The 71,885-nt window shown below is 50.6% G+C and overlaps 2 protein-coding genes across 2 annotated transcripts; one reads left to right on the top strand and one right to left on the bottom strand.

The window, feature by feature from the left end:
- The first annotated feature begins 12,963 nt into the window (after nt 1–12,963).
- On the top strand, nt 12,964–19,483 carry LOC109763442 (putative chloride channel-like protein CLC-g). The gene is made up of 5 exons (XM_020322290.4): nt 12,964–13,718; nt 14,166–14,366; nt 14,515–14,692; nt 17,214–18,884; nt 18,963–19,483. The coding sequence occupies exons 1-5, from the start codon at nt 13,558–13,560 to the stop codon at nt 19,128–19,130; spliced, it is 2,379 nt and encodes a 792-aa protein (XP_020177879.1). The 5' UTR covers nt 12,964–13,557; the 3' UTR covers nt 19,131–19,483.
- An 18,225-nt stretch (nt 19,484–37,708) lies between these two features.
- On the bottom strand, nt 37,709–40,426 carry LOC109763449 (AAA-ATPase At3g28510). The gene has a single exon (XM_020322297.4). It carries the CDS (start codon nt 39,383–39,385, stop codon nt 37,853–37,855), a length of 1,533 nt encoding a protein of 510 aa, XP_020177886.1. The 5' UTR covers nt 39,386–40,426; the 3' UTR covers nt 37,709–37,852.
- Nucleotides 40,427–71,885: the final 31,459 nt, after the last annotated feature.

Genomic DNA, 71,885 nt, shown 5'->3' with positions numbered 1-71,885 from the left:
GTTGCAGGATGATGTATTACGGAACGAGTAAAGAGACCTGCCGGTAACGAGATTGAAATAGGTATTGAGATACCGACGATCGAATCTCGGGCAAGTAACATACCGATGACAAAGGGAACAACGTATGTTGTTATGCGGTTTGACCGATAAAGGTCTTCGTAGAATATGTGGGAGCCAATATGAGCATCCAGGTTCCGCTATTGGTTATTGACCGGAGACGTATCTCGGTCATGTCTACATAGTTTTCGAACCCGTAGGGTCCGCACGCTTAAAGTTAGATGACGGTTATATTATGAGTTTATGTGTTTTGATGTACCGAAGGAGTTCGGAGTCCCGGATGAGATCGGGGACATGACGAGGAGTCTCGAAATTGCCGAGACGTAAAGATCGATATATTGGACGACTATATTCGGACTTCGGAAAGGTTCCGAGTGATTCGGGTATTTATCGGAGTACCGGAGAGTTACGGGAATTCGCCGGGGAGAAGTATTGGGCCTTATTGGGCCATACGGGAATAGAGGAGAGAGGCCAAAAGGAAGGAGGCGCGCACCCCCCCCCCCCTCTGGTCCGAATTGGACAAGGGATACAGCCCCCTTTTCCTTCTCCCTCTCCCCCTCTTTCCTTCTCTCCTACTCCAACAAGGAAAGGAGGAGTCCTACTCCCGGTGGGAGTAGGACTCCCCCCTTGGCGCGCCCTCCTCCTTGGCCGGCCACCTCCCCCCTTGCTCCTTTATATACGGGGGCAGGGGGGCACCCCATAGACACAACAATTGATCTATTGATCTCTTAGCCGTGTGCGATGCCCCCCTCCACCATATTACACCTCGATAATATCGTAGCGGTGCTTAGGCGAAGCCCTGCATCGGTAGAACATCATCATCATCACCACGCCATCGTGCTGACGAAACTCTCCCTCAACACTCGGCTGGATCGGAGTTCGAGGGACGTCATCGAGCTGAACGTGTGCTGAACTCGGAGGTGCCATACGTTCGGTACTTGATCGGTCGGATCGTGAAGACGTACGACTACATCAACCGCGTTGTGTTAACGCTTCCGCTTTCGGTCTACGAGGGTACGTGGACAACACTCTCCCCTCTCGTTGCTATGCATCACCATGATATTGCGTGTGCGTAGAAATTTTTTTGAAATTACTACGTTCCCCAACAGTGGCATCCGAGCCTGGTTTTATGCGTAGATGTCATATGCACGAGTAGAACACAAGTGAGTTGTGGGCGATATAAGTCATACTGCTTACCAGCATGTCATACTTTGTTTGGCGGTATTGTTGGATGAAGCGGCCCGGACCGACATTACGCGTACGCTTACGCGAGACTGGTTCTTCCGACGTGCTTTGCACAGAGGTGGCTGGCGGGTGTCGGTTTCTCCAACTTTAGTTGAACCGAGTGTGGCTACGCCCGGTCCTTGCGAAGGTTAAAACAGCACCAACTTGACAAACTATCGTTGAGGTTTTGATGCATAGGTAAGAATGGTTCTTGCTAAGCCCAGTAGCAGCCACGTAAAACTTGCAACAACAAAGTAGAGGACGTCTAACTTGTTTTTGCAGGGCATGTTGTGATGTGATATGGTCAAGACATGATGCTAAATTTTATTGTATGAGATGATCATGTTTTGTAACCGAGTTATCGGCAACTGGCAGGAGCCATATGGTTGTCGCTTTATTGTATGCAATGCAATCGCCCTGTAATGCTTTACTTTATCACTAAGCGGTAGCGATAGTCGTAGAAGCATAAAATTGGCGAGACGATAACGATGCTACGATGGAGATCAAGGTGTCGCGCCGGTGACGATGGTGATCATGACGGTGCTTCAGAGATGGAGATCACAAGCACAAGATGATGATGGCCATATCATATCACTTATATTGATTGCATGTGATGTTTATCTTTTATGCATCTTATCTTGCTTTGATTGACGGTAGCATTATAAGATGATCCCTCACTAAATTATCAAAGTATAAGTGTTCTCCCTGAGTATGCACCGTTGCGAAAGTTCTTCGTGCTGAGACACCACGTGATGATCGGGTGTGATAGGCTCTACGTTCAAATACAACGGGTGCAAAACAGTTGCACACGCGGAATACACAGGTTAAGCTTGACGAGCCTAGCATATAACAGATATGGCCTCGGAACACGGAGACCGAAAGGTCGAGCGTGAATCATATAGTAGATATGATCAACATAGTAATGTTCACCGTTGAAACTACTCCATCTCACGTGATGATCGGACATGGTTTAGTTGATATGGATCACGTGATCACTTAGAGGATTAGAGGGATGTCTATCTAAGTGGGAGTTCTTAAGTAATATGATTAATTGAACTTAAATTTATCATGAACTTAGTCCTGATAGTATTTTGCAAATTATGTTGTAGATCAATAGCTCGCGTTGTTGCTTCCCTGTGTTTATTTTTTGATATGTTCCTAGAGAGAAATTATGTTGAAAGATGTTAGTAGCAAAGATGCGGATTGGATCCGTGATCTGAGGATTATCCTCATTGCTGCACAGAAGAATTATGTCCTTGATGCACCGCTAGGTGACACACCTATTGCAAGAGCAGATGCAGACGTTATGAACGTTTGGCTAGCTCAATATGATGACTACTTGATAGTTTAGTGCACCATACTTAACGGCTTAGAATCGGGACTTCAAAGACATTTTGAACGTCATGGACCATATGAGATGTTCCAGGAGTTGAAATTAATATTTCAAGCAAATACCCGAGTTGAGAGATATGAAGTCTCCAACAAGTTCTATAGCTAAAAGATGGAGGAGAATAGCTCAAGTAGTGAGCATGTGTTCAGATTGTCTGGGTACTACAATGACTTGAATCAAGTGGGAGTTAATCTTCCAGATAAAATAGTGATTGACAGAATTCTCTAGTCACCATCACCAAGTTAGTAGAACTTCGTGATGAACTATAGTATGCAAGGGATGACGAAAGTAATTCCCGAGCTCTTCGTGATGCTAAAATCGACGAAGGTAGAAATCAAGAAAAACATCAAGTATTAATGGTTGACGAGACCACTAGTTTCAAGAAAAGGGCAAAGGGAAGAAGGGGAACTTCAAGAAAAACGGCAAGCAAGTTGCTGCTCAAGTGAAGAAGCCTAAGTCTGGTCCTAAGCTTGAGACTAAGTGCTTCTACTGCAAAGGGACTGGTCACTGGAAGCGGAACTACCCCAAGTATTTGGTGGATAAGAAGGATGGCAAAGTGAACAAAGGTATATTGGATATACATGTTATTGATGTGTACTTTACTAGTGTTTATAGCAACCCCTCGGCATTTGATACTGGTTCAGTTGCTAAGAGTAGTAACTCGAAACAGGAGTTGCGGAATGAACAGAGACTAGTTAAGGGTGAAGTGACGATGTGTGTTGGAAGTGGTTCCAAGATTGATATGATCATCATCGCACGCTCCCTACACTTTCGAGATTAGTGTTGAACCTAAACAAGTGTTATTTGGTGTTTGCGTTGAGCATGAATATGATTTGATCATGTTTATTGCAATACGATTATTCATTTAAGTTAGATAATAAGTGTTGTTCTATTTACATGAATAAAACCTTCAATGGTCATACACCCAATGAAAATGGTTTGTTAGATCTCGATCGTAGTGATACACATATTCATAATATTGAAGCCAAAAGATGCAAAGTTAATAATGATAGTGCAACTTATTTGTGGCACTACCGTTGAGGTCATATTGGTGTAAAGCGCATGAAGAAACTCCATGCTGATGGGATTTTGGAATCACTTGATTATGAATCACTTGATGCTTACGAACCATGCCTCTTGGGCAAGATGACTAAAACGCCGTTCTCCGGAACAATGGAGCAAGCAACAGATTTGTTGGAAATCATACATACTGATGTATGTGGTCCGATGAATATTGAGGCTCGTAGCGGGTATCATTATTTTCTTACCTTCACAGATGATTTGAGCAGATATGGGTATATCTACTTAATGAAACAGAAGTCTGAAACATTTGAAAAGTTCATATAATTTCAGAGTGAAGTGGAAAATCATCGTAACAAGAAAATAAAGTTTCTACGATCTGATCGTGGAGAAGAGTATTTGAGTTACGAGTTTGGCCTTCAGTTAAAACAATGTGAAATAGTTTCACTACTCACGCCACCTGGAACACCACAGTGTAATGGTGTGTCCGAACATCGTAACTGTACTTTATTAGATATGGTGCGATATATGATGTCTCTTACCGATCTACCACTATCGTTTTGGGGTTATGCATTAGAGACAGCTGCATTCACGTTAAATAGGGTACCATCTAAATCCGTTGACACGACATCTTATGAATTGTGGTTTGGCAAGAAACCAAAGTTGTCGTTTCTTAAAATTTGGGGTTGCGATGCTTATGTGAAAAAGTTTCATCCTGATAAGCTCAAACCCAAATCGGAGAAATGTGTCTTCATAGGATACCCAAAGGAGACAGTTGGGTACACCTTCTATCACAGATCCGAAGGCAAGACATTCGTTGCTAAGAATGGATCCTTTCTAGAGAAGGAGTTTCTCTCGAAAGAAGTGAGTGGGAGAAAAGTAGAACTTGATGAGGTAACTGTACCTGCTCCCTTATTGGAAAATAGTTCATCACAGAAACCGGTTCCTGTGACGCCTACACCAATTAGTGAGGAAGTTAATGATGATGATCATGGAACTTCAGATCAAGTTGTTACTGAACCTCGTAGGTCAACTAAAGTAAGATCCGCACCAGAGTGGTACGGTAATCCTGTTCTGGAGGTTATGTTACTAGACCATGACGAACCTATGAACTATGAGGAAGCGATGATGAGCCCAGATTCCGCGAAATGGTTTGAGGCCATGAAATCTGATATGGGATCCATGTATGAGAACAAAGTGTGGACTTTGGTTGACTTGCCCGGTGATCGGCAAGCCATAGAAAATAAATGGATCTTCAAGAGGAAGACGGACGCTGATAGTAGTGTTACTATCTATAAAGCTAGAATTGTTGCAAAAAGGTTTTCGACAAGTTCAAGGTGTTGACTACGATGAGAGTTTCTCACTCGTATCTATGCTTAAGTCTATCCGAATAATGTTAGCAATTGCCGCATTTTATGAAATCTGGCAAATGGATAAACAAAACTACATTCCTTAATGGATTTATTAAATAAGAGTTGTATATGATGCAACCAGAAGGTTTTGTCAATCCTAAAGGTGCTAACAAAATATGCAAGCTCCAGCGATCCATCTATGGACTGGTGCAAGCATCTCGGAGTTGGAATATACGCTTTGATAAGTTGATCAAAGGATATAGTTTTATACAGACTTGCGGTGAAGCTTGTATTTACAAGAAAGTGAGTGGGAGCACTACAACATTTCTGATAAGTATATGTGAATGACATATTGTTGATCGGAAATAATGTAGAATTATTCTGCAAAGCATAAAGGAGTGTTTGAAAGGAGTTTTTTAAAGAAAGACCTCGGTGAAGCTGCTTACATATTGAGCATCAAGATCTATAGAGATAGATCAAAGACGCTTGATAAGTTTTTTCAATGAGTACATACCTTAACAAGATTTTGAAGTGGTTCAAAATGGAACAGTCAAAGAAAGAGTTTCTTGCCTATGTTACAAGGTGTGAAATTGAGTAAGACTCAAAGCCCGACCACGGCAGAAGATAGAAAGGGAATGAAAGTCATTCCCTATGCCTCAGCCATAGGTTCTATAAAGTATGCCATGTTGTGTACCAGATCTATTGTATACCCTACATTGTGTTTTGCAAGGGAGTACAATAGTGATCTAGGAGTAGATCACTGGACAGTGGTCAAAATTATCCTTACTGGAATAAGGATATGTTTCTCGATTATGGAAGTGACAAAAGGTTCGTCGTAAAGGGTTACGTCGATGCAAGTTTTGACACTAATCTAGATGACTCTAAGTCTCGGTCTAGATACATATTGAAAGTGGGAGCAATTAGCTAGAGTAGCTCCGTGCAGAGCATTGTAGACATAGCAATTTGCAAAATACTTACGGATCTGAATGTGACAGACCCGTTGACTAAAATTATCTCACAAGCAAAACATGATCACACCTTAGTACTCTTTGGGTGTTAATCACATAGCGATGTGAACTAGATTACTGACTCTAGTAAACCCTTTGGGTGTTGGTCACATGACGATGTGAACTATGGGTGTTAATCTCATGGTGATGTGAACTATTGATGTTAAATCACATGGCGATGTGAACTAGATTATTGACTCTAGTGCAAGTGGGAGACTGAAGGAAATATGCCCTAGAGGCAATAATAAAGTTATTATTTATTTCCTTATTTCATGATAAATGTTTATTATTCGTGCTAGAATTGTATTAACCGGGAACTTGATACATGTGTGAATACATAGACAAACATAGTGTCACTAGTATGCCTCTACTTGACTAGCTCGTTAATCAAAGATGGTAGAGTTTCCTAGCCATAGACATGAGTTGTCATTTGATTAACGGGATCACATCATTAGGAGAATGATGTGATTGACTTGACCCATTCCGTTAGCTTAGCACTTGATCGTTTAGTATGTTGCTATTGCTTTCTTCATGACTTATACATGTTCCTGTGACTATGAGATTATGCAACTCCCGTTTACCGGAGGAACACTTTGTGTGCTACCAAACGTCACAACGTAACTGGGTGATTATAAAGGTGCTCTACATGTGTCTCCGAAGGTACTTGTTGGGTTGGCGTATTTCGAGATTAGGATTTGTCACTCCGATTGTCGGAGAGGTATCTCTGGGCCCACTCAGTAATGCACATCACTATAAGCCTTGCAAGCATTGTAACTAATGAGTTAGTTGCGGGATGATGTATTACGGAACGAGTAAAGAGACCTGCCGGTAACGAGATTGAAATAGGTATTGAGATACCGACGATCGAATCTCGGGCAAGTAACATACCGATGACAAAGGGAACAACGTATGTTGTTATGCGGTTTGACCGATAAAGGTCTTCGTAGAATATGTGGGAGCCAATATGAGAATCCAGGTTCCGCTATTGGTTATTGACCGGAGACGTATCTCGGTCATGTCTACATAGTTTTCGAACTCGTAGGGTCCGCACGCTTAAAGTTAGATGACGGTTATATTATGAGTTTATGTGTTTTGATGTACCGAAGGAGTTCGGAGTCCCGGATGAGATCGGGGACATGACGAGGAGTCTCGAAATTGCCGAGACGTAAAGATCGATATATTGGACGACTATATTCAGACTTCGGAAAGGTTCCGAGTGATTCGGGTATTTATCGGAGTACCGGAGAGTTACGGGAATTCGCCGGGGAGAAGTATTGGGCCTTATTGGGCCATACGGGAATAGAGGAGAGAGGCCAAAAGGAAGGAGGCGCGCACCCCCCCCCCCTCTGGTCCGAATTGGACAAGGGATACAGCCCCCTTTTCATTCTCCCTCTCCCCCTCTTTCCTTCTCTCCTACTCCAACAAGGAAAGGAGGAGTCCTACTCCCGGTGGGAGTAGGACTCCCCCCTTGGCGCGCCCTCCTCCTTGGCCGGCCACCTCCCCCCTTGCTCCTTTATATACGGGGGCAGGGGGGCACCCCATAGACACAACAATTGATCTATTGATCTCTTAGCCGTGTGCGGTGCCCCCCTCCACCATATTACACCTCGATAATATCGTAGTGGTGCTTAGGCGAAGCCCTGCATCGGTAGAACATCATCATCGTCACCACGCCGTCGTGCTGACGAAACTCTCCCTCAACACTCGGCTGGATCGGAGTTCGAGGGACGTCATCGAGCTGAACGTGTGCTGAACTCGGAGGTGCCGTACGTTCGGTACTTGATCGGTCGGATCGTGAAGACGTACGACTACATCAACCGCGTTGTGTTAACGCTTCCGCTTACGGTCTACGAGGGTACATGGACAACACTCTCCCCTCTCGTTGCTATGCATCACCATGATATTGCGTGTGCGTAGGAAATTTTTTGAAATTACTACGTTCCCCAACACTAATGTTCCTTTGGACCTATCTCAATGAATCTCAATGCCAAGGACATACGAGGCTTCACCGAGATCCTAGAAATCTCTTGCTCTCATGTAGCGTATCTTTATCGTTGCAAGCCAATAGAATATCATCTACATATAGGACTAAAATTGCGAACCTACTGCCTTTAAATTTAACTTATATGCAATTGTCCACTTCATTTTCTTTAAAACCAAAAGTTCTAATAATCTTGTTGAACTTGAGGTACCACTGCCTTGAAGCTTGCCTCAAGCCATATATGAATTTCTTTAAATGACATGACATATGTATTTTCTTTCCACGACAAAATCTTCAGGTTGAGTCATGTAAACTTCTTCGTTTAAGTCACCATTCAAAAATGATGTCTTGACATCCATTTGATGAAGCTCTAAATCACAATGAGCTACAAGTGCCATGACAATTCTTAAAGAATCTTTGGCTGACACAGATGAGAAGGTGTCCTTATAATCGATCCCTTCTTTCTGTGTAAAACCTTTTGCCAAAAGTCTCGCTTTGAACCTTTTGACGTTCCCTTTGGAGTCATATTTGGTTTTGTAGACCCACTTGCAGCCTACCTTTTTGGCTCCACCGGGAACTTCTACTAAGTCCGAAGGGGTTCATCGGGAGGGCTCCAGGGGTTTACAGTTCATGGGAACTTGCAATGAACAAGTTCGGGGTACAAGCACAACAACCACAGAGGGTTTAAGACTAGGAAGGCAGGTAGAAGATGCTTACTTCAAGTTTCTGCGAAAGCAGACATGCAAGTTTGAAGTTGGCATGGCGGCGGCACACTTTGGGGGTGAAGAACTTCATCATCATTGTGCAGTTCGTCGTCATTGTAGTGATGTGGCGTTGATGTGGTCGTTATGATTGTGTGTAAGGTGCAGCGGGTAAGGTCACCATGTAGGGTACAAGGTTAGCACACCTTAATGCCTGTGTGCAACCAAACAAGATGTACATGTGTGAGTTCAGACAATGCAGGACGTCAAACACCATGCGCAAATCTATCCCATAGTGCAGGCAGAGGGTATGCAGACAAGCAAACCAGATGCATATGTTGGTTTTCTGTCTGTTTTTTTCAGTCGGGCTCAACTGAGAGAAGTGTATGCTATGCAGGCAAAAACTAAGATGACGATCAAATATGTCCATAGGAGCGGCATTGTTGATGTCGCTTGAGGTGAGGAGGCGCGGCCTACACTGCTTTGCTGTCATGTAGTGCATGCGGCAATTCTTCTTTGAACTGCCGGCGCCGTTTGGAAGCTGGAAACTTGTTCGTAACTGAAAATTGCTTCGTTCCGTCCCGTCCGTCCTGCGTGAAATGTTGGCTTTGAGCTGGTGATGCCCATGCATCCATGGCCCGTTGTACTTTGTTCCAAAAAATGGTGTGGTTTTCTTTTCAATTAGTAGTTGACTGTTAAATATGGTTACACTAACGTACCTAGAGCCAGGGCTCCGCCTTCTCCTCCTCCTCCAAAAAAGGAAGTTAGGGTTCGTGCCTCTTGCCGGCGCCAGCGCAGGTCCGCCTCGTCTCCGGTGGCCCTAAGGCAATGGAGGCGCGGTGGATCCTAACAAGGGCCGGCGGGAGGGCTCCGTTTTTAGTCGTTTTTCTTTAATCTTGTTAGGGTTTGTGTCCTACTCAGGAAGGCGAGACGGCGGCGGCTCCCTGAAGATGGAATAAAGGTCTTCCCGCTTAGCCCCCGTTCTGGCGGTGCGTCTAGTATCGTTGGTGGGCGTGTGGAGGTGTGTCTCCGGCAGATCTATCTTTGGTGGATTTGCTCAGATCTCGTCGTTGTTCGTCTACGTTCGTGTGTCTTCGGTTTGGATCCATCCGGTCTACGTTATTTTTCATCGGCCGTGGTTGCTGTTCTGGGGTGCTGGTCCTATGGGGATTTAGCACGACGACTTCCCGACTGTCTACTACAACAAGTTGTGCCCGGCTCCGGTGATGGAGGGGCGAGGACGGCGGCGCGCCTTCGGCTCGTTTCGGTGCTTGTAGTCGTCGCTAGGTGGTCTACGGATCTGGATGTAATTTTTATTTCTGGTGTTCGTTGTACTGCCATGATTGACGATGAATAGATTGGAAGTTTTTCCGGAAAAAAAATGGTTACACTGCCAAGCCCGGTGTCGCTGGCACATGTGAGAAATTTAATGTGGTGGAGCAGACTAGACGCAGCGAAAAGTACAGCACAATCGCGCCAGCATTATTGTCGCGTGGCACATGAACTACAAGTATTCTTTTCTGACTTTGAGATCGATCATATTTCCAAACACGCATTTCAACTTGATTGTGTGCGGCTTGCGCAGATTTTTCCATGATTCGCAAAAAAAGCTGAACAGTTCTCATAAAAATATGGATCGGAGGCCGGTGGCGGCGAGGGGATCCCAGTGCTTCGGTTTCGGCTAGTAGTGTAGGTTAGCATTTTTTTTTCTCGCCGGGGCGACATTCAGATAAATTGGTCTTCCGGGCTCCGTTTCACTTCGAGTTCGTCCATTATGACGGAGCACTTGTGTAGATTCCTGAAGTCTCCTTAGAGCGGCGATGTTAGGGTTTCACATTCTTCATCCCGGAGGGCCGGGGAGAGGAGAGATAGCATCACTCTGACTTTGCCGGAAGGAGGAAAATCCGGAGTTGGCTTTGGGAGAAGAGAAGGAAGCTCGCATAATTTGGATTTCGAGTCCAATGCGTTAACGCTTTCTTTAGTTTTCTTGCTCTTTCTCCGGGCTTTCACCATGTCTCCCGAACAATTTCAGTACATATGGCGCAAGACGATTCCACCGGCCCAGAATACGATTAATCCGGCATGGGCTACATGAGCTCCAAGCAGTTTACCGGACAAATTGATAAGTCTGGCATTCCCAGCCCACCAAGCAAAGCTGGTGGTTTCTTGGTCACGATCGTGCACTCGACGAAAGAGCTTTACAAGCAGCATTGCCCTTCTTCACTCACGCGATATTGTTGGACAGTCGAATTACCCAACTGAAATGAAGAAAGCAATCCGCATAGCCGGAGTCCAGTTGGATAGCAAGCAGGCTTATCGGCGGGCTAGGGGCCTTTAACTAACACAAGCCTGAGAAGGAAGCGTTCATGAATATCAATCATTAAGAAAGTTGTCCTTGTTTGTGCGTTGGGTATTACAAAGGACGGAAAGAGAGCAGGAATACTTACTAGCGAGGCTTATAGGTGGCTAGTTCTTAAAAAAATCTGTCAGCTATAACCTAGGCTATTGAATCTGGTACAAAAATGAGTAGGCGAGCCTAGGCAAACTCAGCCGCTGACTTTGACTGTACTGTCTTTTTTTCTATAAGCAAATAAAGCATACCTCTTTTGCGGATCAAGCAGACTTCTACCTTGGTGGGTAGCGGAGAATCATATCAATATCGGAGTATTTCTCTAGTTGACCTTGGCCAGCAAGCAGAAAAAGGACTGACATCTTGGGGCGCGCTAGCACGCGTACTCTTCTTCTGCGAGACTCCATCCAAATCCACCACAGCTCTGCTCCCGAAAAGAGAAAGGGAGACTTAGTTTTAGGTCGGCGTTGGTTTTTCCAACGAATAGCTTTGTACTCAGTACATGATTGCTTTATAGCACCTGTAGCTTATGCAAACAAATTCCCTTAGAGTGGCAGCTTTTCAATGTCTCGCGTGCGTAACGCGTGGGAATCTGCCGAACAGTTCGGGCCAAATCCTAAAGAAAGCTCAAAAGCGCTGTTTGATGAGCCCGCGTAGTATTAGGTAGTTGGTCAGGTAAACTCGATTACAAAGGCAGCAGTTGCGGGCTCAGGTGCTGGTGTGGCTAAATCTACATCGATAGCAGGGCTTCTCTTTGCACCACACATCATGAGAATGATATTGAAAAAGAGTCAGCTCAGCCTGCCTCTTCCTTCAATGTCTCGGGTGCGTAACGCGTGGGAATCTGCCGAACAGTTCAGGCCAAATCCTGAAGAAAGCTCAAAAGCGCTATTTGATGAGCCTGCGTAGTATGTCAGGTAAACTTGATTACAGAGGCAGCAGTTGCGGGCTCAGGTGCTGGTGTGGCTAAATCTACATCAATAGCAGGGCTTCTCTTTGCACCACACATCATGAGAATGATATTGAACAAGAGTCAGCTCAGCCTGCCTCTTCCTTTGCTCCCCATTTTTAGAAGCGTGCACGATGATGAGATTTGGTGTCAGCCACTTCAATCGATTAAAGGGTTCGATGACGAAGATTGCTACTCTGGGGCGTCGGACATTGGGGGATGTGCACGAAGACATCCGTAGCTACTCGAGGAGAAGAAACACCCGTATATAATGAGTTGTTCTACTCCATCTTGAAGCATGAAAAAAACAAGCAACAATGTGCGCGTTCATTATTTCACTCGACCCCATCCGGATGACTAGCACCCTTCGAAATGGCACCCCTTGAGGACTCGCGCTAGGTGAGGGTGATAATGTTTTTGTCGAGCATCTCGGCATGTCTGCTCGCTTCTAATTGTCTACATCTTTGAACACCGGGCATCTACTTCCACTGCTTCCTCTTGGGCGGATGCCGGATAGCCACCTCATCTTCATCATCATGGCCGCCGACGCTATTGCACGTGGATTTCCGGGAAACTCGTATGCTCTCAACTTCTCTTTGATGACAAATGCTTTTGGTCCATGCACATGAATAAGAATATGTTAAATGTTTGTAGTCTGCTGTTTGTGCTATGCTCCATCAGCATACTTGTTATGTTGTTAAACTTGATTATGAGTTTTTTTTGCGGGGTAAACTTGATTATGAGTTTAAATAAATGTAAACTGCGTAATATCCTAACGGGTTTGATGATCCGTCTACGAGGAGTGAAATGAAAGCAAGAGAGAAGCTCAAGACCTGACGCATTGGCTCTTCGGCCCGCCAGAGGGCGTTTGGCAAGCCTCGCAGCCGTCTTGGCCGTGAATTTTCAGTCCTCAGAAAAATAAACGAAAAAGAAAGAAGGACGATAAGACAGACACAGCACATGCATCAGACCGCAGACGGGCGCACGCTATCGATCTGTGTCGCCTTCTCCCGATTTTCCCCGTCACGCTCGCCGCCGTCCCGGCAGCTCCCGTGAATGATTGCCTTCGCCGGACCCGTCTATTCCCGGCCGCCGTGACGTCCCTCCGGCCTTTGCTCACGGGCGTACAAGGATTTCCCAAGAGCCAATTCAGCCTGACTCAGCTTGCCGAGAAGGAGAAGGCCCTCCAAAACCTACCTGCGGTTCAGACAAATCGCTGCTCATCTAGTAGTAATCTACGTACGTAGTAGATGATGACCATGCATGATGACTGGGCAGCTATCTTCTCCGAGGCCTTTTGCCTTTTGTTTTCTGTATCTGGGGGCTTACACAAGCTCTTTCTGATGCTCATCATAAACTAATTCTTTTTTCCTCTGAGTACTACTACTACCGTCTTCCCCCCTAAAAAGAACTCCTGGTGTGCCAATCACCCTCGGTGCTCCCTCCTAGTTAAACCACCTCTCTTCTGTTCCCTTCTCTTCCGGTCCACCTCCTCTGCAACTGCAACTGCAAGCTCCGTCATTGCCATGGCGTCCACGGCTCCTCCGCGGGAGGATCTCATCACGGAGGACGAGGAGCAGCGGCCGCCCCTCACGCGGCCCCTCCTCCACCGCAGCGCCACCAACAACATCTCCCAGGTGGCCATGGTCGGCTCCAAGGCATGCCCCATCGAGAGCCTCGACTACGAGTAAGCAACGCAACCTCCTCATGCTTCCTCCATTCCTATGCTCCCAATCCCTTCAAATCCTCTCTACCCGAGCACCCCTTCATGCTTCCATGTCGGAATTCTCGATCCATTTGGAAGCTCTTGTTGGAGCTCTCCTTCGGACTCATTCTTGATTCAATTGTTCGTGTTCTCGTCAAGAACTGGCCCAGCATCTACCTTGGATCTCCTCATCGTATGAGTCCAATCGTCCTCTCAACAACCTTTATTGTTTTGTTCCCCCAGTTGCCATGCTCAGTAGATTGTCATGTGATGCTTTAATTTGTGTCCTCTCCTTCCTCTTGTCTTATCATCAAGAATCTAGCGTGCCTCCCTCCTTTTGTTTTCTTCCCTTGGGGTAGCTGTACCCACTTGGGCATTTTGGTCTAGAGTACCTGCCAAGCTTCTTGCTGAATTTAACCTGCGTTGCAGGATCATCGAGAACGACCTGTTCGACCAGAACTGGCGGACGAGGGCCAAGGCGGACCAGGTCCGGTACGTGGTCCTCAAATGGACCTTCTGCTTCGCCATCGGGATCATCACCGGCGTCGTCGGCTTCCTCATCAACCTCGCCGTCGAGAACGTCGCCGGCTTCAAGCACGCCGCCGTCTCCTCCCTCATGGACTCCAGCAGGTTGGTCTGTTTTGTTTTTGCGGAGCATGTTCTTCTGTATGTTTGTTTGTTTGTTTGTCTGTCTGTCTCTACTGTGGGAATAACAATATTCCATTCAGGCTCATCGTGCCTGTCTGTCTGACTGTCCGAGATCTGCTCTGCCGTGCAGCTACTGGACGGCGTTCTGGGTGTTCGCCGGCGCGAACCTGGCGCTGCTCCTATTCGCGTCGGCGATCACGGCGTCGGTGTCGCCGGCGGCCGGCGGGTCGGGGATCCCGGAGGTGAAGGCGTACCTCAACGGCGTGGACGCGCCCAACATCTTCTCGCTCAGGACCTTCGCTGTCAAGGTGAGACCACATCCTCATCCACCTCAGCATATCACACGCCTCTTCAGTTCGTCCACGGGACGAGCACATGATCCGTCCACCCACCCACGTCTGCTGCTACTTCAATTATCCATCCATCCGTCTGTGTCCACCTCTGCACTGGACCGGGTTTATCCAAAAATAAATAAAAGGAGGCACCATCAATTCCAAACCCTGCACGATCGGAGGAATGATTGCGCAGGTTCCCGCCATTGTTTATGATCCATGTGACCGAAAATAATAATTACTGCTCCTTCCTTGTCGTCAAAGGACACCATGAATTAGTAGTATTATACGTATTCTTTAATTTTTGTCTGTTTAGATCTGGTCATCCGTTTACTCTACACCGACGTGGCTTGTCTTATTGGGTGGGGAGGGTATAGAAAATATAGAATGGATCAATCATTTGAGCTGGAATCGTGAGATATCTATCTCACTGAAAGTGACAGGGAAGAGGACATGGTTTGGGGTCAGTCATCCGTCCGCCCGACCACATAATGGGACGTTGGGATATAATTCCTCAAATATTTGAGGAGTTATCCCTCAAAACTTACCCATCAAATAAAAACTGAGCAGAAAAAGAGACATTCTCAGTAAAACTAAGCTCGCTTCTCCCTTGTAAACACACACACACACACACCCCCCCCTTCCAAAATATAGTGCTTCCTCTATTTCCGTGCTTTAACTTTGACCATAAATTTTAACCAACAAGACAGACTGCGGCGGGAGCAAAAGTTATATAGTGAATTCGTATACAAAAGAAGTTTTCAATTATATAATTTTTTCTCCCGCCGCAGTCGGTCTCGTTGGTTAAATTTATGGTCAAAGTTGAACCTCGAGAAGCGCAGGCGCACTATATGTTGGAATGGAGGGAGTAATGCCGAAAAATGCTTTCGCCCCGCTTTATATATAAAACAAACCACCGAGCCACAAACACCAAAAAGAGTTCACAACACAAACGCACACACGTACGCACAGGACAGGAAGTAGCATAGACATTCAGGTCCACAGTAAGATTCTACTAAGGGCACAACTCAACAATCCCTAAAAGAGAAGAAACACAAAATGCGAAGCAACGACCCCCATGTGGCTAATCCGGCTCTGGAGGTGGCGGAGGAAGCGGCGGCGCCAAGAGGAGAGTCATCGCGCGCAGCCCTTGTATTCATGGCGCACCACCCTATTCGTCTCTCCCTAGCGATAGAAGCACCATAACAGACCTCCCCAACCCTGACCGTAGCCACTGACTCGATTTCTCCCGCTTATTCCCATGATTGGCACTGCCCCGACCCCCATCAAGTACCCCGTTGGCAAAGACATGGTGTGCCACCGCCACACATACCACACACAGCTCTCCAACTATCGGCGGGCCAAATCGTGGGGAAGGTGGTAACAACCATCGCTAAGCGCAAGGCCACCTAGAAGCATCGCAACGCGACTACCTTCGATGGCTGGCGACCCTCCACCGACGAATTGGTCATAGCTATCAAGGACGATGCTCGCCTATGGGGCAAAGCGTGCGCCAAGGGACTAGCTAGCATTATACCTGTAACCTGAGCTCATTGTACTAAGGCTGAGCATCCTCCTTCTCCTGCTCGCTACCGCACCCTCCCAGACGCCTGCCCACGGACGTCTGTGAGGTTGCACCCTGTACTATCCTCTTTTCTATCCACCTATCAATGAAATAATACGCTGCTCAGCGTATTCACCAAAAAAAAGCGCAAGGCCATAACCGCCGCCCATGGTGCTAACCGGAGATCCCCTTCAACGGAGGGGGAGGACGCCCGTTAATCACCCGACCACCTAATTGATGTTGCGGTACATATATTATGATTATTATGTTATATAGCATGCACAATCAATTTTCTTTGAAGAAGAAAGGGGAGGAGAAGAGCTCCGAGGCAGAGATGGGGGCGCCGCGGCGAGGCGTGGGAGCGCCAACGAGGCCAAGTCAGGAGAGACCTGGAGGTGGGGAATACTCGGAAGCATTGTCGCCCGACGAGGGGAGTCTAAGTCAATGGTTTAGGGTACGGGTGGTTTGCCGATGCCGGAGTAGAAGAATGGTTGGGAACGGGGCTTAGAAGGAAGGCCGGGGCGATGGCATCACGATGAAGGCGCGAAGAGGCACAAGTGGTGGTGTTGCGGCCAGTCGGAACCCATTCTAATATGTGGATTTGTGTTTGACAATTTGAATTGGAGCGTGTGGAGAGTCCAAAATTTTCCGATACCCACCTTTCATAGAACAACAGTAGTCACACAAAAAATATTCCCTTCGTTCATAAGTTCTTTTTTAAATGAACGTTCATAAATAATTGACGTGATTTTAGTTCAAACAGAGTAATGATCAACACCCCTCTTTTTTGGTACACACGCAAAAAAAAATGGAAAAAATCACTGCTCCCACTATACTACATTTTTTCGAATTTTACCTTTTGCTTCTAAACCAAGTGCGTGCATGTACAAATTTTTCCTTGTGAACTGAACTCCGATCAAACCGTGGGTGCAGGTCATCGGCAACATAGCCGCCGTGTCATCGTCGCTGCACGTCGGCAAGGCCGGGCCAATGGTGCACACGGGCGCGTGCATAGCCGCCATCTTCGGCCAGGGCGGGTCGCGCAGGTACGGCCTCACCTGGCGCTGGCTACGCTACTTCAAGAACGACCGCGACCGCCGCGACCTCGTCACCATCGGCGCCGGCGCCGGTGTCAGCGCCGCGTTCCGCGCGCCGGTCGGCGGCGTGCTCTTCGCTCTCGAGTCCCTCTCCTCGTGGTGGCGGAGCGCGCTGATCTGGCGCTCCTTCTTCACGACGGCGGTGGTGGCGGTGGTGCTGCGGCTGTTCGTGGAGCTGTGCGGGACGGGGCGGTGCGGGATGTTCGGCAAGGGCGGGCTCATCATGTACGACGTGAGCACGCTGTTCGAGGACCTCATGACGTACCACCTCAAGGACATCCCCATCGTCGTCCTCATCGGCGTCATCGGCGCCGTCCTCGGCGCCTTCTACAACTTCCTCATGATGCAGGTCCTCCGCGTCTACAGCGTCGTCAACGAGCGCGGCCGCGCGCACAAGCTGCTGCTGGCGGCGGCCGTGTCCGTCCTCACGTCGTGCTGCGTGTTCGGCATGCCGTGGTTCGCGCCGTGCCGGCCCTGCCCCGTCGCGGGGCCCAACGGCGCCTGTGGCTCCCTCAACAAGTTCCGGCGCTTCCACTGCCCGCCGGACCACTACAACGACCTGGCCAGCCTCATGCTCAACATCAACGACGACGCCATCCGCAACCTCTACGCCACCGGCACCAACGACGTCTACCACCCGGGCTCCATGCTCGCCTTCTTCCTCGCGTCCTACGCGCTGGGCGTGCTCAGCTACGGCGTGGTGGCGCCGTCGGGGCTCTTCGTCCCCATCATCCTCACCGGCGCCACCTACGGCCGCCTGGTGGCCATGCTGCTGGGCAGGCACTCCGGCCTCGACCACGGCCTGGTGGCCATCCTCGGCTCGGCGTCCTTCCTCGGCGGCACGCTCCGCATGACGGTGTCCGTGTGCGTCATCATCGTGGAGCTCACCAACAACCTGCTCCTCCTGCCGCTGGTCATGCTCGTCCTGCTCATCTCCAAGACCGTCGCCGACTCCTTCAACGCCAGCATCTACGACCTCATCATGCGCCTCAAGGGGCTGCCGTACCTCGACGGCCACGCCGAGCCCTACATGCGGCAGCTCAGCGTGGGCGACGTGGTGGTCGGCCCGCTGCGGAGCTTCAACGGGGTGGAGAAGGTGGGCCACATCATGCACGTCCTCCGCACCACGGGCCACCACGCGTTCCCGGTCATCGACGAGCCGCCCTTCTCGACGGCGCCCGTGCTCTACGGCCTCGTGCTCAGGGCGCACCTCCTCGTGCTCCTCCGGAAGCGGGAGTTCCTGCCGGCGCAGGAGCGGTACCCCAAGGAGTACAGCATCGCGGCGAGGTTCGAGGCGCAGGACTTCGACAAGCGCGGCTCCGGCAAGCAGGACACGGTGGACGGCGTGGAGCTGTCGCCGGAGGAGATGGAGATGTACGTGGACCTGCACCCCTTCACCAACGCGTCGCCATACACCGTCGTGGAGACCATGTCGCTGGCCAAGGCGCTCGTCCTCTTCCGCGAGGTCGGCCTGCGCCACCTCCTCGTCGTGCCCAAGGCCTGCGACGTAAGTACATTTTCTCACGCAGCTAGCAGCCATGGAATTCGAACTGTGTTGTTGATGAAACAAACTGCGTGCATGCAGAGGTCGCCGGTGGTGGGGATCCTGACGAGGCACGACTTCATGCCGGAGCACATCCTGGGGCTGCACCCGGTGCTGCTGGGCGGCAAGTGGAAGCGGCTCCGGTGGCACAAGGCCGCCGTCGCCAAGTACTTCCGCGACCTCATCGTGCGGCTCGCCAACTGCGGCTGAAGCACAAAACACACATCCTAGTGTATACTACCTGCATTCTGCTGGCAGGATGTTTGGGTGAGGATCAATTTTTGCGCGCCTGTGAAGAAATAATTCCAAAAAACACTGTTTCTTCTTCTTATTATTATCTTGATTCATTACTTGTAAGTATATTTGCTCCCAGAAATAGAGTGGTGGTCCGTGTATATCCGTTGGGTCTGCCACGTCTTGCACTGCTGTTCTTTGTGTACATTATTAACGACGGGGAGATGTTCTTTCCGGAACTTAATTATTGCGGAACATGTGACCTGAACGTGTCAGCTCATGGCCCGTTGTCAGCTCTAGTTATAAGAAATGGTCGCTTGGTTGAACCATCTACGTATTTTTCACTGTTTCCCCGTTTCTACATTATTGGATGCTGTCCTTTTTCGACAGGCCGAATGGTTGATGTTTTGCTCAAGTGAAAGAGCTTGGCATCGAAGCCTTTATAATTTACATCTTTTGTTATGAGTTCTTCGTAAATCTCAGTCACATAGTAACAATGTACATTAGTAAGCAGGACTATTAGTTAAAGGGGCATCACTAGGCATCAGACTACTGATGCTTTGCATCTACCAGACCAGTCAAGGAGCGTCCGGTTAGTTAGTATGCATAATTGTGATTTATTTCCATAACTATTACTCCCTCCATTCGGAATTACTTGTCTCAGAAATGGATGTATCTACAACTAAAATACGTCTAGATACATCCATTTCCGCGACAAGTAATTCAGAACGGAGGGAGTACATTAAATTACGGCTAATTAAATGCAAGATTCCATCCGCTGTTGGCTTAGACGTTAGGCGGTTTGCTTCCTTATTTAGCAACTTTGATTCCGGTATTTTCTAAAATTGCTTCCAAACAATATTTTCCCCTTAAATATAAAATTGCTTTGAAAGTGAGGTTTCTCTGCCATGCGGACATGTAGATTTTTTTTTCCTAATGTGATGCTTTTCTTCTTTGGAGCAATAGATTTATTTCACAGTGAATTAAACGTGCTTCCACCTACCGATGAATTTGCGTTGATGGACAAAATCAACGTTCTACAGTTTAATAGAATTCCGTTTCTTACACAATAGAAATTTTTGCTTCAAGACATCAAAATCTCGTTTCCAGTAAATAGATAATTGCTTCTAAAAAAGTTAGACCTTCACTATAAAAAATAACCATCATCATATGTACACATGTTTCAAGCACATTCGGACGCGTGTCGAAAAAATACAAACGTTCACAATTTGCATCCATTGATTGAAAGTGATGCTTCCAAATACAAATTGTGCTTCCTAACCCATGGTTCCCCGCTATGCTCCATCCAACCTTGCCCGACCTAGTCCATTTCCCCCACAAATGGGCTACGATCTTGGCCTGTGCCCACCGAGGGTGAGCTAGGCTAGCTAAGAGCATCTCCAGCCGCGCCCCCAACAGGCCCCCCAGGGCACTTTTTCGGCGCCGGCGCCAAAAAAAGCCCCAGTCGCGGCCCCAGGACGCCGAAAATCGCCGGTTCGGCCCTTTTTTTTCTGCCCGGCGGTCACAGGCCGAACCCGGCGCACTGGGGGGCAATTGGGGGCTCCGGCGCAAGGGAAAAGCGCGGCTGGCCCACACCGTCAGGGGAAAAGTCAAGGTTTTCTTCCCCGACTCGCCTCCCACCCCCCGCGCCCTCGGCCGCCACTAGCTATATCCCGGCGCCGCCCGCCGCCCTTCACCGCTAGATAGCCATTCCCCGCCGGAAAAATAGCAGAGCTTCGCCGCGGCAGCCCCTCCAACAGCAGCTGGGCGTTTCCGGCCGCCGTTTCCGGCCGCGGAGGGGCAGTTTAGCGGCGGGTACACGCCCACCGGGCGCAAGGTGTTCGGCGATTTGCCTGCCTCGGCGATGGACTCGGATGACGAGGAAGCGCTCGCCGCGCTGCTGGAGGAGGAAGCCGAGGCCGACGTCCAGGAAGAAGAGCATCTCATGGTGCTCGCCGCCCTCGCCCAGCTGCTGGCGAGCAATGAAAAGCCGCGGCGAGGTGGGTCGGCGTCGGGGCGAGTGAAAGCAAAGAACCGGCATCGTCTCAAAGGCTACTGCATGCTCTACTCCGACTACTTCGCCGATGCTCCATTTCACGGCGAGAAAACATTTCGGCGCCATTATCGGATGAGCTGAAAGCTCTTCCTCAGGATTGTGAATTCCATCCGGGAGTTCGACAACTACTTCAAGTGCAAGATGGATTGCACCGGCTCCCTTGGATTCACCTCCATCCAGTAGTGCACGACAACGATGAGGATGCTTGCATACGGAGCTCCCGGTGATTCACTCGACGACTATGGGCGCATGGCCGAGTCCACCAGCATAGAGTGTTTCTACAAGTTCTGTCGGGCAGTGGTGGCAGTGTTTGGACCGCAATACTTGAGAACACCCAATGCGGAAGACACTGCTCGGATCCTAGCACAGAATACAGCAAGAGGATTTCCTGGGATGCTTGGAAGCATCGACTGCATGCATTGGAAATGGAGGAATTGCCCATTTGCTTGGCAGGGGATGTACAATGGCGCCAAAGGCGGTTGCAGTGTGGTACTTGAGGCGGTGGGCACACAGGACCTCTGGATTTGGCACTCCTTCTTTGGTATGCCAGAAACTCACAATGACATCAACGTGCTGCAGTGCTCTCCTGTCTTTGCCAAGCTTGTTGAAGGTCATTCTCCTCCGGTGAACTTCGAGATCAATGGGCGGCACTACAACAAGGGGTACTATCTAGCTGATGGCATCTATCCGAGATGGTCGACATTTGTGAAGACGATCTCAAACCCTGTGGCAGGAGGCAAGAACGCCTGGTTTGCGAAGATCCAGGAGGCTTGCAGGAAGGATGTCGAGCGGGCATTTGGTGTGCTCCAATCTCGATTTGCTGTTGTCCGGTACCCCGCTCAGACCTGGTCCAAAGATCAAATGTGGGAGATTATGACTTGCTGTGTCATCTTGCACAACATGATCATCGAGAGCAAGCAAGAAGACCCAGTGTTTGACACTGAACCATACTACAGGCAGGGTCGTCTAGCCGAAGTTGATCACCAGCTACCGGCAACCTGGACTGCCTATCTCAGTATGCATCAGGAGATCCGAGACCCACAGGTGCATCATCAACTGCAGAAAGATCTGATTGAGCACCTATGGAGGCTCAAGGGGGACGCCGTGTGATGAAATATGAGTTTTTATTTGTTGAACTATATAATTTGTATTGAACTATTTGTTGTTGTACTATTTTGTTGAAGTATTTGATTTTTCTGTGATGAAATATGTGATAAGAAAAAATTGTGTTGATAATTGAACGCCGAGACACGGCGAACCACGCCGAATATGGGTCTATTCTCGCCCATATGGGCCCTTTATTCACTGAAATGGGGCTGAAAAGTGGGCCAATTTCGGCGCCTGTTGGCGACGACTGGGCGCAAAACCGCCCCCAGCGCTGATTGTATCGCCGGCTCGCCCCCAGGGGCGATTTTTATGCGTCCTGGGGGGGGGGCAACGGCTGGAGATGCTCTAAGTTGCTTCCAAACATATCTCACTGTGACGCCCGGGTAAACAAGCTACAGTAACCCTCTGGTAATGATGCCATGTCACCTTGATTACTATTGATAATCTCGCGTTAGTTCAGAACCGATCCAAATTCAAATTTGAATTAAAGTCAAACAATAAAAGTTTTCAATTCTCAAAACTAAAATGTTCTTATTGTGACAATTAAATCACCGATAGTATTGGTGGAGAAACAACATTTTTATAAAATAATTAATTACTCTAAAGTGATTAGAACTGCAGCAAAACAATTAAGTGAATACCTTTTTCGATTAATAAAATTCTAAACTAATTTATTTCAGGGTAAAACATTTTTGGCAGTGGGTGGTTCTCAAACATCAATTTAGGAGTTGTTATCATTTTTTTCTAAGCTAAAAACAATGTGTATCTAAAATAAAACAGAACAGAAAAATAAAAATAAAAAGAAGAAAAGGAAACAAAAAAAGAAAGAAAGGAAAAGACCCCCCCCCCCACTGGGCCTCGGCCCAGCTTGCCACTGGGCAAGCCAGGCCGGCCCAGCCGGCGCCCTAGTTAATGCCCACTCCCCCCGTGACCTAGATCGGGTCAACCACTCCCCCACTCCCCCGCACGATCCCCCCCGCACTCCCTCTCGATCTCCTACGCGCACCTCCGTCGCGCCAGAGCCCTCCCCCGCCGACACCTCGTCGTACCCGACCGCCCGCCGCTGCTCCCGGCGGCCCGGCGAGCCTCCCCACGTCGTCACCGCCAGCGCCCCCCGTCCTGGCCCGCAAGCATCACCACCGGCCGCCGCCCCTGCAACACGCCCTTGTCCCTAGCGCCGCGGCTGCTCCGCGGCTCCCTTGGCCGCGCCCAGCCGGCACCTGCCAGCGCGCGCTCACCCAAGCCGCCTCCTCGCCGGAGAGGGACGGATCCCGGAGGCCCCGTCGCGGATCCGGCCTCCCTCGCCTTGCTCCCCTCGCCGGAGTCCCCTCGTCGACCGGCGCCCCCTCCTCCGACACCGTCGGCCGCAGCCGCTAACCTCGTCGTCGATCCGCTCGGCCCCATCATCCTCCGGCTCCATCGAGCACCCTGCCGCTTCCACTGTGAGCCTCCGGCCCTCCACGGCCTTTTCCCTCTCCTCCCCGTGCCCTCCAACTCCGCCGTAGTCGCCGCCTTCTGTCGCCCCCGATGCTGTTTCAACCGCTCCTAGCTACAGACGAAGGCAGGTCTCGACGCTGCGCCTCGCGCTTATCCTTTTGGCACCCGGGGCTGCCCCTTTTGGTCACTGGAGCCGCCGGCTCCGCTCACGCCGCCGTTCTCTGAACTCACCGACGGGCACGCACGCGCGCACACGCGTTCTAACAGTGGGTTGACCCACTGACATGTGGGCCCGCCCGGTTTAACCATTCCCCTAACCACCTAATTAGAACCTAATAAAAATGTTTAGTTGAATAACTAAAAATGACATGTGGTCCCTTTTCATATAAAAGCCTGTTTAAAAATATCTAAGTCAGTGGCATGTGGCCCCCCACCTAAGCTGTTAAATTAATTAAACTATTAATTTACACTACTCTATGACAACTGGGTCCCACCAGCTAGTTTGACCAGTCAACTGCTGACTGGACTATTGACCTTGACCTGACCCCACCTATAATACACTGTGGCTGGCACTGCACTATGTGACAAAAGTATTTACTGATTTAAATTGGAATATAAATAAATCCTAAAATTGATTTAAATATTTTAAAATTAATATAAAATAAACTGTATCTCGGTTGAAAAAACTTTGTACATGAAAGTTGCTCAGAACGACGAGACGAATCCAAATACGCAGTCCATTCGTCCGCCACACATCCCTAGCATAGCGAACACGCAACTTTCCCCCTCCAGTTCATCTGCCCGAAAATGCGAAACACCGGGAATACTTTCCCGGATGTTTCCCCCCTTCACCGGTATCACCTCATACCGTGTTAGAACACGTCTAGCTCTGCTTGTTGTCCTATTATGCACTTGCTTGCTATGTATTTACTGTTTGTCCCCCCTCTTCTCTTCGGTAGACCCCGTGACGATGTTGATGCCACTGTGGTCGACTACGTCACCGACGACCCCTCCTCCTTGCCAGAGCAACCAGGCAAGCCCCCCCCCTTGATCACCAGATATCGCCTATTCTTCTCTATACTGCTTGCATTAGAGTAGTGTAGCATGTTACTGCTTTCCGTTAATCCTATCCTGATGCATAGCCTGTCATTGTTGCTACAGTTGTTACCCTTACCTGCTATCCTACTGCTTAGTATAGGATGCTAGTGTTCCATCAGTGGCCCTACACTCTTGTCCGTCTGCCATGCTATACTACTGGGCCGTGATCACTTAGGGAGGTGATCACGGGTATATACTATATACTTATATACATGACACATGTGGTGACTAAAGTCGGGTCGGCTCGTTGAGTACCCGCAAGTGATTCTGATGAGGGGGCTGAAAGGACAGGTGGCTCCATCCCAGTAGGGATGGGCCCAGACCCCTGCGCGCATAGGATTTAGACCGGCGTGCTGACCTCTCGGTTGAGCCTAGGCGGGGCTGCGACGTGTTGATCGTCCGAGGCCGGGCATGACCCAGAAAAGTGTGTCCGGCCAAATGGGATCGAGCGTGTTGGGTTATGTGGTGCACCCCTGCAGGGAAGTTTATCTATTCGAATAGCCGTGTCCCTCAGTAAAAGGACGACCCGGAGTTGTACCTTGACCTTATGACAACTAGAACTGGATACTTAATAAAACACAACCTTCCAAGTGCCAGATATAACCCGGTGGTCGCTCTCTAACAGGGCGACGAGGAGGGGATCGCCGGGTAGGATTATGCAATACGATGCTACTTGGAGGACTTCAATCTACTCTCTTCTACATGCTGCAAGATGGAGGCTGCCAGAAGCGTAGTCTTCGACAGGATTAGCTCTCCCCCTCTTATTCTGGCATTCTGCAGTTCAGTCCACCGATATGACCCTTTACACTTATACCCATGCATATGTAGTGTAGCTCCTTGCTTGCGAGTACTTTGGATGAGTACTCACGGTTGCTTTTCCCCTTCTTTTCCCCTTTCTATACCTGATTGTCGCAACCAGATGCTGGAGTCCAGGAGCTAGAGATCCCGAGGATGATTCTACATGGAGTTCGGCTTCGAGGATTAGTTAGGAGGTCCCAGGCAGGAGGCCTTGCCTTTTCGATCGTTGCTACTTTTGTGCTAGCCATCTTATGGCAACTTGTTTAACTTATATCTGTACTCAGATATTGTTGCTTCCGTTGACTCGTCTATGATCGAGCACTTGTATTCGAGCCCTCGAGGCCCCTGGCTTGTATTATGATGCTTGTATGACTTATTTATGTTTTAGAGTTGTGTTGTGATATCTTCCCATGAGTCCCTGATCTTGATCGTACACATTTGCGTGCATGATTAGTGTACGGTCAAATCGGGGGCGTCACAAGTTGGTATCAGAGCCAACTGCCTGTAGGAATCCCCCTTTCCAACTCCTTGGCCGAAGTCGAGTCTAGTCATTGGAAAAGTTTTTACTAACCTGGCTGTGTGTCTTACTGGCCCACGTCGCCATTGGGTGGTACTAGGATCTTTTACTCCTCGACCTTTACTCTGGGACTCTGATCTCTCTCCTATTCGGGTTAAATGAATTTTGCTAAATCTAACATTAGGATCTCGTTATCACTTTCACCCGGAGAGCCCCTTATTACTGATGATCGTCTGTTGCACGTGAAGACCCTGAAGATACTCTCCGCTGATAACCCGAGAACTTGTGTTCATCGCTTTTGCAATTCCCTTTCATCGATAAACTCCTATGGATAACCACGTATACTCGCCATTCATACAATGTTTCCCAGTTGATCTTGTTATTACAAGATACCCCGAAATTCTCTCTGTTGTTCCGAGAATCCTTTGAGCTTACTACCTTGCTGTTCTTTGTCACCTGAATACCCCTACGGATAATCCTCCCACTTACCGAGTATCCGCTCATCCCCAGTTGATTCAAGTATTTCACAAAAGTGTTCAAAATATCATTCGATCTTCCGAAAATCTTCAGGAGCCTTTTTGCTCTTGAAATTCTTGCTTACTTGCATTATGATTAATCTTAAGTCTCGTAATCTTATTGGCATCTCTTGTCATTATCATTTTGAGTCCGTTGATTTAATATGTTGCGAATTCTCGCAGTCCTCAATCAGATCCTAGAATTCTTCCTTCTGGCTCAAACGCATTTTAAACATGAGCTGGTATCGACCAATCAAATTGCCATCGATTGTACCCCTAAGGCTATTCAACTTATCCATCCTTAATCAGAGCGTTTGCTTCTGATCCCTTGATTTGGAAATCATAATTCCTTTGCATTTGAGCGTTGAGTTAGCCAATTGTTTCTATAATCTGACCCCCTTGCATTCTTTCTTCCTCTAGTTGAGTATCGATGCTCACATCTGATCCCTTGTGGACCACCAAATCCTTTGTTAGATTATTATCCGAAAGTGCCCTCATATTTAATCACCTTGTGAGTTCTTTCCTTGATACATAATGCCTTTAGTAAATTGTATCCTCTCGTTTTGACACCCATGCTCTACTATCGAGCTTGAGTTATTTACCCCTGAAGCTTGTGGTATATGTTTCCACGATGCCCCGATGGGTTGAACCTATGCCTTTCATAATATGTGTGAACTCGAAAGTTTTCATGAGTCATACTCTTCTGGTATTTTGCCAGATAAATTTTTTCAACACTGCAACTTCATCAAACGCGAGAAGTGAATGAAAGGTTATGCATTGAAGAAGTTGGAGTCGACCTTGAACTTTGTGTTCATGCCCATGGACACGATGTAGATCCTATCATAGAAGCTTCTTGTAATAATAACTATTTCCTTGATATGATATCGTCTAGTATCTGTGTATTGATCCTTTTTGCAATCGTGGTTCCGACCATGTTCTCCTTTAAATACCATTTCTCGTGCAAGTTTAAGCACTTGTCTTCTGCAGAGCAATACCCCAGTCCAACCTCTACTTTGATCTGTCCTCGAGTATTACCCCCTGGTATCTCGAGATTATCACGGAACTGCGTAACTTCTTATGAGTTCTTCATCAAGTACTACATTCGCACTGATTCAAATTTTTCATGGGCTCTGAGTTATTAAACACTCAAAGACACCGAAAACTGGATTGAGTCTACACTGCGATTCAACAACTCTTAGTAATCTTCATTGCTTACGAGTTGTACTCGATCATGTCATTCCCAGCTGATTGACTACATCATCATCGTCAGGCTGACTGCTTGACCATTCTACCTATGTCCTTCATCTCTGGGACATAATTCCAATAGTCCTCCAAGATAACATCGACTTTCAGCATCATTTTGTTCGTCTTAAGAGACAACTCTGAATTATGAGATGGCAACTTATCTATGGTTATAATAACCTTTTGCTTCACCATTCCCTTGGCTTGATGTCATCGCCGATCGATTACATCTTCTTGAAACCCCTCGACAAATGTGTCGTGATCATCGTCAACATTTTAACGTCTTCCAGAATATCAATTGAATTCATGATGAGAAAGACCATCCTTTCCCTCGATGATTTGTGTTATCATCGGCCACTTTAGTGCCTTCCCTCCAACACAAACTTGTTCGTGTTTCGTGTTATACCTTAGGATCCTTGCTATCCAGCATTTGTTCTTTACCTTGGAGTATTACCCTCTTTTATGTCAAGAATGTCATGAGAATTTCACCACCTCTTAAGAATTCTTGATAGTAATACTTCTCGCCATCTCCGTTCATATTTTGGTCCCCGTGTTGTTTCTAACCGGAAAACCGACAATTGAACTATGATGTGCGACTTCAAAACTTCTAGCAACACTATTGCTTTGAAGTTAATGGTCGATATTTCATTCTTAGACCATTGGTTATCGAATCACCGTTCTAACATTGATCATTCTACCTAAGCCCATATTTCGGGTGCACCTTTCAACCAATGTTTAATTGTGTATGTTTTCCTCGAGCATACCTCATTATATCATTTGATCTGACAAATGTTATCTCCTTGTTCACATAAGTGTGGAAATCCCTCTTTTTGGAAATCTCGAGGAATTGTCGCTGAGTCCATCAGCCACCCCCTCATCCTCTCCTTGGTTTAATGATGAACTCTTGTTTCGGAACTTGCTTTCATAGTTCATTTCCCGAGAATCTTACAATGTCATCCCATCAATTTGTGTTGCACCTTTCTTCTTAGACATCCTGAGTCTGAGGTATCCTGACACCAATCAGATCTGAACCTCGGTCAGATATGATGGTTGGAACATATTTCCAAGAGTTATACATTGGTCTTTATATGACCCGGTAGGGTGATGTCATGCCTAGCACAACTGGCCGGAGGACCTATTGTTATAGTTCTTCCTTTCAGCAAGGTTATGCATTCTTCCATGAGAAAATTGTAAGACTTATTCTACAAGTTTGTCCTGATGGATCCTTCCTGTATCCAAAGTCTCATCTTTGCTTGAAGACCATGTCAATGCTATCTCGAAGCATCTCTGTGGTACTCCGATCTTCAATAAAACCATTTGAAGCACAATGCTAAATTTTCGTTATCAATTATTCAAACACCGTTGTTTGGGTAATGTCATGAATTTCCTCTTCCCTAACCTAAATGGTTCTCTTCTAACCATTGTCCTTGGGAAGGATATACCCCTGAAATATGTGTTTAAACACATTTTCCTTTCCATTGTTCTGTTTAATCTGATAATCATATTTTCCTTTCCATTGGTTCGTTTAACGTTTCTGGTGATCATTATGATCTAAGCAGTATTAATTCCCTGCTTGTGCAAACACCTCGGTGTACAACTCTGTCAGTAAGACCCTGTTACTATTGTTGGTGACATTCCGGTAACCACCGATGGACGAGAACTTTGCCTATTGGTCTGCCTCGTTTCAACGAGCAGGAAAATGGTTCTCTTCGTCCCTCGCCCTTGGTACCGACGATGTTGCTGACATATAACTGACAGGCTACCCTCTGACATGCCTTGCTATCATGATCGTGCAAAATGTCACCGCCCTTCCTACTTTAACCACATGGTGGGCCCATAACCCACAGTTCCACAGGATCAAAACCCGACTCTCCTGTGCACCCCCTGTTCCCAAATTTATTCATCGCGCGTGGCCTCGTATGTAATTCACGGACCACCGTCCTACTGATCTATACTGGTATCAGTCACAATACTTATTCCCGTTGATCTCAACCCCTTTCACACTTTATTTCAGGCATCGAACGATTACCTGCCCGCTTGAAACTTCCCATGATACCTCTTTATTTTGCTCTCGATATTTTCTTAAGTTTCAATTCGAGAGTTACTTTCCGCCACCTTCCCCGATGATATCGACCAGATAGTCAACCTTGCAGAGGTCTGTTCTTCCGGAATACCCCCCTTACTCTGTCGTAAGTACGATGGAGATCCTGAAGAAAGGACGCCGACTTGATCATGGTGACTTGAAGCAGAGAAATGAAGACATCAACGAAAGGGATCAACCTCTTCGAAAGGGCAGCCAAGACCGAGAAGACTCGTTAGGTTTTTCGCTACCAGCACCTTCCCCCCTTACTCCACCGCTTAAATCTCGGGACGAGATTTCTTGTAGTGGAGGAGAATTGTGACGCCCGGATAAACAAGCTACAGTAACCCTCTGGTAATGATGCCATGTCACCTCGATTACTATTGATAATCTCGCGTTAGTTCAGAACCGATCCAAATTCAAATTTGAATTGAAGTCAAACAATAAAAGTTTTCAATTCTCAAAACTAAAATGTTCTTATTGTGACAATTAAATCATCGATAGTATTGGTGGAGAAACAACATTTTTATAAAATAATTAATTACTCTAAAGTGATTAGAACTGCAGCAAAACAATTAAGTGAATACCTTTTTCGATTAATAAAATTCTAAACTAATTTATTTCGGGGTAAAACATTTATGGGAGTGGGTGGTTCTCAAACATCAATTTAGGTGTTGTTATCATTTTTTTCTAAGCTAAAAACAATGTGTATCTAAAATAAAACAGAACAGAAAAATAAAAATAAAAAGAAGAAAAGGAAACAAAAAAAAGAAAGAGAGGAAAAGACCCCCCCACTGGGCCTCGGCCCAGCTTGCCACTGGGCAAGCCAGGCCGGCCCAGCCGGCGCCCCAGTTAATGCCCACTCCCCCCGTGACCTAGATCGGGTCAACCACTCCCCCACTCCTCCCGCACGATCCCCCCCCCCCCCCCCCGCACTCCCTCTCGATCTCCTACGCGCACCTCCGTCGCGCCAGAGCCCTCCCCCGCCGACACCTCGTCGTACCCGACCGCCCGCCGCTGCTCCCGGCGGCCCGGCGAGCCTTCCCACGTCGTCACCGCCAGCGCCCCCCGTGCTGGCCCGGAAGCATCACCACCGGCTACCGCCCCTGCAACACGCCCCTGTCGCTAGCGCCGCGGCTGCTCCGCGGCTCCCTTGGCCGCGCCCAGCCGGTGCCTGCCAGCGCGCGCTCACCCAAGCCGCCTCCTCGCCGGAGAGGGACGGATCCTGGAGGCCCCGTCGCGGATTCGGCCTCCCTCGCCTTGCTCCCCTCGCCGGAGTCCCCTCGTCGACCGGCGCCCCCTCCTCCGACACCGTCGGCCGCAGCCGCTAACCTCGTCGTCGATCCGCTCGGCCCCATCATCCTCCGGCTCCATCGAGCACCCTGCCGCTTCCGCTGTGAGCCTCGGGCCCTCCACGGCCTTTTCCCTCTCCTCCCCGTGCCCTCCAGCGCCGTGTGCCGCTAGCTCCGCCGTAGTCGCCGCCTTCTGTCGCCCCCGACGCAGTTTCAACCGATCCAAGCTACAAACGAAGGCAGGTCTCGACGCTGCGCCTCGCGCTTATCCTTTTGGCACCCGGGGCTGCCCCTTTTGGTCACTAGAGCCGCCGGCTCCGCTCGCGCCGCCGTTCTCTGAACTCACCGACGGGCACGCACGCGCGCACACGCGTTCTAACAGTGGGTTGACCCACTGACATGTGGGCCCGCCCGGTTTAACCATTCCCCTAACCACCTAATTAGAACCTAAGAAAAATGTTTAGTTGAATAACTAAAAATGACATGTGGTCCCTTTTCATATAAAAGCCTGTTTAAAAATATCTAAGTCAGTGGCATGTGGCCCCCCACCTAAGCTGTTAAATTAATTAAACTATTAATTTACACTACTCTATGACAACTGGGTCCCACCAGCCAGTTTGACCAGTCAACTGCTGACTGGACTATTGACCTTGACCTGACCCCACATATAATACACTGTGGCTGGCACTGCACTATGTGACAAAAGTATTTACTGATTTAAATTGGAATATAAATAAATCCTAAAATTGATTTAAATATTTTAAAATTAATATAAAATAAACTGTATCTCGGTTGAAAAAACTTTGTACATGAAAGTTGCTCAGAACAACGAGACGAATCCAAATACGCAGTCCATTCGTCCGCCACACAACCCTAGCATAGCGAACACACAACTTTCCCCTCCGGTTCATCTGCCCGAAAATGCGAAACACCGGGAATACTTTCCCGGATGTTTCCCCCCTTCACCGGTATCACCTCATACCGCGTTAGAACACGTCTAGCTCTGCTTGTTGTCCTGTTATGCACTTGCTTGCTATGTATTTACTGTTTGTTCCCCCTCTTCTCTTCGGTAGACCCCGTGACGATGTTGATGCCACTGTGGTCGACTACGTCACCGATGACCCCTCCTCCTTGCCAGAGCAACCAGGCAAGCCCCCCCTGATCACCAGATATCGCCTATTCTTCTCTATACTGATGCATAGCCTGTCATTGTTGCTACAGTTGTTACCCTTACCTGCTATCCTACTGCTTAGTATAGGATGCTAGTGTTCCATCAGTGGCCCTACACTCTTGTCCGTCTGCCATGCTATACTACTGGGCCGTGATCACTTCGGGAGGTGATCACGGGTATATACTATATACTTTATATACATGACACATGTGGTGACTAAAGTTGGGTCGGCTCGTTGAGTACCCGCAAGTGATTCTGATGAGGGGGCTGAAAGGACAGGTGGCTCCATCCCAGTAGGGGTGGGCCTGGGCTCCTGACGGCCCCCGACTATTACTTTGTGGCGGAGCGACAGGGCAGGTTGAGAACACCTAGGAGAGAGGTGGACCTGGCCCTGGTCGGCGTTCGCGGATACTTAACACGCTTAACGAGATCTTGGTATTTGATCTGAGTCTGGCCATTTGGTCTATACGCACTAACCAACTACGCGGGAACAGTTATGGGCACTCGACGTCGTGGTATCAGCCGAAGCTCTTCTTGACATCAGCGACGGAGCGGCGCGCCGGATTGGACTGGAACGCCTGCTAGGCTAGGTCTGCTTCCGGCCGCCCTCGCAACATGCAGGTGTGCAATGGGCGATGGGCCTAGACCCCTGCGCGCATAGGATTTAGACCGGCGTGCTGACCTCTCGGTTGAGCCTAGGTGGGGCTGCGACGTGTTGATCTTCCGAGGCCGGGCATGACCTAGAAAAGTGTGTCTGGCCAAATGGGATCGAGCGTGTTGGGTTATGTGGTGCACCCCTGCAGGGAAGTTTATCTATTCGAATACCCGTGTCCCTCAGTAAAAGGACGACCCGGAGTTGTACCTTGACCTTATGACAACTAGAACTGGATACTTAATAAAACACACCCTTCCAAGTGCCAGATATAACCCGGTGGTCGCTCTCTAACAGGGCGACGAGGAGGGGAGCGCCGGGTAGGATTATGCTATACGATGCTACTTGGAGGACTTCAATCTACTCTATTCTACACGCTGCAAGATGGAGGCTGCCAGAAGCGTAGTCTTCGACAGGATTAGCTCTCCCCCTCTTATTCTGGCATTCTGCAGTTCAGCCCACCGATATGACCCTTTACACTTATACCCATGCATATGTAGTGTAGCTCCTTGCTTGTGAGTACTTTGGATGAGTACTCACGGTTGCTTTTCCCCCTCTTTTCCCCTTTCTATACCTGATTGTCGCAACCAGATGCTGGAGTCCAGGAGCTAGAGATCCCAAGGATGATTCTACATGGAATTCGGCTTCGAGGAGTAGTTAGGAGGTCCCAGGCAGGAGGCCTTGCCTTTTCGATCGTTGCTACTTTTGTGCTAGCCATCTTATGGCAACTTGTTTAACTTATGTCTGTACTCAGATATTGTTGCTTCCGTTGACTCGTCTATGATCGAGCACTTGTATTCGAGCCCTCGAGGCCCCTGGCTTGTATTATGATGCTTGTATGACTTATTTATGTTTTAGAGTTGTGTTATGATATCTTACCGTGAGTCCCTGATCTTGATCGTACACATTTGCGTGCATGATTAGTGTACGGTCAAATCGGGGGCGTCACACTCACGTTGTGCACCGTGCCTTGCATGTTCTTCTTTGTTGTCGACCCTGCAAAAATTTAAAAAGAAATGAATTGTTTGGCTTGAATTCAAACACCACGCCTACAAAACATTACGAAGCATGTAAAGGAAGCAAGTTGAACATAACATAGAAGCGCATCTATGAAACATACGAAGCAATCTATACACCGTGAAGAAGTACAACTATGTTATGTATGAAGCGAATTGTATGCTGGGAAGAAGCACAAATATGATACGTACGACCATGGAAATTTGAGAGCATATACCCGTACAATCTCAATGTAGTATCTGCATGGACATAACGAATACTGTGAAAAAACTCAGCCAAAAGGGACGCATGCCTATTCTCATGGTTTTGATCCGCCGGCCACCTAGTGATCCTCTGGCTGCATGGTTAGGCAACAACACCAGGGGCCACCCGGTTGGAGATGGCCACAACGTCGCGTACGGAGGGGTGGCGCTCCAACGAGGTGGACGGGAAGGAAGTGGCCGTGCTACTCGAGGAAAGGAGGATGCAGGCGCGTGCGAGGCCATGGAAGAAGGGGATTTGGGCGGGGCGAGCGAGGTGGAAGAGCTCCGGGCGGTGCCTGCGATTGGAATCAGGAGGGATACGGGGAGAGTGATTAGGGGGATGTTAATGGCGGGGTTTGTGGTGGTTTGTTTGTGGAAGAGGGGATGTTCTTTTTTTTCTTGAACATATATTATGGGCACATTTTGACCGTCCGATCCCAACTGAATCAAGGACAGTCCATTGGTTTGGGATTGGTCTCTTATCAGCCTATAGATAGGAAGTGTTTCCCTTAGTTAAATACCGTGTGAGGTGAAGATGGTGACGTTTGGATGTTCGTTCGGTGACTTGCCAAAGTGATTGTAATATGAACTAAAGTTCTTTTCTTCTTTCCTTTTAGGTAAACGTTTGCGAACGGCGTGCCGGCCGAACGCTCGGCCGATCACGCGTCCACGCAAGCGCCACACTGTCAAAGGGCCCGCACGCAGACGTCCCTTCTATCCTTCTCCTTTCTTTCTTTTTTCTTCTGTCGCTCATCTCTCTCTCCTTCTCTGCTTCGTTCTCAGGCCCTCGTCGTTATCATCGCCGCCTACAGGCCTCCCAGGACGTCGCAGCCATGGGAATCAGCCGATCCGTCCGTCCTCGGCCAGATCCGCTCGGATCCGCGCCACCGGAGCTCTGCCTGCCTCGTGGGATCCGACCACGTCTGAGCTGCAACCGACCACGCGCGGAGCTGCAACTGTCGAACCTTTTTCCTCCCGGAACGGCACCGCGGCGAAGATGGCCATGGACGGGCGTGGGAGCTCGGCGGAGCAGCAGCAACTAGCTGTGAAGATGGTTGTAGCAAATTAGAACGCCGGTTGTAGCAAAACCAACTATAGTTGCAGCAAAACGACGTCATCGTCATTGCGGGGTTCACAGCTAAGACAATAAGTTTGAAGCTTTTTTCAATGCCGGTTGTAGCTTTTGGAACTACCGGTTGTAGCTTTTCGTTTGTCGTCCATGGCTTACGGCTCCACAGTTGAAGCTTTTTTCGCGCCAGATGAATCTTTTTTGTCACTAGTTGTAACTTTTCTTTGGTCGTTCATAGTTTTCCGTCGTACGAGTTGAAACTTTTTTCATAACCGGTTGAAGCTTTTTTCGTCAGCGATTGTAGCTTTTTCCGTCGTCGGTTGCAGCACTGGGCATCTCCCCCGACGCTCGTTTTTTGTTGCAAGCGGGGGATGAGCGCCGATGACCACACCAGTGAGCTCCGGTCGTCGCCACCGGAGCTACAACGGTTGCCGCGGAAGCTACAATCGCAGGGGTAGGCTGTTGCATGGGCGAAGCCGGTGACGAGGACGGCCGCCGAGGGCTGGGTCCGGCGACCAGGGCGGCCGGCGAAGACGGACGGCGAGGGCGGCGACCAGAGACGAGGAGGGCAGGCGAGGGGGGCGGCGGCGAGGGAGAACGCGTGCGACCGGCGAGACGGGGGTTCCTTTTCCACTCGCGAGAGGAAGAAGACGACCTGGTTGGATAAAGATCCAACGGCTCGGGACGGGCAGATCTGACGGCTAGGGTGCGACCGACCGAAACGTTCGGCCGGCACGCCGGCGCCCAGCATCACCCTTCCTTTTACCATAGTCTTTTTTTTCATTTTTGAGAAATATGAGCCATGTCGATCTATGTAAGAAAGCTTAATGAGCAGGCCATTTTTTAGACCAAGCCCATGGAGGCCTTAATTTCGAAAAATTGAAAACTCAACATTTTCAGTTTTTAAAAATTCTGAAAAAAATACACATGTATCCAAGGATGCAATGTGTATGTGTGTAAAATATTAGAATGAAATATCTTGAATTGCGAGCTGCACAAAAAGATCTTGTATTTTGAAGATGAACAGTACATATGCAAAAATCCGCATATTTCTTTTTTTCGTAGTAATACGTGTCTCATTAATAACCTAACGGAAACACTAACGCCCACACGTGTGGGCTTTTGTATCTCGCCCACACGCGTGGATCCGCGTCCGTTTGTTGGTGCATGAATCTTGGCATGTTTGTAGTGCCACGTAGGACTGGGCTAGTGTGTGGGCATTCATCCGGTCGCACACACATCCCTTTCACCACATGGAGGGGCCGGTGTGTGGGTGTTTAGCAGTTCACCCACACACCAGTTTTCACTCCCGCACAAGGGCTGGTGTGTGGACATTTGCCATCTCGCTCACACGTCCATCTCCTCTCCCACACCCAAGCTGCCAGTTGCCATGCGTTTTGCAGTGTACATGGCAACTACCCTAGTGTGCTTGCAAGCAGATGGTAACTCTCTCCTTTTTACCCGAACATGTCAGTTGTCATATGTTTTGCAGGGTACACGGCAACTGCCCCTAGTGTGCTTGTAAGCAGATGACAACTCTCTCTCTTTTACCCGAACATGTTGTTTTGCCATGTCTCTTTGTAGCGCTACACGGCAACTGCCTAGTGTTAGTAGGTGGCAACTCCTAAGATTTTCAAATCATGACAATTGTAGTAAATCAGAGCATACATGGCAACTACTTAGTGTTAGTAGGTGGCAACCTCTAAAGTTTCCAAATCATGGCAACTATAGTAAACCAGACCATATATGGTGACAGCTGCAGTTGTCCAAAATGGCATCTGGCACTTGACCTGAGATTGCAACTGCAGTTGAGCAACCATGGCAACTGTAGTTGTCCGACATGCAACTATAGTTTAGCGACATGGCAACTGTAGGTAAACGGACATTGAAGAGGGTCCGGACCATGGCAACTGCGGGGACGCATGGTGACTGTCACGCTGGGCGTGCAGGACCGTGAGGTAGGTGGCTGAGAGAGGTCGTGTGGGTGTTATGCATTTTGCCCACACGTAGGCGTGTGAGAGGGACCGCAAGGAAAAAAAAGACATGTGAACGCTAGTTGTTTTGCCCACACATAGGCATGTGGGCTGGTCCTCTTAGGCACCACACAAAACGTGTGGGCAGACTCCTTAACGCCCACACGTGTGGTAGTTATAGTCGTCCTAAACTAAAGAGTCAGCTACAAACCACATATTGGCATTTTCGAAGCTTCATAATGCCAAATGAGCAGCTATAATAGACGTGGCCGGCCGTCAGCCTTTCCATTCCCGCCAACATCCAATCTGATTATTCTAAGCGTCATCATTACTTGCTAGAAATAAACGTCATCTCCAATAACAAATAGAGAAAATGTGTCTGACATCATGATATTCTGATCCTGAGCTACTCTGACTCACTCGCTCCATCGATCACTCCTTGTCAACGGCGGCAACCACTCCCCCGTCTTCTTCCTCCGGCTGCTTCTCCTGGCCGCCGCCGCTGGCCTTGTCCTCCCTGGCCTTCTCCAGCGCCGCCACCAGCCCCCTGAGGCACGAGTCCGCATCGTCGTCCCCGCTCTTGGGCGTCAGGTTCTCGGCCACGTCCGCCGGCGTCATGTCCACCTCCCGGAGCAGCGCGCCCACGGTGCCGAACAGCTCGTGCTCGTCGACACCGAGGTAGGCCTTGGCGAGGAACTCGAACGCCGGCCCGCGGCAGTAGGACATCTCGATGTGCTTGTCCATGCGGCCCCTCCGGATGAGCGCCGGGTCCAGCTTCTCCAGGTGGTTGGTGGTGAACACGATGACCCGCTCGCCGCCGCACGCCGACCACAGCCCGTCGATGAAGTTGAGCAGGCCCGACAGCGTCACCTTGCTGCTCGCGTCCGCCGCGCCCTTCTTGTCGCCCTTGCTGGCCTTGTCCTCGTCCTCTGGGGCGGCGTCCTTCTTCTTGGGGCGCGCGCCGGTGAGGTCGAGGGAGCAGTCGATGTCCTCGATCACGATGATGGACTTGCTGGTGGTGCCGATGAAGAGCTTGCGGAGGTCCGTGTTGGAGTGCACGGAAGTGAGCTCGATGTCGTACACGTCGTAGTCCAGGTGGTTGGCCATGGCGGCGATCATGGCCGACTTGCCCGTCCCGGGCGGGCCGTGCAGCAGGTAGCCGCGCTTCCACGCCTTGCCGACGCGCTCGTACCACTCCTTGCCGGCCTTGAAGGCGTCGAGGTCGTCGATGACCTCCTTCTTGCTGGCCGGGTCCATGGCGAGCGTGGCGAACGTCTTGGGGTGCTGGAAGGGCACGTGCGTCCAGGCGGAGCGGGCGTAGCCGCCGTCGCTGAACTGGTGGGAGGAGATGTTGGTGAAGAGCTTGCGGCGGCGGTTCTGGACCATGACGGCGCGGCCCTGGCGGCGGACGCGCGGGAGGTAGGCGTTGAGGACCTGCTCGCGGTGGCGGTCGAGGAAGGAGAGGCGGTAGAAGCGGCGGTTCTCCTCGTCCCCGCCTCCCCCGCCGCCGCCCCAGCGCCGGTCCTGCGGCGGCGCCGGGCGTGAGGAGGCCCACCAGAAGACTGCGCCGCTGCCCTCCTCGGGTAACAGCTGGTCGGGGACCTCCTCGCCGTCGACCATGCTGAGCACGAGGCGGTCGGCGTCCGGGGCTCCCTCGGCGCGGAGGTGGCGCGCGCTGCGTGAGGTGGCCGCGGCGAGGTAGGCCTTGACCTCCTCGAAGGCCTCGGCGCGGCGCATCCGGCCGCCGTCGTACTCGGCGATGGTGACGGAGAGGTAGGGGTCGACGAGGGCGGCGAGGCGGCGCGCGTGGCGGCCGAGGTTGCGCTTGACGAAGTGCTGCAGCTGCAGGTGCTGCAGGTTCTGCCACACCACCGTCCACAGCACCGCGATGATGCTGAGCACCACCCCGGAGTTGAGCCCGCCCCACACCCCCGCCGCCGCCGATGCCCCATCCACCCCTCGCATCTCCGGCGGACTAGCTCGAATTCTTCTCTTTTTATCTATTCTCTCCGTGCCGGCCAGAACCCAGAACTGAGACGAAATGGAAGCAAATAACTGGTGGTGATCAAGGCGAGACCACGACCCTACTTATGGTGGACCGACTCACGATCGGTTTCTTGGCGGCGAAGGTGATCGGACGGGCGGTCGACACGGCGATTTGTCTTGTTGCACCGATCTGGGGCTGGCTTACCCGTGAAGGACCGTGCGGGCGACGAGCGCAGTGCCGTCATGCGATCGACGTCGCGATCACATGACGGGGCGTCGTCCGTGGTACTACGTGAGGCCGCGGTGGCATGGCGGTGCGCGGCTGATGGGTGGATCCATTGGCCACGAGGTGTGGAGTGGGCGGCTAGCCGTAGGCCGGCGAAAGATTCCGGCCACACAGCGACGCTTGTGGACTCGCTACAGTAGGTCGTCTCGTCTCGTCTTGCTCAAGTGGATCGGACGGGCCGCCATGGCAGATGGCGAGTGGCGACGAGGACCGTTGTTCGATCGACGCGACTGTACGACGTGTTTGTTACTATTTTCTCTGTGCTTTGGCCTCGCTCGTATCTTCTTTTTTTCCTTTCAAACGATTTGACATTCTTCTACCCCCGGCCTCTGAGAATGCACTGCGTGTGAATCAATCTTGATTGAACTTGGCTGCCATGTATGTTCATTTGATCATTTCTGCTGTTACCAGCCTGCAGCTGCAAGAGTTTTCAGTGAACATCCATTGCCCCTTCCCCGTAGGGTTCAGACTTCGTGCATGGTTGCAGTTTCCAGTGAACATCCATTTCTGCTGTTGCCATCATGCAAGATGAGGCCCGGTCCTTCCATCATCTTCTTACAACACGAGGGCATGCATGCCTACGGAGATTAGATTGAAACGAGACCGGCGGAAGAACTTTAGTCAGCAAGAAGCGCCGTGTGATGGCGATGCTATGATGGCAGAGCACTGAATACACACCCAGTCCTTTGGTAGCATGTAACTGCCAGTTTCTCTCGGAACCAGCTACTGCACTTCTTTCCTTCCGGAAGCGCCTCCTCACTTGATAAGAAACAAATGATTTTGGTTGTACACATCTTTTTATCATGTCTTTTTTCCCTTGGAAAGGGCGATACATAAATACTCCCTCCGCCACGAATTGCTTACCGAGAAATTATGCGACAAATAATTCGGGACGGTGAGAGTACCAACCATATCCACCCTCTGCAATGACACAGTGTCAAGGCCTAGTGAACACATTGAAGATGCACACACATAAACAGAAGAAGAAGAAGAAGAAGAAGAAGAAGAAGAAGAAGAAGAGGAGGAGGAGGAGGAGGAGGAGAAGAAGGAGGAAAAACAAAGTGAGCCAACTAGACAATAACGCGCAACATACAAGCAGCGACACCATCAACCATCATAGACAACGTACGAATACGAGAAAGATTCTTTGAAAACAACGCCCCTAAAAGGGGAGCAACAGACAAATGCCGCTGCCCACCGGTAGCCTGAAGGTTTGATCTTGAGTTTTCACCCCGAAAAGCATGTCTAAGAAATCTCCAATGCAATCCCTTCAACAAGGACACGATGTGTGTCGGGGATGTGTAGCGAGATATGCCAAGGGGTGGCTTATCATGGAGAGGGAGAAGAGTACATCGCCGGGCTCTAGAAGCGGGAGTGAGCGAGATAGCATGCGCCTGCGAATCTTACCCAGGTTCGGGGCTCTCCTAGGAGATAACACCCCTAGTCCTGCTCTGCGGGGTCTCCGCATGATCACTATCTCAACAATGTTGCTACAAGTTTGCTCCTTAAGCTGTTTTGTCAGAGGAGGAAGAAGAACAAGGCTAGCCCTACTTCGCTCTCTCTACGTGGGTGTATGTGTCTACTAAGGTTCTGGGCCCTTTGCATGGGTGGCCTGGGGGGTTTATATAGGCCTACCCCCAGGGGTACAATGGTAATCCGACCGGGTGTAGGACCCGGCTGTCAGTGTCTCTAGTCGCCGGCTTCTCCGCCGGCTGCTGGGGCCCGCTGCCTGGTGGGCTCCGCCGGCTGTCGTGGAGCCGCCCGACAGGCCGTGCCAGCCGCTTGCGGGTCTGGTTGATCGCCCCGCACTGTAGCCTTGCTTCTGATGACAGATGTTTTGTCGGGGGGAGCGTGGCTACAGTCCCGCCGCCTGGCGGGCGATCGCTGTAGCCATTCTCCGTCTCTTCTAGTTAATGGCGCACAGACTTGGAGGGGGGAGGGGGCCGCCTGTTGGAAGGCGGCCCGCGCCCTTTGCTGCCTGCTAGGGTCTTGCCGCCTTCTCGGGGCTTGCAGGCAGGTAGGGCCCGCCGCCTGCGTGGCTACAGTACCCCGCCGGGTGAGGGGCGTCCACTGGGTACGCCCGTACTGTAGCCTCGCTCAGCCCCAGATTCGGGGGTGGCAGGATGCACTGTAGCCACGCCCCGTATCGTTGTAGTTAAGCGGGTGCAAACTTTGAGGGCACGAGGGGCCGCCTGCCAGAAGCCAGCCGCCTCGTAGCCGCCTTCTGGTATTCTGCCGCCTCCTAGCAGTCGGCCGCTTGGACCAGCTGACCCAAGGAGGCAGTCGTTCGTCCGGGAGGTATGAGGGGCGCAGTTGGCCCCGATGTCTTGAAATACCGCGGGGAGCTGATGAGGCTACCCGTGGTCATTTACTTCGACAGTAGTCCCTGAAGCTGGTGAGGCACCGCGGCTGAAATCGAGGAGCCTCAGCAGTTTCCTACTCTGAGTGTCTTGGTGATCTTGCGTCGTCCGTCTTCTAGAGGGGCTGATTGCCAGGAGCCGGCCGGGAGTCAGTCGGCCGCCTGGCGAATTCGAGTCATCATAGTGGGAGCCGGGTGGCACGCCAGCCGGGTGTCAGGCCTGCCGCCCGTTGCCCGCACGCCATGCGGCGCCAGCAGGCCCAGCCGGCCTGCCAGCCCACGCGTGCGACGGGAAGTCGCCGCAGGCTGGGGCCCGCCACTACAGGGCCTCGGCACGCGCGTGGATTTGCTGCGGTCGAGGCGGGCAGTTGGGCTTCCACGTGCGGTTACTACACGCCTTAACAGCCCGGTAAACGCGGGGTCGTGGGGTGAGTGGGCTTAGTTAATCCCACGACCCCCCACATTCCGCCCCCACGTTCCGCCCCCAGGGGCTATAAGTAGGGGGAGGAGGGGGCAGCAGACGCACGCGCGCCCTCCTCTCCCTTTGTTCTCGCTCTTCTCCTCTCTTTCTTCCTCGCTGCCGCACCACCCCATCTTCTTGTCGAGGTGCAGCCGTAGCTTGCCGTCGCCGGGCCTCCTCACGTCACAGCTTTCTCGCTTCGCCGCGGACTCGCCCGCTCGTCGTGCTTTCGTCGAGCATCCATGCCGTGCGAACGGGCGGGCGACTGGGATGGCTCCAACATCCATGAAGACAACCTCACCTTCCTTCGCCAAACGCGGCGCCTGCCTCCCGAGACGCACGTAAAGGTGCGTCTTCCACCTGAGGCGGAGATCTCGCCGGCGCCGGAGGACGGCGAACACGTTGTCTTCCGGTCGCACTCTCTTCGCGGCTTCGTCCTGCCGGCGAGCAGCTTCCTTCGCTCTTTTCTTACCTTCTACAAAGTCCAACCGCACCACCTCACGCCGAACACGGTGGTGCTGCTGGCCGCCTTCGTCACCCTCTGCGAGGGTTACGTCGGTGTGCTCCCCACCCTCGAGCTCTGGGGGGAGTTCTTCTACCTCAAACTCGGCACCGCTGCCAAAAGCGAGGCGGCTCAGTGCGGAGCCTGCGTCGTAGTGCGGCACTCGGGGACCGGGACCCGCTTCCCGGCCGTCGCCTTGCTGCAGTCGGCCAAGCTGTGGCAAAAATCTTACTTCTATGCCAAGAACATCCATCCAACGATGGTCTGTCGACCGCCTCCTCCGCCGCCCTCGCCCGGCTTCAAGAGATGACGGAGTCGGAGGGCTTGAAGGCCTCCGACCTACTGATCGCCTTCGTGGCGCGCCGAGTGCTGCGCCTCCAAGCCCGGCCCCACATCATCAGCCTGATGAGCGGGAACCGGGATCCAAATCGGATGTGCACCAAGGAGCTGCCGGACGTGGAGGTCGTCCGGCTGGTAAACTACTTCTCCAACTGCAAGCTCTCGGAGAAGGACTGGCCTGCGGTGAGTCTTTTGGTTCTTTTTCCCTTCATCTGTCCGGGTTCTCTTTTGCCGACTGACCAGTCGGCCATGGCGCAGATCTTCCCGACCCAATCGGCGGCCGACACTCTGGCCTCAGGCCAGGAGTACCTGCCGGACCGGTTAGTGAGCGATGCGGACGACCCCGACTTGGGGGTGGCCGCCATGGAAGAGGATGCCACCACAGGCGGTGGCGTCGAGGGAGCAAGTGATGACCCACAAGTATAGGGGATCAATTGTAGCTGTTTGATTTGTTGGTTTGATTTGTGTTCGCTACTTTGATAATTTGATATGTGGGTGGACCAGTGCTTATGTGCTGTTCTTACTTGAACAAACCTCCTACTTATGATTAACCCTCCTGCAAGCATCCGCAACTATGAGAAAAGTATTAAGGGTAAATCCTAACAATAGCATTAAACTCTAGGATCCAATCGGTCCCTTACGGAATAGTGCATAAACTGGGGTTTAAGTTTCTGTCACTCTCGCAACCCACCATCTAATTGCTACTCCACAATGCATTCCCTTAGGCCCAAATATGGTGAAGTGTCATGTAGTCGACGTTCACATGACACCACTAAGGGAATCACAACATACATACTATCAAAATATCAAACACATATCAAATTCACATGATTACTTGCAACATGATTTCTCTCGTGACCTCAAGAACAAAAGTAACTACTCACAAACGGTAAACATGCTCATGATCAGAGAGGTATTAAATAGCATAATGGGTCTGAACATATAATCTTCCACCAAATAAACCACTATATAGTAATCAACTACAAGATGTAATCAACACTACTAGTCACCCACAAGTACCAATCTATAGTTCCGGTAACAAGATTGAACACAAGAGATGAACTAGTGTTTGAGAGGAGATGGCCTGTTGAAGATGTTAATGGAGATTGCCCTCCCCAAGATGGGAGAGTTGTTGGTGATGATGATGATGATGATTTCCCCCTCCGGGAGGGAAGCTCCCCCAGCAGAATCGCTTCACCGGAGGGCAAAAGTGCTCCTGCCCAAGTTCCACCTCAAGGCGGCGGCGCTTCGTCCCGAAAGTCCTCCTCTGATTTTTTTCTAGGTCAAAACGATTTATATACCAAAAGATTGGCACCAGAGGTGGGCCGAGGAGGCCACCCCACCAGGGGGGCCTGGCACCCCCAGGTGGGTTGTGCCCACCAGGTGGCCCCCCTCTAGTAGTTATTGGCTCCAATATTTCTTAAATAATCCATAAAAATTCTCCATAAAGTTTCAGCTCATTTGGAGTTGTGCAGAATAGGTAGCCTGGCGTAGCTTTTTCAGGTCCAGATTTCCAGCTGCCGGAATTCTCCCTCTTGGTGTGTACCTTGCAAATTATGAGAGAAAAGGCATTATAATTACTCCAAAAATCATTATTATGGATAAAAACATTGTAAATAGCTGTAAGAAAACATGATGCAAAATGGACGTATCAACTCCCCCAAGCTTAGACCTCGCTTGTCCTCAAGCGAAAACCGAAATCGAAAAAACATGTCCACATGCTTAGAGAGAGAGGTGTCGATAAAACAAAATATGGACATGGAAGCATCATGTGATTATTAGAACAACAACAAAATTTAACATATGACTTTTATCATAGAACTTGCATCATATACTTCCTATGAATAAGTAACAGTTCATCACACAATCGAAGTATAAAGCAAAAACTCTATTACAAACCAACAAACTATGTTCTCAGTCAACTTTGCAACTACAATTCATCATCTTTTCAGGAAGGGTCACATGTCGGAGCCGTTTGAGCAAGTCCACATACTCAACCATCATATAGTCTTCTATGATTGCTAACACTCACCAAGTACACATGAGCAAAACGTTTCAACCAGACACACAGAAAGATAGGGGCTTTTAGTTTCGCGTCCCAACATACTCACCTCGAGGGTGATGTCAACAATAATAACTCATGCTATCTATATTCAACTGGACATATGTGCCTAGATCTTTCCTCATCACATGATGCTTGCCCAAAGAGAAAATAAAAAAGGAATAGAGGGAAAACTTTGACGCTTTGCATAAAAGTAAATACATAAAAAGTAAAAGATAGGCCTTTCGTAGAGGGAAGCAGAGGTTGCCATGCGCTTATTTGTTTGCATGCTCAATCCCTTAGTGCAAAAGAACATCACGTTGTATTACCCCTTAAGATGACAACCTTTATTATATAGTCTGTCGCTTTTATTCTTTGTCATCCAAGTTCGTACAATGCTCAATTTTCTCTTACACTAAATGATCTCACATATTTAGAAGCAATTTTTATTGCCTTTTTGCACCGATGACAACTTACTTGAGGGATCTTGTTCAATCCCTAGGTAGGTATGGTGGACACTTGAAAAAGATTTGGGTTTAAGGGTTTTTTGATGCACAAGTAGTATCTCTACTTAGTGCGGAATTTTTGGCTAGCAAATATAGGGGGCAAGCAACACATGCTGAAGGATCTATGACAATATGACTTCTATGTGAATATAAACAAACATAAACCATTAAGTTGTCTTCCTTGTCCAACGTCGACAATTTTGGCATATAATATTTTGATGAGGGCTCACAATCACAGGAGATTTCTAGGATAATATATTTATATGTGAATCTTCCCTTCCCTTATTAATTCTTTCAAGAGTTGCATCACTAACCAATGCTATGTTTGTCAATCTCTAATAAAATTTTCTTACTTATACTTTTCCTTTTGTGGTGCTATCACCTACCATAGGATTAGTATATAATCTTATTGATTTATTTCATTTCTTTTATTTACTTTTTTCTCTTTTTCTTCTCTTTATTTGCAACATGAAAGTAAAGAAAGTAAAAGCTCAACCTAAACTTTATTATATAACTTGCACACTATAACAATGATAAATCACTAAGGAAACTCTCAAACAAGAAAAGATCGAACTAATCTTTATTCGTCTAAGCAAAAAATTGGACTAAGATAAGTAAAAGCTAAACGATAGTGGGATGATACGATACCGGGGCACCTCCCCCAAGCTTCATGAAAGCCAAGGGGGATGCCCATACCAGATACTCAGTTCTCCTTTGGTGATGAAGAAGATGGTCGTGGTGATGAAGAAGAGGCCTTGTCATCTTTTGATTACGTCCGTAGGCTCCTCCCTCTTTTTCTCGGTCTTCATCAGCCAAGCATCTTCTTCCTTGTGGTTGGAGGAGCAGGAAGACATGATGCCTAGCTTGACAAATCTGACCAGAAACAGCAAGAAAAGAGAACAGAGGATTTTCTCCGCAATACGACGGTTAACATGTTTGGGAAGTATATATAGATTTTTTTATCTTGAAAGACAAGGATATGGAAGAAAAATGGAGTACGGGAGGTGTCCCAGGTGGGCACAACCCTTTATTCCCAAAATTCTAAATTATTCCAAGATTGATAAAAAATATTTTTGCAGAATTTTTGGAGTCTGTTTACTTACCGTACTATGTATCTCCTTATTTTGACGATTCTGGAGTGTCCCGGAAGGACTCTTTTATGTATTCTTTACTTGAAGGAAATATGCCCTAGAGGTAATAATAAAGTTGTTATTTATATTTCCTAATATCATGATAAATGTTTATTATTCATGCTAGAATTGTTTTAACCGGAAACTTAGTACATGTGTGAATACATAGAGAAACTGAGTGTCACTAGTATGCCTCTACTTGACTAGCTCGTTAATCAAAGATGGTTAAGTTTCCTAGGCATGGACAAAGTGTTGTCATTTGATAAACGGGATCACATCATTAGAGAATGATGTGATTGACTTGACCCATCCGTTAGCTTAGCACTATGATCGTTTAGTTTATTGCTATTGCTTTCTTGATAACTTATACATGTTCCTATGACTATGAGATTATGCAACTCTCGAATACCGGAGGAACACTTAGTGTGCTATCAAACGTCACAACGTAACCGGGTGACTATAAAGATGCTCTACAGGTGTTTCCGATGGTGTTTGTTGAGTTGGCATAGATCAAGATTAGGATTTGTCGCTCCGTGTATCGGAGAAGTATCTCTGGGCCATCTCGGTAATGCACATCACTATAAGCCTTGCAAGCAATGTGACTAATGACTTAGTTACATGATTTTGCATTACGGAACGAGTAAAGGGACTTGCCGGTAACGAGATTGAACTAGGTATTGAGATACCGATGATCGAATCTCGGGCAAGTAACATACCGATGACAAAGGGAACAATGTATGTTGTTATGCGGTTTGACCGATAAAGATCTTCGTAGAATATGTAGGAACCAATATGAGCATCCAAGTTCTGCTATTGGTTATTGACCGGAAATGAGTCTCAGTCATGTCTAGATAGTTCTCGAACCCGTAGGGTCTGCACGCTTAACGTTCGGTGATGATCGGTATTATGAGTTTATGTGTTTTGATGTACCGAAGTTTGATTGGAGTCCCGGATGTGATCACGAGCATGACGAGGAGTCTCGAAATGGTCGAGACGTAAAGATCGATATATTGGATGACTATGTTTGGAAATCGGAATGGTTCTGGGTGAGTTCGGGCATTTACCGGAGTACCGGGAGGTTACGGGAACTCCCCGGAAGTATATGGGCGTTATTGGGCCATAGTGGGAGAGAGGAGAAGGGAGCCTAGGAGGGGGCGCACCCCCCAAGCCCAATCCGAATTGGGTGGGGGGCCGACCCCCCCTTTCTTCCTCCTTCCTCCCCCTTCCTTCCTCTCCTAGTCCAACTAGGGAAGGGGGGAATCCTACTCTCGGTGGGAGTAGGAGTCCTCCAGGGCGCGCCATAGAGGGCCGGCCCTCCCCCCTCCTCCACTCATTTATATACGGGGGAAGGGGGGCACCCCAAAGACACACAAGTTGACATTGTCTTAGCCGTGTGCGGTGCCCCCTCCACCATAGTCCACCTCGGTCATATCATTGCAGTGCTTAGGCGAAGCCCTGCGCTAGTAGCTTCATCATCACCGGCATCACGCCGTCGTGCTGAGAAAGCTCTCCCTCGACACTCAGCTGGATCAAGAGTTCGTGGGACGTCACCGAGCTGAACGTGTGCATATCGCGGAGGTGCCGTACTTTCGGTACTAGGATCGGTTGGACCGTGAAGACGTACGATACATGAACCGCGTTGTCATAACGCTTCCGCTTACGGTCTACGAGGGTACGTAGACAACACTCTCCCCTCTCGTTGCTATGCATCACCTAGATGGATGTTGCGTGTGCGCAGGATTTTTTTTGAAATTACTGCGTTCCCCAACAGTGGCATCCGAGCCAGGTCTATGCGTAGATGTTATATGCACGAGTAGAACACAAAGAGTTGTGGGCGATAATAGTCATACTGCTTACCAGCATGTCATACTTTGATTCGGCGGTATTGTTGGATGAAGCGGCCTGGACCGACATTACGCATACACTTACGCGAGACTGGTTCTACCGACGTGCTTCACACACAGGTGGCTGGCGGGTGTCAGTTTCTCCAACTTTAGTTGAATCAAATGTGACTACGCCCGGTCCTTGTTGAAGGTTAAAACAGCACACTTGACGAAAAATCTTTGTGGTTTTGATGCGTAGGTAAGAACAGTTCTTGCTCAGCCCGTAGCAGCCACGTAAAACTTGCAACAACAAAGTAGATGACGTCTAACTTGTTTTTGCAGGGCATGTTGTGATGTGATATGGTCAAGACATGATGCTAAATTTTATTGTATGAGATGATCAAGTTTTGTAACACAGTTATCGGCAACTGGCAGGAGCCATATGGTTGTCGCTTTATTGTATGAAATGCAATCTCCATGTAATTGCTTTACTTTATCACTAAGCGGTAGCGATAGTCGTGAATGCAATAGTTGGCGAGATGACAAGATGCTTCGATGGAGATCAAGGTGTCAAGCCGGTGACGATGGTGATCATGACGGTGCTTTGGAGATGGAGATCAAAGGCACAAGATGATGATGGCCATATCATATCACTTATATTGATTGCATGTGATGTTTATCCTTTATGCATCTTATTTTTCTTAGTTTGGCGGTAGCATTATAAGATGATCTCTCACTAAATTTCAAGGTATAAGTGTTCTCCCTGAGTATGCACCGTTGCTACAGTTCGTCGTGCCGAGACACCACATGATGATCGGGTGTGATAAGCTCTACGTTCACATACAACGGGTGCAAGCCAGTTTTGCACATGCAGAATACTCAGGATAAACTTGACGAGCCTAGCATATGCAGATATGGCCTCGGAACACTGAGACTGAAAGGTCGAGCGTGAATCATATAGTAGATATGATCAACATAGTGATGTTCACCATTGAAAACTACTCCATCTCACGTGATGATCGGACATGGTTTAGTTGATATGGATCACGTGATCACTTAGATGATTAGAGGGATGTCTATCTAAGTGGGAGTTCTTAAGTAATATGACTAATTGAGCTTTAATTTATCATGAACTTAGTACCTGATAGTATTTTGCATGTCTATGTTGTTGTAGATAGATGGCCCGTGCTGTTGTTCCGTTGAATTTTAATGCGTTCCTAGATAAAGCTAAGTTGAAAGATGATGGTAGAAACTACACGGACTAGGTCCGTAACTTGAGGATTATCCTCATTGCTGCACAGAAGAATTACGTCCTGAAAGAACCGCTAGGTGACAAACCCGCTGCAGGAGCAATGCCAGATGTTGTGAATACCTGGCAGAGCAAAGCTGATGACTACTTGATAGTTCAGTGTGCCATGCTTTATGGCTTAGAACCGGGACTTCAAAGACGTTTTGAACATCATGGAGCATATGAGATGTTCCAGGAGTTGAAGTTAATATTTCAAGAAAATGCCCGGATTGAGAGATATGAAGTCTCCAATAAGTTCAACAGCTGCAAAATGGAGGAGAATAGTTATGTCAGTGAACATATACTCAGAATGTCTGGGTAGCACAACCACTTGACTCAACTGGGAGTTAATCTTCCTAATGATAGTGTCATTTACAGAGTTCTTCAATCACTGCCACCAAGCTACAAGAGCTTTGTGATGAACTATAATATGCAAGGGATGGATAAGACAATTCCCGAGCTCTTCGCGATGCTAAAAGCCGCGGAGGTAGAAATCAAGAAGGAGCATCAAGTGTTGATGGTCAACAAGACCACCAGTTTCAAGAAAAAGGGTAAAGGGAAGAAGGGGAACTTCAAGAAGAACGACAAGCAAGTTGCTGCTCAAGTGAAGAAGCCCAAGTCTGGACCTAAGCCTGAGACTGAGTTCTTCTACTGCAAAGGACTGGTCACTGGAAGCGGAACTGCCCCAAGTATTTGGCGGAGAAGAAGGATGGCAAAGTGAAAGGTATATTTGATATACATGTTATTGATGTGTACTTAACTAATGCTCGCAGTAGCGCCTGGGTATTTGGTACTGGTTCTGTTGCTAATATTTGCAACTCAAAATAGGGGCTACGGATTAAGCGAAGATTGGCTAAGGACGAGGTGACGATGCGCGTGGGAAATGGTTCCAAAGTCGATGTGATCACCGTCGGCACACTACCTCTACATCTACTTTCGGGATTAGTTTTAGACCTAAATAATTGTTATTTGGTGTCAGCGTTGAGCATGAACATTATATCTGGATCTTGTTTAATGCGAGACGGTTATTCATTTAAATCAGAGAATAATGGTTGTTCTATTTATATGAGTAATATCTTTTATGGTCATTGTCGGAGTAATGGGCCATGGGTAGCCTAACCCGAGCCCCCGAACCTTTCAAGACATCGGGGCCGGCTGCGCCCCTCAAGACGTCAAGATAGATCTCCACCATCTGACGGCCGGTTGGCCGAACGGCCGACTGTCAGAAGGCGGTCGAGTTCCAGAAGACGGCATCACAACAGGCCAACTCCTAGCAAGCGGCCTCCAGAGAGGCCGGCCCCTAGCAGTCGGCCCGTGGCGCCCTCAAAGTCTGCGCCCTCATCAAGGAGACAAGACAGGGTATGGCTACAGCGTAGCCCATCCCCCCGAATCCAGGGCCGGGCGCGGCCATAGTGCCCCGTACAGGCGGAGATCTCCGCACGACACGGCACTGTTGCCTCTCCCCCCTAAACGTCACTCCTGACAGGCGGAGCCCTATTCCCATGACGGCCTGTCGGTATGGCTTGCAGACGGCGGGCCCTACCAGGCAGTGAGAGCCCTGAAGACGGAGGAAGCCAGGGCGGCCGGACCTGAGGGAAGCCGGCTTCCAGCAAGCGGCTTATCCCTTCCTCGGGCCCCGTGCGCCATCAACTAGAAGAGACGCGGTGTGGCTACAGTAATCGCCCGCCAGGCGGCGGGACTGTAGCCACGCTCCCCCGACCAAGCCTGCGTCATTAGCATCACGGCTACAGTGATCAGCAGCCGGCAAGACCCGCGAGCGGCAGGAGCGGCCTGTCGGCTCCGTACCAGACCAGTCGGCGGGGCCCACCGGGCGGCGGGCCCCAGCAGCCGGCGAAGAAGCCGGCGACCAGAGAGACTGACAGCCGGGTCCTACACCCAGCTGGATTACCATTGTACCCCTGGGGCGTAGGCCTATATAAACCCCCCAGGGCACCCATGCAAAGGGTTGGAACCTGTTAGAGCTAGAATCACACCTAGACGAGGAGAGAGCGTGCCTGCCTTCTTCCACCTCTAGCAAACAACTCAAGGAGCACCATTGTACCACTAGAATTAGTGATCATGCGGAGACCCCATAGAGCAGGACTAGGGGTGTTATCTCCACGGAGAGCCCCGAACCTGGGTAAAGTTCGCCGGCGTACGTGTCTACGCCTCATCCCGCTTCCAGGCACCGGCGACGTTCTACTCGCTCCAACCATGATAAGCCATCCTTTGGCACATGTCGCACCCAACCCCGACATTTGGCGCCCACTGTGGGGCGAGGTGCACCGTGTCCAGGAGACCTGCTCTGGACAGGAACCTTGTTCCTTCCTAGCGAGCGTAGCCAGCCCGGCACGCCAGACGGCGTCTGCACCGACGCGCTGCGCGGCGTGGAGGTCGCCTGCGCGGCGAGCTGCCTCGCTGATCTTGTTGGCGAGATTCGCCTCTCCGACGAGCCCACGTCTGATGCGGGCACCGATGGCCCTGAGAGCCGCCTCACGAGCCTCCTCGATCAGCTCCACGTCACCAGCGAGCCTGCTGCTGACTTGGAGTTGGTTGGCTCCACCGACCCGATGTTGGTCGACTCCGACACGGCATCGCTCGACGCGTTCCCCACCAACGTGGTGGTCTACGATGAGCCGCTTCCTCGCGCGGACAGCGGTGGCAGCACTGTCACGGAGGTGCTCGTCATCAGCCTTGGCGAGCACTCTGGCGGAGGTGGCCAGGACCCGTTGCACACAGCAATGCAAGACCTGGCTGCGCCTATCCCGGAAGATGCCGACGCCGAGACGCTGGAAGCGCGCCGCGTCCAGCTCATCGAGAGCTCCAACCGGCTGGCCAGCATAAGACGCCTTTCAGAGGCCTACCAGCAGGAAATGGACCGTGCCATCGGCAGCACGCCGGCTCCTGGTGGGCCTAGCCGCATTGGCTTGGTCCAGCAGCGTGGCGCGACCATCGCCAGCATGTTCGGGACAGATCGTCCCGTCTACGCCACGCCTGTGGAGAACATACGAGCTTCCCAGGCGGCAGCAGATGAGTTAGACAAGCTCGAGGGCGACGAGCGTCGCCACATGATGGAGCGAGTTTAGCAGCTCCTCGACGCGGCTGCTGAGCAGCAAGATGCCGGGTGCCGGACTGAAGCGCCCAACCGACGAAACGACGATCCGCCTCCTCGACGAGATCAAGGCGTGACATCCCGGACGCTGACTGGTGGCGTCCGTGACAGAAGAGATAAGGAGCCGGCTGCCAGCCGCAGCCGGACTCGCATCACCATCGAGCGCGACCAAGACGGCCGCCCAAGAGCAGTGCAGCAACGAGACGACTGTCCGCCTCCTCCTCCCCGCAGGGAGAGGCGCATTTCCTCGCCGCCTGTTGATCACCCATCACTCGGCGACCGCCTTGGCCGCCGAGAAGGAATCGGGGAAAATGACGCCCGCCACCGGATCGATCGCCTCAATCGATCCCTGGCGCTAGAAGAAGAAGATGGGCTGGGTCCGCCTTGCTTCGGCCCCCACATCCGAGACGAACCTTTCCCCAAAGGGTTCACGCTGCCGAGAGATACACCCAAGTACACCGACTCCGTGAAGCCGGAGGACTGGCTGGTCGACTACTCCACAGCCGTCAGTATCGCAAACGGCAACAAGCGCGTTGCCGTGAAGTACGTTCCGCGCATGCTCCAGGGCACGGCCCGGACATGGCTGAACAGCCTGAAGCCCCGCAGCATCAACAGCTGGGTTGATTTCACTCAAGCATTCATCCGCAACTTCACCAGCACGTACAAGCGGCCGCCCAAGCCTTGCCAACTCTCCTTGTGCGTCCAAGGCCCCAACGAGTCGACTCACGACTACCTCACGCGCTGGGCCGAACTACACAACTCTTGTGAGGGCGTGCACAAGGTGCAGGCCATCGAGTATGTCACTGCCGAGTGCCGAGAGGGCACCCTCCTCAAGCACAAGCTCCTCTGCAACGAGCCGGCGACCCTCGACGAACTGCTGATCATAGCCGACAAGTACGCCACGGCCGACTCCTCCATGAAGACAGAGATCCAAGTCAATGTGTCGGGCAAGGTGGCCCCTCAAGCTCCCTCGGACCCCGGCTGGTGATACCAGTCGGAGACAGCAACCAAACGACAACAAGCGCAAGGCCATGCAGCCGGCTTCCTCGAGCCGGCAGGTGGCAACAGTCGAAGATCAGCAGCCGGAAGGGCAGCCACCCCCCAAGCGCCAGAAGGGCGGCAAGCCCAACTGGTTGCCCGCCTTCTCATACGAGCAGACCCTTGATGCACCCTGCAAATTCCACAGCGGCGCGAAGCCGTCCAACCATACAACTCGGAAGTGCCACTGGCTCACCAGGATCACCAAGGGTGATGGACTCCAGCCCACTCCATCTGCCGGCCCACCGCCTCCTCCTCCTCAGTAGCCGGTGGCCCGGCCAGTCGGTGCCATACAAGATGAATACCATGAAGAGCATGGAGCCTATGTTGTGTTCACCAGCGTGGCCGACGACAGGCGCATCAGACGACAGCAGCAACAAGAAGTGAATGCGGTAGCATCAGAGGCCCCCGAATTCATGCACTGGTCTGAGAAGCCCATCAGCTGGAGCAGAGCCGACCACCCGGAGGTGATGCAAAATCCCGACTCTTATGCCTTGGTGTTGGATGCCACCTTTGCCACTGAGAGGCGAGCCGCTCGTTTTTCCCGAGTTTTGATAGATGGCAGCAGCAGCATCAACATCCTGTATAAAGATACCATGGAGAAGTTGGGAATCAAGCAGAGACATCTTTAGCCCAGCCGGACTGTTTTCCATGGCATAGTTCCTGGCCTTTCCTGCTCACCAATCGGCAAGACTCAGATAGATGTCCTGTTCGGGCACAAAAATCATTTCCGCCGAGAGCCACTCTGGTTTGAGGTGGTGGACCTTGAGAGCCCCTATCATGCACTGCTTGGCCGGCCCGCTCTGGCCAAGTTCATGGCGGTCCCCCACTATGCCTACCTGAAGATGAAGATGCCGAGCTCCAAGGGAATCCTGACTATAGCAGGAGAATACAAGAAGTTGTCCGCCTGCGCAGCAGAGAGCAGCCGGTTAGCCGAGTCCCTCGTGATCGCGGCTAAGAAGTGGCTCCTTGACCGGGTTGTGGCAATGGCAGGCAAGCAGCCGGAAATGTCACCCAACCCCAAGGAGTCGGAAGCTGAGGGCTCGTTCAAGCCGGCCAAAGAGACAAAGAAGATACCCTTGGACCCGGAGCACCTGGAGAGGTACGCTGTCATAGGTGCAAACCTTGATAGCAAATAGGAAGGCGAGCTCGTCGATTTCCTCCGTGAGAATCGGGTCATCTTTGCATGGTCCCCCAAGGACATGCCGGGTGTTCCGACGGAATTCGCTGAGCACAAGCTACACGTCTAGTCAGATGCCAAGCCAGTCAGGTAGCCCTTGCGCCGCCTGTCAGAGGAGAAGAGAAGAGTTGTTCGAGAAGAGATAGCTCGGCTTCTAGCAGCCAGCTTCATCATGGAGGTATTCTTTCCAGAGTGGTTAGCCAACCCGGTCCTAGTGCTGAAGAAGAACAAGCAGTGGCGCATGTGTATTGAGTATACCAGCCTCAACAAAGCATGCCCCAAAGATCCCTTTGCCTTACCAAGGATTGACCAAGTGATAGACTCCACAGCCGGATGCGAGCTGTTGAGCTTTTTGGATGCATACTCAGGGTATCATCAGATCAAGCTAAACCCGGCCGATATGTTGAAGACCGCCTTCATCACGCCGTTCGGAGCCTTCTGCTACCTGACCATGCCGTTCGGCTTGAGAAACACCGGCGCCACGTTTCAACGATGCATGCAGAAGTGTCTCCTCAAGCAACTCGGCAGAAACTCCCATGTCTATGTGGACGATGTGGTGGTGAAGACGGAGAAGCGTGGGACGCTGCTAGAGGATCTCAAGGAGACCTTTGAGAATTTGCGCTGATTTCAGATCAAGCTCAACCTGGAAAAATGCGTCTTTGGAGTACCAGCCGGCCAGCTTCTTGGCTTCTTGGTCTCAGAGCGCGGCATAGAGTGCAACCCGGTGAAGATGAAGGCCCTCGAGAGGATGGAGGTGCCCACCCGACTGCTAGACGTGCAAAAATTCACCGGCTGCTTGGCATCCATCAGCCGTTTCATCAGTCGGCTGGGCGAGAAGGCTCTTCCCCTGTACCAGCTCATGAAGAAGACCACTTTTTTCGAGTGGAACGACAAGGCGGATGAAGCTTTTCTCCAGCTCAAGAAAATGTTGACCACTCCGCCTGTCCTGGCGGCCCCGACTCCCAAGGAGCCCATGCTCCTCTACATCGCCACTACCAGCCGGGTGGTCAGCAGAGTCATAGTGGTGGAACGCAAGGAAGAAGGCAAAGCCCTACCAGTCCAAAGGCTGGTGTATTACCTGAGCGAAGTACTATGCGCTTCCAAGCAGAACTATCCCCACTACCAGAAGATGTGCTACGGCGTACACTTTGCCGCCAAGAAACTGAAGCCATACTTCCAAGAGCACCCAATCACTGTGGTCTGCACAGCTCCGCTCGCCGAGATCATTGGAAGCCGAGATGCTTCAGGCCGAGTTTCTCCATCTACTACCAGCCTCACACCGCCATCAAGTCACAAGCACTGGCCGACTTCCTCGTTGATTGGGCCGAGACCCAGTACCTGCCGTTTGCGCCAGACTCCACCCATTGGCGAATGCACTTTGATGGTTCCAAGATGCACACCGGTTTGGGAGCCGGCATCGTCCTCACCTCTCCCAAAGGTGACAAGCTCAGATATGTGCTGCAGATCCATTTTGCCGCCTCCAACAACATCGCTGAATACGAAGCACTCATTCACGGGCTCCGGCTTGCCAAGGAACTCGGCATTCGCCGGATCATGTGCTATGGTGATTCCGACTTGGTGGTCCAGTAGTCGTCAGGCGACTGGGACGCCAAGGATGAAAATATGGTGAGTTACCGTTTCCTCGTGCAGCAACTCAGTGGATACTTTGAAGGGTGCGAGTTTCTCCATGTGCCAAGGAATGACAATGAGCAAGCAGATGTCTTGGCATGAATCGGCTCCACCCGGCAAGCAATACCAACCGGCGTCGCCCTACAACGCCTCCTCAAGCCGTCTGTCAAGCCATCGCCAGAGTCGGATTCCATCTTTGTGCCGGCTCCTCCTGAAGCAGTCGGATCCGACTTGAGGACCCCAGCAGCCGGCACGAGGAATTCGGCAGGCGACCCGGGGACTGCAGCAGTCGGCCCGGGGACTTCGTCGACTCAGCAAGCGATAGCTGACTCCAACCCGCCGCCTCCCGGCCCAACCGCCCTCGTGCAAGTAGTAGTCTTAGCAATCGAAGAAATTGCAGCGCCTTCATGGGCCAAGCCCATCCTCAACTTCCTGGTGAACAAAGAGCTGCCGACTGATGAGATCTCGGCCCGGCAAGTGCAACGCCGGGTAGCAGCATACACCATAGTCAACAGACAGCTCGTAAGGCGCAGTGTCACTGGTGTCTACCAGTGCTGCGTGGAGCCGGAGCAAGGCCAAGCAATCCTCAAAGATATCCATCAAGGCGAGTGTGGTCACCACGCGGCTTCAAGAGCACTTGTTGCCAAAGCTTTCCGCCATGGTTTTTTCTGGCCGGCTGCTCTAGAAGACGCCAAAGACTTGGTCCAGAAATGCAAAGGGTGCCAGATGTTCCGCTCCAAGCCTCATCAGCCGGCTTCTGCACTCAAGACTATCCCCATTGCTTGGCCCTTTGCTGTCTGGGGCCTGGACATGGTGTGACCATTCAAAACAGCACGAGGTGGCATGACTCATCTGCTTGTCGCGGTGGACAAGTTCACCAAGTGGATAGAAGCAAAACCAATCAAGAAATTGAATGGTCCGACTTCTGTGACTTTCATCTCCGACATCACCATCCGGTATGGCATACCACACAGCATCATCACCGACAACGGCACAAATTTTGCTAAAGGCGCCTTGGCCCGTTTCTGCGCGACGCAGGGCATCCTACTGGACCTAGCGTCCGTTGCCCATCCGCAGTCAAACGGCCAGGTGGAGCGAGCAAACGGCCTCATTTTGTCCGGCATCAAGCCCCGACTGGTCGAGCCTCTGGAGCGTTCGGCCGGCTACTGGCTCGATGAGCTGCCGGCCGTCCTCTGGAGACTGTGCACAATTCCGAACAAGTCAACCGGTTTCACGCCTTTCTTCCTCGTCTACGATGCCGAAGCCATCATCCCGACGGACATAGAATTCGACTCCCCTCGAGTCACCATGTACACCGAAGAGGAGGCAGAAGAAGCACGACACGACGGCGTGGATCTGCTGGAAGAGGGCCGGCAGTTGGCACTCAGCCGGTCCACCATCTACCAGTAGAGTCTGCGCCGATACTACAACCGAAAGATCAAGCCAAGATCCTTCCAAGAAGGAGACCTTGTGCTCCGGCTGATCCAGCGAACAACCGGCCAGCATAAGCTCTCGGCACCTTGGGAAGGCCCCTTCATCATTAGCAAGGTGTTGGGCAACGACTCCTACTACCTCATCGAAGCTCAGAAGCCTCGAGCACGCAAAAGAGATGACTCCGGCAAGGAGACGGAGTGACCATGGAATGTGAATCTCCTTCGAAGGTTTTACAGTTAAAGCAGTATGTACCACGCCAACTTTTGTATTAAGTACGAAGACTCCGGGTCCCCCGAGAAGAGCTCGGGGACTGCCCTCTTTTATCTATATGATAAGTATTACGCCTGTCATTTGTGTTATCCCATTAGACCGTCTGGCACCGGGTTCGACCAGTCGACCCGGGGACTTGCCGCTTTGTACTATGAAATGCTTCCTGCAGCCGGACAAGTAATGTGTTGGCACCTTAGCTTTCTCCGGCCAGAGGCTGCAGCTCGCAGAGCGATTATTCGGTCGGCAGGAGCTAAGGAGAAAAGGGTGTCTGCATGAAAAATGGCTAAGGACCTAAAGCATACACATAGTCCAAGCCGGCTTCTCGCCTCACCGACCGGCTACCGAGCAGCCGGCCGGCCGGCTTCTACTTAACTTGCCAGAAAACTCTAGCCGGCTAAGTACCCGCCTTCCTGAAAGTGGCTAAGTACTTGACCTAGCCATAGTCCGCAGAGCGCCTGTTCGGCTGGCAAGACGGCAACCAAGGAAAGGCGGCAAAGGAAAAAAACCAAAGAGCAAAAAGCAAGGAAAGATAGAACTCGGCTAATTGTTTTTACGTCAAAAGGCCCTTGGCCGACATCCAACAAGAGTTTGAAATACACCCCCCGGGTGGAATTGTGCGAAGTTAACAAAGTTTGTCGAAACTGATAGACAGGTAAAAACAAAGATAAACTGGCGGCCTAGGGAGCAGCAGACGGCTTCGGTGGAGCGGAGGAGTCGGTGGTGCCGGTTGGTGGAGCGGCCGGCTGGTCAGTCGCCGCTTGGTCACCTTCAGTAGCAGACGGCTCGCTCGGGCGTGGCTCGTTGCTGGAGGCGCGGTCGAGCTAAGGCTGGTCGTCCGCTCCGACCTCTGGTGCCTCCTCTTCACCTTCCTCTTCCTCCTCGTTTTCTTCCTCGCCGCTGGAGTCAATCACCTCGGTCGAGTCCTCCCCGTCCTCTGGGTTCAGCTCGAACCACTCTGGTGGCGCCTCGGCGCCGTTCTTGGCCCGCCCCGGGATGAAGACGCTGGTGTTGGTGTACTCGGCGATTGTCGCCGCGCGCTTGACAAGGTCATCCTCTACTGCCACCAGCTCCTCCTGGGCCTCCTATCGAAACATGGTCAACTGGGCTAGATTTAGCCCAGGGTACCATGCCTTGACAAACTCCAAGGCCCGACACGCTCCAGCTCAGGCCGAGGAGCCCTTCTAGGCCTCAAGACGGCCGGCCGCCAGCTCCAGCCAGTCGGTAGTCCGACTGGGAGTGCGCGGTGCCGGCATGTCTGGCCACAGGGCGGCGATCGCCTGGGCGCCGACACGCTGAAGACGGCGCAGCATCCGGTGAGCCGGTCGAAGACGGGCCTCGATGCTCAGGAGTTGCTCGCTAAGGGTCCGGGAGGCGTTGGCAGCAATCTGCGCACCTTCCGCCCTCCGTCCTTCGCGATTAGCTTCGATGGCCTGATTGGCGGCGTCAGAATGACCAGGGAAGAATTCTGCCAGAACAGAAAGCAAAGAGCCAAAGTTAGAGACGAGAGGCTGGCTCGATCAGTAGTCGGTAACTTAAAGAAGGAAAAAGAGGGAAGCTCACCATCAACTATGTCTTCAACCTCTCCAAAGCCGGCAGTCAGCATCGCCTCCTTGTCAGTCCAGGCAGAGCGTTCGGTCGCGAACTCAGCAAGGATGCTGGTCTCCTTGTCTTCCGCCTCCTTCTGGGCCTTCTTGAGAAGCTCCGCCTGTTCCGCCAGTTGCATGACCAGCAGGTCACGCTCTTCGACCAGCTTGTTGCATTCCGCTTCTTTGGCACGCAACGCGGTGTTGGCTTCACCCAGCTGCTGCTGAAGGGTGGCGTTGGCCTCTGCGAGAGCAGAAAAAGAAAAAGGCGTCAGTAACCAGCAGAGAAGAAGCACAGTTGCCGGGGAGATCCGGCCCGACTGCTCAGCAGTCGGCCCGAATCTCGGGGACTACAGCCCGTGGGTGCGCCAGCGCGCCCCCGCGGAGAAAGAAGTCGTCAATATCAACCCAAAGAAGACCAGTCGCCAGGAAGATCCGGCCCGATTGCTCAGCAGTCGGCCCGAATCTTGGGGACTACAGCCCGCGGGTACGCCAGCGCGCCCCCGCAGAGAAATAAAAAGACTTACTCGGACTCCCCGACAAGTCGACGACACGTTGATCCAACTCCTGGACTTTGGAGTTGAAGGCGGCCGCACGGAGGTTATGATAATCCTGCAGCAAAGACATTAGCAGTCGGAGCTTGCCAATTAAAGTTCCGAGCCGCCTGCTCAGCAGCCGGCCCGAAACTCGGGGACTACACCCAGTGGGTGCGCTGGCACGCCCCCATGAAGCAATACATACAAGAATTAAAAATGAAGAAGCAAGAAGCGTACCCAGATGGGCTCTCGCGATTCCAGGAATGCCTTGTTGTAGTGCTTGAGAGCGTCGGCCTCGGCGCGAAGTTTGGCTTGAACGTCCAGGATCGCCTTGTTAGGAGGGCCCGTCCCGCGTCCCCGCACCCACCCAGTGGGCGCGGCGCTGGTTGCCTCGGTGTCCGAGATCGAGGAGCTTGCGGCGCCGGTCTCCAGCGGGCGTGGCGCTGAGGCCGCATTCGCTAGACGGCGGTGTAAGGGTGTGCGGACCCCGGGAGTCGGGCCCGGCACCATCTCGTTTCCGGCTGGTGGCGCCGGCGGGTCGGCCGGCTGCTTGTCTCGTGCCTCCTCAAAAGGTGGTGGCAGGGGCACGATTACGTCCGGCATGGCGACGTCGCTGTTGTCCCTCTCCACGATAGGGTGCTCGCCGCCGGCTTCCCCAGTCTGTGCCACGAACTCCGGTGGTGGCGGCGCGGAGTTCAGGGGGGTGACAAACATCGCCGACTGACGGCGTGCGGCTTCCTCGGCCTGCTTTTTCGCTGTGGCGGCGGCCTCGGCCTCCGCCGGCTTCTTCAAAGCGGCGGCCTCTGCCCTGTCCGCCTCTGCCTTCTCCAGGCGGGCGGCTTCCTGCTCCTCGCGCGCCTCCCGCGCGTTCCGCTCCGTCGCCTCCCGGAGGTCGGCGGCCAGATCGATGCACCGAGTGGTGGTGGGAGTCTCCGCCGACCCCACGATGGAGGTGGTGGCCGACTTCTCAAGAGAGAGCGGGGCCCTAGATCAAGGGAAACAAAGCGAAGAAACTCAGACAAGATCAGCAAGGAAGGAGAAAGTATGAGATGAATGCAGTACTTATGCGGAAACCAGCTGCGGCTCCTTCATCGTCTTGCGAAAGCGGATGGCCTTCGCGGCCGCTTCATCCCGCTTAGTCGCCGCGGCCGAGCCCCTGGGCTTCTTCGGCCGGCTCCCGAATAGGCTCGGCGCGGCCCTGCGCTTGTGCGCACCACCTCGGGCTGCCGGTGCGGCAGACGAGCTCGCGCCCTGCTGGTCGGACCCCGGCTGGCGGCACGGGACGACTTCCCCCGTGTAGTCGTCTGGCTAGTCCTCGATGCTGGCTCCGAGCCCTGAGCCGCCTGCTGCGCCACCCCTCCCTCGGCGTCGTCCTCCAAGGCCGCCGCTCCCAAGTTGGGGTCATCCACATCACTCTCCGCCCGGTCGGGGAGAAATTGACGCTCCGGCCCCGCGGCGCCGGCTGTTGACTGGAGGAGGAAGCTCTGCTTGAAGAGCCGGTTGGTCAGGTTAGACAAACGGAACTCGACAAAAAGAAAGAGAAGGAAAGGAAATTTACCATAGGCGGGGGGTCGGCGCGAGAATACGGCTCCTCGCCGAACCGCCACTCTTCCGTGAGCTTGCAGTTCGCAAGGTAGTTCACCATATGAGCTACCTCTGCGTGAGGCATCTCCTTGGTGCACAGCCGGCTTGGGTCCCGATGCCCGCTCATCTAACAGATCATGTGAGGGCGGCCCTGGAGCGGGAGCACCCGGCGCACCACGAAGGCAGATAGCAAGTCGGGCCCGGTCAGGCCCTCCGACTGTACCAACACCCGGAGCCGCACGATGGCGGTGGCTCTAGAAGGCGATATTGTCTTGGCCCGGTACGACCAGTTGGGCCGCCTCCCGGCCGGCGGGCCGGCAGCATAAGCCGGCAGGTTGACCCAGTCACCCTCCGCGAAGATGCTCTTCATGTAGAAGTACGACTGCTGCCACATCTTCACCGACTGGATTGGCGTGATGGGAGGAAATGGATTGTCGCCTCCCGGCCTCCGCACCGCGATGAAGGCGCCGCATTGAGCCGGCACGCCCGCGACGACGGTGCCGAGCTTGGTGTAGAAACCCCCCCCAAAGGTCGATAGTGGGGAGGACACCGAGGAAGCCTTCGACAGAGTGACGAAGGCGGACAGCAGCACCACCGCGTTCGGGGTGAGGTGGTGCGGCTGGAGATTGTAGAATTCGAGGAAGGCCCGGAAGAAGCCACTCGCCGGCAGGCCGAGGCCGCGCAGGCAGTGCGAACGGAAGACCACCCGTTCGCCCTCCTTCGGGGCCGGCGAGATCTCCCCCTCTGGCGCGAGGTGAACCCTCATGTAGTCCTTGCTAGGCAGCCGCCGCGTCTGGCGGAGGAAGTCGATGTGGTCTTCGTGGACTGTGGAGCCGTCCCAGGCTTCGGAGCCCGCCATGGGGGCGAGAGGTTGACGGACGGACTCGACGGAGACGAACTGCGGCAGCGCTTTGGCGGGGCCTGGGGCGCTGCGGCGAGAGGAAGAAGAAGAAGGGAGAGTGGGGTGGAGGGGTGCGCGTGCTTCGCCGCTCCCTCTCCTGTCCCTACTTATAGCCCACGGGCTATGAAGCCGAAGGGGTGGGCGTGGGAGCGTGGGATTAACTGTGCCCACGACCCCACGCTTCCGCCTTTATCGCGCGGGTTACTGCGCGCAGTAACTCCGCGGGGAAACCCAACCGCCCACCTCGGCCGCAGCGGATCCGCTCGCAGGCCGAGGCCCGCCACCGGCCTACGGTCGCATCCCGTCACGCGCGTGGGCTGGCAGGCCGACCCGGCTGGCTGCCGCCATGTGGCACGCCCACGACGGGCGGCGGGCCGAGAAGCTTAGCAAGCACGCCACCTGGTTCCCGCCGATGCATTCGAAATTCCAGAAGGATCCGACTAGACGTACCCGACTCCTGCCGAGCGACTCCCTAGAAGTTGGATGGATCTTCCTTCGGAGCACCCGGAGGAGGAAACTATTGAGGCTCCCCAGCTCCTCAACCGTGGCCCCTCACCAGCTTCGGGGACTACTGTCAGAGTAATGGGCCACAGGTAGCCTAACCCGAGCCCCCGAACCTTTCAAGACATCGGGGCCGGCTGCGCCCCTCAAGACGTCAAGATAGATCTCCGCCTTCTGATGGCTGGTTGGCCGAACGGCCGACTGCCAGAAGGCAGCCGAGTTCCAGAAGACGGTATCACAAGAGGCCGACTCCTAGCGGGCGGTCTCCAGAGAGGCCGGCCCCTAGCAGTCGGCCCATGGCGCCCTCAAAGTCTGCGCCTCATCAAGGATACAAGATAGGGTATGGCTACAGCGTAGCCCATCCCCCCGAATCCAGGGCCGGGTGCGGCCACAGTGCCCCGTACAGGCAGAGATCTCCGCACGACGCGACACTGTTGCCTCTCCCCCTAAATGTCACTCCTGACAGGCGGAGCCCTGTTCCCACGACGACCTGTCGGTACGGCTTGTAGACGGCAGGCCCTACCAGGCAGTGAGAGCCCTGAAGACGGAGGAAGCCAAGGCAGCCGGACCTGAGGGAAGCCCGCTTCCAGCAAGCGGCTTATCCCTCCCTCGGGCCCCGTGCGCCATCAACCAGATGAGACGCGGTGTGGCTACAGTAATCGCCCGCCAGGCGGGGGGACTGTAGCCACGCTCCCCCGACCGAGCCTGCGTCATTAGCATCACGACTATAGTGCTCAGCAGCCGGCAAGACCCGCGAGCGGCGGGAGCGGCCTGTCGGCTCCGTACCAGACCAGTCGGCGGGCCCCAGCAGCCGGCGGAGAAGCCGGCGACCAGAGAGACTGACAGCTGGGTCCTACACCCAGCTGGATTACCATTGTGCCCCTGGGGGTAGGCCTATATAAACCCCCAGGGCACCCATGCAAAGGGTTGGAACCTGTTAGAGCTAGACTCACACCTAGAGGAGGAGAGAGCGTGCCTGCCTTCTTCCACCTCTAGCCAACAGCTCAAGGAGCACCATTGTACCACTAGTGCCTTAGTGATCATGCGGAGACCCCACAGAACAGGACTAGGGGTGTTATCTCCACGGAGAGCCCCGAACCTGGGTATAGTTCGCCGACGTACGTGTCTACGCCTCATCCCGCTTCCAGGCACCGGCATCGTTCTACTCGCTCCCACCATGATAAGCCATCCTTTGGCATATGTCGCACCCAACCCCCGACAGTCTCGCACCCTTGATGAGTGGTCTATTTTTACTAAATCTTGATAGTAGTGATACACATGTTCATAGTATTGAAGCCAAAAGATATAAGTTTAATAATGATAGTGCAACTTATTTGTGGCACTGCCGTTTAGGTCATATTGGTGTAAAGCGCATGAAGAAACTCCATGCTGATGGGCTTTTGGAATCACTTGATTACGAATCACTTGATGCTTGCGAACCATGCCTCATGGGCAAGATGACTAAGACTCCGTTCTCCGGAACAATGGGGCGAGCAACAGACTTGTTGGAAATAATACATATTGATGTATGCGGTTCGATGAGTGTTGATGCTCGCGGCGGGTATCGTTATTTTTTACCTTCACATATGATTTGAGCAGATATGGGTATATCTACTTAAGGAAACATAAGTCTGAAACATTTGAAAAGTTCAAAGAATTTCAGAGTGAAGTGGAAAATCATTGTAACAAGAAAACAAAGTTTCTACGATCTGATCGTGGAGGAGAATATTTGAGTTACGAGTTTGATCTTCATTTGAAACAATGTGGAATAGTTTCGCAACTCACGCCACCTGGAACACCATAACGTGATGATGTGTCCAAACATCGTAATCGCACTTTACTAGATATGGTGCAATCTATGATGTCTCTCACCGATTTACCGCTATCATTTTGGGGTTATGCTTTAGAGACGGCTGCATTCAGGTTAAATAGGGCACCATATAAATCCGTTGAGACGACACCTTATGAACTGTGGTTTGGCAAAAAACCCAAGTTGTCGTTTCTTAAAGTTTGGGGCTACGATGCTTATGTGAAAAAACTTCAACTTGATAAGCTCGAACCCAAATCGGAGAAATGTGTCTTCATAGGATACCCAAAGGAGACTGTTGGGTACACCTTCTATCACAGATCCGAAGGCAAGATATTCGTTGCTAAGAATGGATCCTTTCTAGAGAAGGAGTTTCTCTCGAAAGAAGTGAGTGGAAGGAAAGTAGAACTTGATGAGGTAATTGTACCTTCTCCCGAGTTGGAAAGTAGTACATCACAGAAGTCAGTTCCAGTGATTCCTGCACTAACTAGTGAGGAAGCTAATGATGGTGATCATGAAACTTCTGATCAAGTTACTACCGAACCTCGTAGGTCAACTAGAGTAAGATCCACACCAGAGTGGTACGGTAATCCTGTTCTGGAGGGCATGTTACTCGACCATGATGAACCTACGAACTATGAGGAAGCGATGATGAGCCCAGATTCCGCAAAATGGCTTGAGGCCATGAAATCTGAGATGGGATCCATGTATGAGAACAACGTGTGGACTTTGGTTGACTTGCCCGATGGTCGGCAAGCCATAGAGAATAAATGGATCTTCAAGAAGAAGACTGATGCTGACAGTAATGCTACTGTCTACAAAGCTCGACATGTTGTGAAAGGTTTTCGACAAGTTCAAGGGGTTGACTACGATGAGACTTTCTCACCTATAGCGATTCTTAAGTCCGTCCGAATCATGTTAGCAATTGCCGCATTTTATGATTATGAAATTTGGCAAATGGATGTCAAAACTGCATTCCTTAATGGATATATTAAAGAAGAGTTGTATATGATGCAACCAAAAGGTTTTGTCGATCGAAAAGGTGCTAACAAAGTGTGCAAGCTCCAGTGATCCATTTACGGACTGGTGCAAGCCTCTCGGAGTAGGAATATACGCTTTTGATAGTGTGATCAAAGCATATGGTTTTATACAAACTTTTGGAGAAGCATGTATTTACAAGAAAGTGAGTGGGAGCTCTGTTGCATTTCTGATATTATATGTGGATGACATATTGCTGATCGGAAATGATACTAAATTTCTGAATAACATAAAAGGATACTTGAATAAGAGTTTTTCAATGAAAGACCTCGGTGAAGCTGCTTATATATTGGGCATCAAGATCTATAGAGATAGATCAAGACGCTTAATTGGACTTTCACAAAGCACATACCTTGATAAAGTTTTGAAGAAGTTCAAAATGGATCAAGCAAAGAAAGGGTTCTTGCCTGTGTTACAAGGTGTGAAGTTGAGTCAGACTCAATGCCCGACCACTGCGGAAGATAGAGAGAAAATGAAAGTCATTCCCTATGCTTCAGCCATAGGTTCTATCATGTATGCAATGCTGTGTACCAGACCTGATGTGTGCCTTGCTATTAGTTTAGCAGGGAGGTACCAAATTACTCCAAGAGTGGGTCACTGGACATCGGTCAAGAACATCCTGAAATACCTAAAAAGGACTAAGGATATGTTTCTCATTTATGGAGGTGACAAAGAGCTCGTCGTAAACTGTTACGTCGATGCAAGCTTTGACACTGATCCGGATGACTCTAAGTCACAAAACGGATATGTATTTTTATTGAATGGTGGAGCTGTCAGTTGGTGCAGTTCCAAGCAGAGCGTCGTGGCGGGATCTACGTGTGAAGCGGTGTACATAGCTGCTTCGGAAGCAGCAAATGATGGAGTTCGGATGAAGGAGTTCATATCCAATCTAGGTGTCATACCTAGTGCATCGGGTCTAATGAAAATCTTTTGTGACAATACTGGTGCAATTGCCTTGGCAAAGGAATCCAGATTTCACAAGAGAACCAAGCACATCAAGAGACGCTTCAATTCCATCCGTGATCTAGTCAAGGAGGGAGACATAGAGATTTGCAAGATACATACGGATCTGGATGTTGCAGACCCGTTGACTAAGCCTCTCTCACGAGCAAAACATGATCAGCACCAAGACTCCATGGGTGTTAGAATCATCACAATGTAATCTAGATTATTGACTCTAGTGCAAGTGGGAGACTGAAGGAAATATGCCCTAGAGGCAATAATAAAGTTGTTATTTATATTTCCTTATACCATGATAAATGTTTATTATTCATGCTAGAATTGTATTAACCGGAAACTTTGTACATGTGTGAATACATAGACAAAGTGAGTGTGACTAGTATGCCTCTACTTGACTAGCTCATTAATCAAAGATGGTTAAGTTTCCTAGCCATGGACAAAGAGTTGTCATTTGATAAACGGGATCACATCATTAGGGAATGATGTGATTGACTTGACCCATCCGTTAGCTTAGCACTATTATCGTTTAGTTTATTGCTATTGCTTTCTTCATAACTTATACATGTTCCTATGACTATGAGATTATGCAACTTCCGAATACCGGAGGAACACTTAGTGTGCTATCAAACGTCACAACGTAACTGGGTGACTATAAAGATGCTCTACAGGTGTCTCCGATGGTGTTTGTTGAGTTGGCATAGATCAAGATTAGGATTTGTCGCTCCGTGTATCGGAGAGGTATCTCTGGGCCCTCTCGGTAATGCACATCACTATAAGACTTGCAAGCAATGTGACTAATGAGTTAGTTACGAGATATTGTAGTACGAAACGAGTAAAGAGACTTGCCGGTAACGAGAATGAACTAGGTATTGAGATACCGACGATCGAATCTCCAGCAAGTAACATACCGATGACAAAGGGAACAACGTATGTTGTTATGCGGTTTGACCGATAAAGAACTTCATAGAATATGTAGGAACCAATATGAGCATCCAGGTCCCGTAGGGTCTGCACGCTTAACGTTCGGTGATGATCGGTATTACGAGTTTATGTGTTTTGATGTACCGAAGGTTGTTCGGAGTCCTGGATGTGATCACAGGCATGACGAGGAGTCTCGAAATGGTCGAGACGTAAAGATCGATATATTGGATGACTATGTTTGGACATCGGAATGGTTCCGGGTGAGTTCGGGCATTTACCGGAGTACCGGGAGGTTACCGGAATCCCCCGAGAAGTATATGGGCCTTATTGGGACATAGTGGGAGAGAGGAGCAGGGATCCTAGGAGGGGGCGCACCCCCCCAAGCCCAATCTGAATTGGGTGGGGGGCTGGCCCCCCTTTCCTTCCTCCTTCCTCCCCCTTCCTTCCTCTCCTAGTCCAACTAGGGAAGGGGGGGGGGAATCCTACTCCTGGTGGGAGTAGGACTCCTCCAGGGCGCGCCATAGAGGGCCGGCCCTCCCCCCTCCTCCAGGGTGTGTTTGGGAAGGGGGCACCCCAAACACACACAAGTTGACATTGTCTTAGCCGTGTGTGGTGTCCCCCTCCACAATAATCCACCTCGGTCATATCGTTGCAGTGCTTAGGCAAAGCCCAGCGCAGGTAGCTTCAACGTCACCGTCATCACGCCGTCGTGCTGACGAAGCTCTCCCTCGACACTCAGCTGGATCAAGAGTTCGTGGGACGTCACCGAGCAGAACGTGTGCAGATCTCGAAGGTGCCGTACTTTCGGTACTAGGATCGGTCGGATCATGAAGACGTACGACTACATCCACCGCGTTGTCATAACGCTTCCACTTATGATTGATACGTCTCCAACGTATGTATAATTTTTGATTGTTCCATGCTACTATATTATCCATCTAGGATGTTTTATATGCATTTATATGCTATTATTTTTAGGACTAACCTATTAAACTAGAGCCCAGTGCCAGTTTATGTTTTTCCTTGTTTTTGAGTTTTACAGAAAAGGAATACTAAATGGAGTCCAATTGACATGCCAATTTTGATGATTTTTTGGACCAAAAGAAGCCCCCGGAGTAAAATAGTTGGGCCAGAAGAGTCTCGGGCCGTCCACGAGATAGGGGGGCGAGCCCAGGGGGGTGGGCTGCGCCCTCCACCCTCGCGGATGACTCGGAGAACCCCCCCTGACGTGAGACCTACGCCAAAAATTCCTATAAATACAGAAACCTCCAGAAAATAACCTAGATCGGGAGTTCCGCCGCCGCAAGCCTTTGTAGCCACCAAAAACCAATCGGGACCCTGTTCCAGCACCCTGCTGCAGGGGGGATCCCTCACCGGTGGCCATCTTCATCATCTCGGCGTTCTCCATGACGAGGAGGGAGTAGTTCACCCTCGGGGCTGAGGGTATGTACCAGTAGCTATATGTTTGATCTCTCTCTCTCTCTCTCTCTCTCGTGTTCTTGATTTGGCACGATTTGATGTACCTCGAGCTTTGCTATTATAGTCTGATCTTATGATGCTTCTCCCCCTCTACTGTCTTGTAATGGATTGAGTTTTCCCTTTGAAGTTATCTTATCGGATTGAGTATTTAAGGATTTGAGAACACTTGATGTATGTCTTGCATGTGCTTATCTGTGGTGACAATGGGATATTCACGTGATCCACTTGATGTATGTTTTGGTGATCAACCTGCGAGTTCTGTAACCTCGTGAACTTATGCATAGGGGTTGGCACACGTTTTCGTCTGGACTCTCCCGTAGAAACTTTGGGGCACTCTTTGAAGTTCTTTGTGTTGGTTGAATAGATGAATCTGAGATTGTGTGATGCATATCGTATAATCATACCCACAGATACTTGAGGTGACATTGGAGTATCTAGGTGACATTAGGGTTTTGGTTGATTTGTGTCTTAAGGTGTTATTCTAGTACGAACTCTATGATAGATCGAACGGAAAGAATAGCTTCGTGTTATTTTACTACGGACTCTTGAATAGATCGATCAGAAAGGATAACTTTGAGGTGGTTTCGTACCCTACAATAATCTCTTCGTTTGTTGTCCGCTATTAGTGACTTTGGAGTGACTCTTTGTTGCATGTTGAGGGATAGTTATATGATCCCATTATGTTATTATTGTTGAGAGAACTTGCACTAGTGAAAGTATGAACCCTAGGCCTTGTTTCCTAGCATTGCAATACCATTTGTGCTCACTTTTATCGTTAGTTACCATGCTGTTTTTATATTTTCAGATTACAAATACCCAAATCTACCATCCATATTGCACTTGCATCACCATCTCTTAGCCGAACTAGTGCACCTATACAATTTACCATTGTATTGGGTGTGTTGGGGACACAAGAGACTCTTTGTTATTTGGTTGCAGGGTTATTTGAGAGAGACCATCTTCATCCTACGCCTCCCACGGATTGATAAACCTTAGGTCATCCACTTGAGGGAAATTTGCTACTGTCCTACAACCCTCTGCACTTGGAGGCCCAACAACGTCTACAAGAAGAAGGTTGTGTAGTAGACATCAAGCAGTTTCTGGCGCTGTTGCCGGGGAGGTGAGTGCTTGAAGGTATATCTTTAGATCTTGCAATCGAATCTGTTTGTTTCTTGTTTTATCACTAGTTTAGTCTATAAAAGAAAACTACAAAAAATGGAATTGAGGGTGCCTCATATGCTTCATCTTTTTAATATCTTTTGTGAAAATGATGGAAAGGAAAATTGTGCCCATGTTCTAGAAGAATAATTACATAGAATGCTTGGCATAAAATATGTGAATGATGAGCATGATTGCAATGTTGTTAGTATGAAATCTTTGAATATCTATGATACTAATGATGATTGCACTAGTCATGATGAAAATGTCTCTTATAAGCATGTCAACTTTTGTGGAGTGCATAGAGTTTGCAAGTACACACCAAATAGGGAAGATAGATTTTGCAAGAGGCATAAGTATTTAGAAACCAAATGGTTGCAAGAAAGGCTAGATGTTTGTGCTGAAAATTTAAATTTTCTTAATCATCCTTGTTTACTTTGCAATGAACGTGGTCATTTAAATATCCAATGCAAATTATTTCATGATCGTATCGTGTCCAAAAATTGTGATGACTTGATTTCCTGTGCACATCATAATGAACTTAGTTTGCTTTTGGGTTATGAAGAAATGAAACGTATAACTAAGGATATGCCAGAATTTGTCCTTGATAAAGT

This window comes from Aegilops tauschii, chromosome 5 (assembly GCF_002575655.3).
Source record: "Aegilops tauschii subsp. strangulata cultivar AL8/78 chromosome 5, Aet v6.0, whole genome shotgun sequence".
Classification (NCBI taxonomy): domain Eukaryota; kingdom Viridiplantae; phylum Streptophyta; class Magnoliopsida; order Poales; family Poaceae; genus Aegilops; species Aegilops tauschii.
This window is presented reverse-complemented; position numbering and strand designations above follow the sequence as displayed.

Coding starts and splice junctions, on each gene's coding strand:
- LOC109763442 (XM_020322290.4), top strand. CDS start 13,558: ATGGCGTCCACGGCTCCTCCGCGGGAGGATCTCATCACGGAGGACGAG. Junction 13,719..14,165: donor ATCGAGAGCCTCGACTACGA/GTAAGCAACGCA, acceptor CCTGCGTTGCAG/GATCATCGAGAACGACCTGT. Junction 14,693..17,213: donor TCAGGACCTTCGCTGTCAAG/GTGAGACCACAT, acceptor CCGTGGGTGCAG/GTCATCGGCAACATAGCCGC.
- LOC109763449 (XM_020322297.4), bottom strand. CDS start 39,385: ATGCGAGGGGTGGATGGGGCATCGGCGGCGGCGGGGGTGTGGGGCGGG.